Source organism: Crotalus tigris, unplaced genomic scaffold (assembly GCF_016545835.1).
Source record: "Crotalus tigris isolate CLP2741 ecotype Arizona unplaced genomic scaffold, ASM1654583v1 scf7180000017771.5222438, whole genome shotgun sequence".
Taxonomy (NCBI): Eukaryota; Metazoa; Chordata; class Lepidosauria; order Squamata; family Viperidae; genus Crotalus; species Crotalus tigris.
The window spans coordinates 3,914,462-3,975,409 of NW_024096622.1; the positions used below are offsets into that span (position 1 = coordinate 3,914,462).

General features: G+C 36.5%; 2 protein-coding genes across 4 annotated transcripts; both read right to left on the reverse strand.

Moving 5' to 3' along the window:
• Positions 1-5,362: 5,362 nt before the first annotated feature.
• Positions 5,363-20,804, reverse strand: ACBD3 (acyl-CoA binding domain containing 3). The gene is made up of 8 exons (XM_039341722.1): positions 20,453-20,804; positions 14,360-14,501; positions 13,911-14,051; positions 12,453-12,611; positions 11,413-11,587; positions 10,652-10,835; positions 9,740-10,024; positions 5,363-7,575 (listed from the first exon to the last, which is right to left on the reverse strand). The coding sequence occupies exons 1-8, from the start codon at positions 20,736-20,738 to the stop codon at positions 7,364-7,366; spliced, it is 1,584 nt and encodes a 527-aa protein (XP_039197656.1). The 5' UTR covers positions 20,739-20,804; the 3' UTR covers positions 5,363-7,363.
• An 8,776-nt stretch (positions 20,805-29,580) lies between these two features.
• LIN9 (lin-9 DREAM MuvB core complex component) lies at positions 29,581-57,396 on the reverse strand. Of its 3 annotated transcripts, none has more exons than XM_039341723.1 (15): positions 57,303-57,396; positions 53,541-53,573; positions 47,817-47,911; positions 45,648-45,752; positions 44,496-44,629; positions 43,518-43,643; positions 41,906-42,063; positions 40,888-41,021; positions 40,176-40,295; positions 39,554-39,652; positions 37,344-37,424; positions 34,511-34,636; positions 33,968-34,150; positions 33,040-33,137; positions 29,581-30,917 (listed from the first exon to the last, which is right to left on the reverse strand). In XM_039341723.1, the coding sequence occupies exons 1-15, from the start codon at positions 57,379-57,381 to the stop codon at positions 30,812-30,814; spliced, it is 1,677 nt and encodes a 558-aa protein (XP_039197657.1). In that variant the 5' UTR covers positions 57,382-57,396; the 3' UTR covers positions 29,581-30,811. The 3 variants fall into 3 exon arrangements, with proteins under 3 accessions (XP_039197657.1, XP_039197661.1, XP_039197658.1); XM_039341727.1 differs by lacking the exon at positions 57,303-57,396 and adding an exon at positions 56,752-56,888; XM_039341724.1 differs by lacking the exon at positions 29,581-30,917 and adding an exon at positions 30,928-31,284.
• Positions 57,397-60,948: the final 3,552 nt, after the last annotated feature.

The following is a 60,948-nucleotide window of genomic DNA, read 5'->3' on the forward strand; positions in this document are numbered from 1 at the left end:
AAAAGCTAGGACAGGATTTTGCAAGCTAATGGTAAATTCTCACTAAGTGGAAATCGTGCGAATTGCAATCCAGAATATTTGGAAGGAATTAGTTTACCAACTCCTTCACAGATCTAACAAAATGTATTCTTCAGGACTGCCATACTATACCACACTACTGCATTTCTATTCTCCAGAACGCTCAAAGTATTTTGGATTTAGCCATGCAATACTTCTTTCTTACTTACCCTGAAACACCAAGGGCAAGGGTGTCTTCCATTTGGGGGGCGGGTGCTATAAACTTGTCAAATCAACAAAAAATGAATTGGTTCTAAAAAGCATAATTTCCTCAAAGTCTACCAATAAGTAACATGAGATTATTAACCATCTGGATGCTATTCAGCTAGGGCCTTGAATAACTAATTCTGTTCTAATAATAGGCTGCCAACGAAACCTCATTTTAGCTTTCAGCTGTAGGTCAATCATAGAGGCAGTCCTCCTAAGGGCGATGAGGAGAGAGTTGTTTTTCACCAAAGGCCTCAAACACGCACAAAAGAGAAATGAAATGGAGGGATAATTGTGAGCCTGGATTAACTACAGGATGGTATTTTATGCAGGCTCTGATATGCACAATACTTAAGTTCTGAGAGCCAAGAAAAACAGGGCTCAACCTCTTGGTAACACAGAGAAGCTACACGTGTTTAATGTTTCTTTTTACTCAACAGATTTTAGCCTTCCACAATGAGCTGGTAGGGTTGAGGAAAAGAACCAATCTTCTGAATTGTAACATTAGTTCATCCATTGAAGTTGAAGATAATTATCTCCAGCTAAAGAAAATCAAATGTATTTTACTTTAATTGCTTTTAATAACATGATTAGTAGAATATCAGAGTATATTATTTCTGTTTATTTATTCATTTATTCCAATGTAGCTATCTAAAGCTAGCAACATTTATATAGTGCAGGGGAAGGAATCCTACAACCTTAGAGATGTGACTGAACTACAATTCAAAGCATCCATTACTATTGACTGTGCTGTCTGGGGCTACTGCAGGGGTGTCAAACTGCTGGACCGCGGGCCGGATGCCTCATAACGAAACTGCGCCCACCCCATTGCTGGCAATAGCAAAAAAGTTGTGATATATCGCGACACATCATGTGACATTGCGAGTTTGACACCCCTGGGCTACTGGGAATAATAGAAAGAGGTTTGTATTAGATGATTGTTCAACAAAACGATGGTTAAGAAACCATGGGCAAAGTATAAAGTTATCCTGGATTTCATTTTTAAGTAACAGAAATTTTAAGAATTAGTTTCTGAATTTGTTTTTTTCCTTTTTCATCTCTTTTTTGTGTGTTATCTTTTAGATGGCATATATCTACATGGTGTAGTAAAGTAAAGTAAACTAAAAATACATTAAACAAATCAATGAAATACCAGTTAGATGAATTAAGAGGCCATCTAGGAGAGCTGATAAAACTGAATGACCTGCTTATTTATTTATTTCAGTTTAGGCACTGCCCAACTCCAAATGAACTCTACGCAGTTCAATATAATAAACTATAAAAGCACATTATAGTACAAAGTAAGATGGGATTTGGTTGTTGTTGTTGTTAATTGCGAAGTCGTGTCCGACCCATCGCGACCCCATGGACAACGTTCCTCCAGGTCTTCCTGTCCTCTACCATCTTCTGGAGTCCATTTAAATTCACACCTACTGCTTCAGTGACTCCATCCAGCCATCTCATTCTCTGTCGTCCCCTTCTTCTATTGCCCTCAATCTTTCCCAGCATTAGGCTCTTCTCCAGTGAATCCTTCCTTCTCATTAGGTGGCCAAAGTACTTGAGTTTCAACTTCAGGATCTGGCCTTCTAAAGAGCAGTCGGGGTTGATCTCTTCTAGGACTGATCGGTTTGAACGCCTTGCAGTCCAAGGGATTTGGTTGCTCCACACAAAAACACAGACAAAACTAATCCAAATAAGAGGTTCCTGCATCTTAACCCAAGGCCTTATGGGACCCCAGCAGGGTAGGAGCCACCCACACATTTCATTTTAGAGGGCAAGCACAGCAACAGAGAAGGCACGTAGGTCTTGGCACATTTTCCTCAAAGGAATTTAGAGTATACCAAATGTGCTGGCATATACTAGCCAGGCAGAAATCATGGGAGAGAAGTCCCTCAAATAACCTGGTCTACCAATGCACCTTGCAAAGAAGTTTCACCTTGGCCTAATTGCTTGTAAAGTATTTTCAGTATCCTTTTGAGAGGCACTTGGTTTCTGTTCATGTCTATATGCTTTTAAAAATTTCTGAGAATTAAACCAGTTAGGGAGGCAGGATTTAACATACTCTGATTTTTTAATCAAAAAACTTAATCTAATGTTAATACTATTTTTCACCAGAATCTAGGTCAGGGGTGTCAAACTGCCAGCCCGTTGGGCCGGTTTCATCATACTGAAGCCGCACCCACACCATTGCCGGCAATGGCAAAACCGGCCCAATACGTTGCGCGACGTCACGTGACGTTGTGAGTTTGACATGTCTGATCTAGGTAGTCTTCAGCTTAGGATCACAATTGAGCCCACAATTTCTGTTGCTGAGCAAGACAGTTATTAAATGATTTTTGTCCCATTTTACAACCTTTCTTGTCACCGTTGTTAAGTGAATCAATGCAGTTAAGTTAGTAACACGGCTGTTAAGTGAATCTGGCTGCCCATTGACTTTGCTTCTCAGAAGGTCACAAAAGGTAATCACATGACCCCAGGACACTGCAACCATCATAAATATACTGCTCAAAAAAATAAAGGGAACACATCCTATAAAAAATCCTTTTTTGAGCAGTATATATGCCAGTTACCAAGTGTCCAAATTTAGAACACATGAGCATGGGAATGCTGCAATGATTGTAAGTATGAAATAAGTCACTTTTCAGTGCCGTTAACTTCAGTCATTAAACAAATGGATGTAAGTCGAGGACTACCTGTATGATCTTTTTAGTGTTAAACTGTTAGACTTTCTGTCACAGGGTAACATTCATTACCTTTTTATTTTGAATGAAATCCTATATTGTAATATTATTTTGCTATTTTTATTTTGGTTGTTAAGTTGAATGTTAATTATTTTTTCCATTTTTTAAATGTAAAGGTATATGTTTTTCTAAAAGACCTGGTCACTGTAATTTATCTGACTGGTTCCATTTTTTTGTCATCTTGTCAGGTGTAATACAAGACCCCAAAGGTTGAGAGATATGCATGTGAATTAATTAGGCTTCTGATAATGCGTTAGCCAGCATTAGCATTCATATTTACTCCTACAGCTAGATGGAAAAGCATGCATACGCACACACACACAAGTGATTCTTTTTTAATTGCTTTTTAATATCTGTTTTAGAATATTAGATAAAACTTTAATAGAGATTGTATTTTTTGTTTCCTATCTAGTAGTAGTTCAGGATCACTTAGATACTTTTTATTACCACAAATTTAATTACTCCTCTCACATTAATTATATTACTAAATCATCCACAGCTGTAATTTATCATGTAGAAAAATTGTGTCACATTGAAAATCAATGCTTTTTAAATGTTTTGCATGTATATTATTTGTAGCTGCCCCAGTCCTTTTTTTTCTTGCAGACATTTGAACTTGCAACTTAACATTTTAATTCTAAATTTTTTTTATTTCCCACATAAACTATATAATCTATACCAGTGAGGAGAGAGATTTGATTTTAAAATAGCCATTCATTATTTTAAAGTAACACATGGGTTTGGTATTATTTTTTGTGCCTTTGAATCCATGTTGACTCTCAGCAACTGTCGAGACTAGCCCTTGCCAGGGCTTTGTTTTTCTTTTGGCAACGTTTTCGAAGTGGTTTGCTACTGCCCCTCCTCCTAGGGGTGAGAGAGTACTTGCCTAAACCCAGCCAGCTCATCTCATGTGCAAAGTGGGACTAGTACTCACAGTCTCCCGGTTTCTAGCCTGGTGTCTTAACCTCTACACCAAATTGGATCTCAATATAAGATACAACCAATTATATTTTAGTACTACTTGAAAATTACACAGGGGATTAAATAGTATGGTATATTAGATATCATCTCTAAGGTGCTCTTTTTTTTTTCCCAAAAGGCAACTGGACTATGTTTTTTTCCTCGAGGAAGAAATGTTTTTTTTCCTTGAGGAAGAAGATGTTTCGCTTCTCATCCAAGAAGTTTCATCAGTTGACTGGATGATGGGTGGGATGGAAGCATGGTCAGAACTAATCTTTCCATCACCCCCACCATCCAGTCAGAACTGATGACGCTTTTTGGGTGACAAGCGAAATGTCTTCTTCCTCAAGATTAAAAACATAGTCCAGTTGCCTTTGAAAAAAAAACACCTTTGAGAAAACCATGACTTGGATGACTGAGACTCTCCACAGATATTAGATATCATGTTTACTAGAAACATTCCTGAATTTTAGATAAGAAAACATTTGGCCAGAAAAATCCTTTTCACATATATTCATTGAAATGTGTGAAGTACCTTTGGTAACCGAGATTACAAGTATGATAAACACACACAATTCACTGGGGACATGTAGCAATGCACATTCCTAAATTCTGTTAAGTGTTCTGACTTCAAAGAAAGGATTTAAAATATTGGTTCCTTGTACATCTCATTGGTTGCAGGCTAGCTCAAACTCTGCAACTAGAATGAGAATGGTAAGTGACATGAAAATTTTAAAGTATATCCAATGTTATTCAAATTTTGGTGGCTTGGTTCAATTGCCTAGTTGTCTGGAATTATTTTTTGTACCTTCTTGGATCACAATTGTTCCTGATTTGCAGTCTGGCTTGAGTAGATTCACATGAATGGCTGATGGAAAGTTGCCAGCATGCTTCAATTTTAGGACCTCAAATTGTGACCTGGATCCGTTATATGGAGTTCATACAACTCATTTGAATATTTGTGTGCTTTGGGGGGAATTAAAAGAAGATTCTCGGTTTCCAATGATAGCTATGGGGGATGTGACCTACATTATCCTTCCTCCCCCAACTGTGGCCTCATATTACCAATCCACATAGCAGCTTTTACTTTTGTTCCTTTTCTTTTAGCATCTCTTCAGTATCAACCTTCAATTTAACTCTCGCAATATTGCCTAATTAATCTGAATTCTGGAGGCAGAAACATTTCTGAAACCATAGGCAAATCATGCAAATTAAACTTATGTTATTAGGCAAAGAAATATATAAAAAATAAATACATGCTAATGAAACATAGTTTGACAATCTCTGAGTTAAAAATATAGTTTAAAAAGTGTTCATTAAAGGGACATTTCTAGCATTATATCTGTACTTTCCCTCAGTCAAGTAATGTTGATAGAACTTAAGAAAAAGACAGAAGATCCATATAATCATTTTTAATTCAGATTAAATATATTATTCCAAGATATTTTGAAAGCGCACTTATCTGCACTATTTAACAGTAAGAGGCAACTTTTGGAGTTTGGGTATCCACAAAGCCTGACAGCAAAAAATTGCTGTTGTTTACAAATATTGCTCTCCAACATATTTTTAGTTTTAGATCATAATTTGTATGGATGAAAACAAATGGAACAGAATAAATGCCTGCCTCTAATTTCCTTTTAAAATAACAGCTTTGAAAAAGCAAATTACTTTTCAACTCCATTGCTTATACAGTATTATGTACACATGAGGAAACAACATGTTAGAACAGAGCTGTCCTGACAACATTAGTTGGACAGAAGCTTAAAAAGCTAAATCAAATAAGATAACTCTTTGTAAGATATAAGAAAGAAAAAACATCATGTATATACAAATATTCAAACAGAATGTCCAAAATACCAACAGATTTATTTGCAGTGGAACAAATATGTATGTCAGCCTATCCAAAGAATTATTCTACAAAGAAAAAATGGTGATGTGAATGTCAAGCATAACACACCTCTACAAACTGATTTTTTAACATCTGCACTCCTATCTTGCTTTTGGGAAGCATAGTCCATACAAAAATTGTTATATAACTGGAAATGAAGAACAAAAATCTACTTTTAGTCATTGTTGAGCAAATATGTAATTTTAGTTTTGGTCTAGTCTTGATATGAACATTGGAATATTACTTGTGAAAGAACAAGAGGGCATGTGTTGGAAAATCAAAAGTAACCTAAAATTAAGATAGGGGTGGGCCTGGCAGTGATTTTAAGAACGCTAGTGCAATATTTATTCTGCAATAATACAAAGTTCTCTGATAATGCATAAAGTGGAAGTGGAAGCTTCAGTTTACAAAAAAGGAAAAGATCCCTAGATTATAAAACGAGCGCAGACAAATGTATTATGTATAAGGACATTTATCTATACAGTTCCAAAAGACACGTACTCCGAAAGGAATATCTCCTATATATACCTGTTTTATCACAAATTTCAAAAGCAAGAGTGGATCTCATTAATTTTAGGTAAGACAAATCTAGAGTTTTATCCAAATGTTATGTCTTTGTTTAATAATAATAACAATACACAAAACAATCTTAGGAATAGCAACAGGTACAGGGGAAAGATGGATATCTGTTATTTTCTTGAGGCCCAAAATCAATTCTTTGTAAGTCTGTGATCAAAAAAAAAAAAAAAAAAGATCCCTGATGTATATAGATAGGTAAGCATATGCATGTATTTATGTATATGTACACTCATGGGCGTGCACACCTTTTGACAAGGACACTTGCTTGCATGCGTGCACATCACACACCCACACACATTTCTTTATCTCATCCAAAATCATATTATACTAGGCTCCAAATATTTTTTTCAATGAGAACAGACAGCGAATACTTTTCTAAACTGCATCCACTAAGGTTTCAAGTTTAATGGTGTAAAAATCTGACATTTAAACACAGTATTAAGAAACTTGCTTGCTACAGTGCAGATGGCATCCAACTCCCCTGCTCTCCACAAGTAAGGCTGGTACCATCAAATGACAGCTAACAGATTTGTTTTTAAAAGTTCAAAGTTTATACATCAGGCAACATCATGACTGCCACTAATGAAACATCTCCCAGTGTGTGTTTGTGCGTGCGTGCGTACGTGCGTGCCTGCCTTGGAACTGAAAGCATTTTGAAAGTCAATGCATAAATTCAGTTCACTTTTGTCTTGACTTCTGGCAAAGAACCATCACCAGAAAAGATGGGAGATCCTAGCCCCACCTATCTTGTTTATAAAGATCTACAGATAGCCTCATTCCCGGTATCAAAATTAACAAGCACACACATACGCACATACAACACAGATACATTAAATGGGATAACGAAGTCAAATAGTCCAGTATGATCGATGTAAGTTCCAAATAACATGATGTCTTCCGCACCACCCCAACCTCCAACAATATAAGAGCTTTATCTAGTATAATACACTCTGTAGTAAACTGTTTTTGACCTCCATAGTGAGTAAGAGTTGTCAAATTTAAGAAGGTAGACTCCTTTCCCTGGATACTGATGGCTGCCAGCATACACTTCTTCATGACAGTCTCTTCTGTACACAGGCACTATTTCATCTAGCTGAGGCTTGTTCACATTCTTTTTGGCTTTCTCTTCACTACTAGCATGTTCTGAGAAAGAGACAAAAATAAAGTATTAATTACTGCATGCCTTAATGCCAAATAAATCCCACAATCAATTATTTATAGATAATGATTAATAAAAATAATCCAACTGTACAACCTTAAACCATTTACAGTATGGGTAAGAAAGCATGACATTTTGATACCAGGATTTGCAGAGAAGCAACTGAAATTAATTCACCCACTGCGATCTGGGGCAATCTTCTTAACTAATGAATGAATGCTTTTGCTCAATGTAAATACAGAATAACAAGCGTTACATTTAATTCCATTATTTTATAGTTGATTTGTACTTTTTTGACGTTTCCATTTCTACCATTATTAGAGCCTAATAAAATGAAAATCATAGCTTTGAAACTTTCTTCAGATATCTACTGGAAGATATATGTGGACGGGTGATGTTAATAGACAATTTTTAAAAACTGTTTACGTGATTTCTCAGTAAAATCTTGATCCCATTTTTTAGGACAATAAAGTACAGCAGAATTATTATCTTCATGATAATGGGGCAAAATGGCCTAGTTGTAATAGCACTGTTTTCCTACAGTTTTTGGAAATGGAAACGAAAGGCTATTTGTTAACATAACCAAAGTTGCTAAAAGGTTGTCTTCCATGAAGGAATAGTGAAAGGATGACCTCCAGAAATGTCAATACTTATTTCATTAATAAATGAATGAATTGAATAAATTCAATTCAAAATTAAATTAGTGCAAATGAAATAAGTTAAGTTAATTGTCCTGCCAGCTTGTATTATGAGTTCCATGTAAATTAAGATTCTAATTTAAACAGGCAACTAGCAAAGAACACATATACATTTACCAGGCACCCGCACATAGTCATTCTTTTTGCTCTTTGAAGTTGCCAAAACTTAGGAAAACTGGATGCTATCCAACTACAGCTAGTCCTCACTTATTGACTACTCATTCAGTAACTGTTCAAAGTTGTGACAGCACTAAACAATTAATTCTTAAGACCAGTCCAAGAAGTTCTGGCCATCACAGCACCCTTGTTGTCATGCAATTGCAATTTGGGTGCTTGATAACCAGCTTGCACTGAATGACTGGTTGTAGCACCCCCACGGTCATGTGATTGCCATTTGCTACCTTCCCTGCCAGCTTTTCACAAAGTCAATGGGGAAGTCACCCGGCTAAGTCCTCCTGCGACTGCACTCACATGCACACCACACCCTCTTTCCTGGGCTCACTCCCTCCTTCTCTTGCCTTTCTGCACTTGCACTGTGCCTTTCTTTTTCTTGGCTTCCTGCATTTGCTTGGCCCTGCTTGATTACCTGTTTAAGAATGTTCTTGGATTACGATGGCAACTGTAAAGCATGATCACTTGATGCAACCCCAGCCTAATTGCCATTGTAACCCGAGGACTACCTGTTTTTATCACACAATGAACGGTTAGGACAATTGCTCACCAATGCAATTATGAAGAAAATATCACACAGACCGTACAGTAAACGAAGGTTACTATACAGCAAAAAAGAATTTGGAAAATCACAATGATAAAAAAGAAAACCGAGAAGGCAATGAAATTGGTAGAAGGATTTGAAAAATGATGACAGGGCAAATCATGCAACTTGGAGTCTAGATGGTAATCTACACAATATAAATTTCATGTTTGCTAGAAAGGTACAAATGGGGAAGGTATTGGTCTGATTTTTAGAATGGCTACTGAGGACTATAAATACCTCAAGAAGAATTTTTCTATTTTCCCACATTGATTTTCCCAAGCTAAGAGATTTTATTGTAAAGCACTACTATAATTGAAGAACCTTGTAAATATCAAGAGAATCGGTAGTCATTTACAACAATAATTGTGAAAGGAATATTAACTTATTAAACATGCTTCCCAATTGATAACTTTCAGCCCACAATGATTTAACCCACTGGCTAGCTGGGCATTCTGAAAATCACAGTCCCAACATCTTTGGAATTAGCAGGATAAAAGAAGATTATTTCAGCATTTATTATTTCCCACCTGCATTCAAATATTAGAATCAACTTCTCAAATTTCAAATAAGGTAGCTATAGGATTTGGGGTTTTTTTTTTTTTTTTTACTAACAAATAATGTAGAACAAAGATGTGACAAATTGAGAGTGTCTCCAACATGTTTAAATCTTTGCTAAGTATATAAATAAGATACCTTCTTCTTCTTCCTCATCTTCACTGGATTCGCTAACATGAACACTGACAGCTGTGTTAGGGGAGTCTGTCCATTCAAAATATACCCCAAAACCAATGTCATAATTGTCTGTAGCAAACTCCCAGAAAAGATAAGAGCCCTCTTCATGTGTTGGAACTCGAACTGTCACTACTTCTCCTCTGCCCACTGTGATTACAGAATCTGCATCTTGGCGAATCTTCTCTTTGAAATCAGCAATCTGGGGCCGTGTCCACATGGAGGGTGCTGCTATGACTGGAACTGATTCTAAAACAGAGGAGGGATAAAAGAAAGTGCAACAAAGCTAAGGAAATTTACTTTTTTCAACGTAATTGTCTTGGGATGGTATATCAATAGATAAGAATCACAGTACAGAGAAGAACTACACTACAAGGCTAAAATTTCCAAATTATTTAGTAGGCCTAGATGTAAAGCAGTCTCACTCTGCCAAAATCACATAGCAGGTTTGAATCACCTAAAGGCTTGTCTGTAAACATTTCCAGCCATATGCCATGTCCTGTCTTGCTACAGATGAGGAGCCAACGTCAGTGTAAACAATATTGGGCTAAGCAGCAGCAATAGTCCAGTAACAAAGTAGTTTCTTATGATGCTACCTTAAAACCCTAAATGAAAGACCATAAGAAACTGCATTTTTTCTCCACTAATTTTTACTTATCCAATTTTTGTCTATGAATAGGATTCTGCACTCTGCACAGTTACAGGGCAGTAAGCCACTGATCTGCAGGCCATTAGTCCCAATCATTAGAAAAGGGTGCACATACAGGCTTTAGTCAAAAACAACAAAAGCGGGTCTCTATATTCTATACTAAACACGATACTAAATACTCAAACTATTTATTGTGTTTCAAAGAGTTCAATAAACATCAGTCATACCTTTTGGTCCATTCTCTAGTGCTTCTTCTAAAGCATCTATTTCCAGATCTTTTTCAGGGCTGCCTGCATGTGCACTAGCCTGTCCATTGACTGATGAGATTTCCCCTGCAGTGGCTGAATTTGCCTTTGATATTGATGTAACTAAAGCTGTAGCAGTTGCTTCTTGCTGTTTCTGTAAAGCTGCCTACAAATTTAAAAAAAAAGAGCACTTATTGCAAAGTCCATAAAAGTGTGCAATGTATTTGACAGGAGTCACCTAATGTATGCATCAATTTAAACAGAATTTAAAAAACTGTAACAGCATCCACACACACAAATCATTATATTTCGGTCTCCTGGTGACTGCATGAACATATTCATGTTAACAGACATAAAATACCAAGCTCTCCTGGTGTTATTAATATATCCATATTTTTTCCCAGTAACAATACAACAATGATTTGCCACCATCTTTTTTCAAAATGTTCTTTCAAATTCCCAACTTAGTTTATAGCCCTTGGATTTCCTGATAGAGTCCCATCCAAACACTAGTTAGTCTGGAACTTGTTTAGCTTTTCAAGATCACCACTGGTTGCCTAGATGCTGCCACTTGGCTGTAAGACATATTATTGGAATTTATTCTAGCTTTATAAAGATTTATTTATTCTTATTAGAATTTATTCTAGCTTCAGAAGTACCTACAGTATAACTTAGTAGTTTCAGTTTCAGCAGAAAATTAAAAAGCTGCTATTTTGTCGCATTGCTACCATGGTGTACTATACCTGCTGCTGTGCGAGCTGGACCTGATAAAGTTGCTGCATATACTGTTGATAATGCTGCTCCTGGAGCTGGCGAATTAGGATTTGTTGCTGCTCATAGTTGCCTGGGTATTGTTGGGCTGCATATTGTTGGAACTGGACAGCAGTCTGAGAGTTCAATGCTGCCATTATCTGTTGCCTGGATTAAGAATAGATTGCCCCAGTAAATAACTCGGCAGACATAGGAAGAGCAGCTACTTAACTCAATTCAAACACAGTAAATTAACTTTTCTTCATACTAAGAGCAAATTGGTTTCTGTAATTAGGACACAGAATGTTTTATTTCTAAAACATATTAATAAGGTTTGCATGAGAATACAAGTGGAATATGAACCCTTAAGTCAAATGCAGTAATCAAAAGATTGAATTACAAATACCATGTTTCACTAAAAATAAGACCTGGTCTTATATTTCTAATAGTTTAACAGTAAAACCAATTACTTGAAGAAATGACAGATTCTTTTATACTTCAAGCAGAAGTTAGATAACAGTGCAGTAATTTAAATTTCTGCATTGTTGGATTTGATGGTTTAGTGCTCCTTGAAGCTCTATAGTTCTATAACTTTCTTAGCAAAACTCTCTTCCAATGGACTTGTTCCTAGTCCCATCAGTACATGAATTTAGATACACCTTTGAATAACTTTTATTTATCAAGTTTAGAAACTTCCCATCTCCCTCAAAGATTTGCCTTCAGTATTTTAAGTAATCTCAGAAATGATTTACCTGTCAATAATAAAAGGTTGAATCTAAATAATAGGTTTAATCTACAGTCTGTTCTCTACAAAATGTATCTCTTGTAAACTTCAGCTTACTCCTTCTGTATATCACTTGAGGTCCCAAAACATTTAAAAATATTTAGCCACTTATAAAAATTATTTGTACGGCCTTGGGCAGGTTGGCATTTCCATTAATGTAAGAATAAAAGGGATAATCCCATGTTCAAAATTTTTTTTTAAAAAAAGACACAAATATGATATGACAAATCATGTATTACTGAGTCCTACTTTTGCTGTTCCATTCGGAATCTCTCTTCTTCTATTCTCCGTCTCTCCTCTTCTTCCCGTCTGAGTCTCTCTTCCTCTTCTTGCCTGCGTTTCTCTTCCTCTTTTTGTAAACGCTCTCGTTCTTCCTCTTCACGTTGCCTACGTTCCTCCTCTTCTCTCCTGTAATATTTGTATCTATCAATTACTCTGTAATTCTGTGCAGCTTCTCATGCTGCAATACGAAGAATGAAGTTTCAATCTCCAATCTGTTACTGAATTTAACAATAAACAACTCATATAAAATTATCTCCATAAAACTATCAATGGCTAGTACCACAAGAGTTATATTTTCTCCCTTAGTCAAGGGCATACAGCTCCATTATCTGCTGTGGGGGAGCACAAGAAAGCAGATGCTGTCCCACAAGGTACTTTTCTGAAGCAGTTGAGAATGTTGGATGAAAAGACCTATGATTTAGTCTATTAGCAATCTAATGTCCTACTTGATTAGATTATTTGTGGGAACATATACCAAAACCTTGATTTTGCAGTTATCCCTAATCAGTAGACTGTGAAATTGCTGTCGAGAGATTATTTTTTTAACTTTGGACTTCACCCCAAATGACAGTAAAATCTGTTGTTTCCAAAGCTGTGTGGGCATTTCACATAATTTATATATTTAATTGACATCATTTGTGTCAATTGATGCAAATAATGTCAATTATGTCCATTTAGATTTAACAGATATTTGGATTTAAAGGAACACCTTTTTTCAAATATTCTTTTAAATTATGGTTTTACTGTAGTGCAATTTCTCTAACTATAATCTTAGGGAAACTTACCCTGGAATCACTCATAATGATGACTGCATAGTAAGACTACAAAACAACTCAAAGGGAACACAGAAGGCTTAAGTTCCTCTTCTCAGAAATAGTATTGTACACAGAACAATTGCAAAAAAAAAAAATTAAAATAATTTCTTACTATGTACCAGAATAACCCAAGAAACCCAGAAAAATGCAACAAACCTAACTCTGGTGCAATGAAAAACAGAACAAAACATGTTCCTTCACAAGATGAATTTTTTGTAACGAATACCATCAATGAGCAACAAAATTTCTGTTAAAAGCAAATACATTTAACTTTTTGATAGCAATCAAGATATTGGGCAAGATACTAGATAATATGCTATTTCTCTAACCACAGTAAATGAATGTGGAGTTTTGAACTGATTCTACTATAAACCACATTACATATTTACAAAGATTCTTATGCACTAATGACCAGTTTTATATTTAGGCAACATTTAAAATATTACTAATAATCCTCATATTTTTAATAGAAGCAAACAAAAACTGCAGGAAAGCAAATAACTTCATCATCAAGACTGTTACAAAATAATAAGAACTAAGAGATCATTAGGAAAGGCCCCAGGAATCTCTGTGAACTAGAATTTGGTTCCAAACAAGTACAAAAGCATACCTTTTCTTCTCCTGCTCTTCTTTCTCTATTTTATGGGATGTAACATATGTTGAAAAGAGATGACAACATCTATTCAGGAGTTTTACAAATTCTGTCATAGCTTCTTGCTTTGCCATACCACCAAGTGCAGCCCATTCTTTCCTGCAATGATGAGATAAAATGAGTTGGGATAAAAAGGACATACTTTCTATCAAGTTAAGTATAAACACAACAGTTTATGCTTAAGTTGATGCTAGACAACAAGGCGGGAAAATGTTCCCAGAAAACAGCTCTGAACACGGATACTTTTGAAAGCAGTACCTCTGCCCAGAACACTAGGAATTTCACATGACAAGGCTGAATTTATAAGATATCACCATACTATTGACATTTCAACCCACAGTCCAATCTTAGGTTAAAATGTCTTGGTCAAATAAAATGCATTTGTTATATTTATAAATATTTTTTACCTTCTGTCATTCCCAAGTACATCAAAGAATCCAACTTCAGGGCAGGTATCTGGATTGTAAGGTCCCAGCAGAACCTGTTTATGCAGGGCTACCAGTTTGAGTTTTTCTTCATAGGTGGGATGAAAGGCTTTGCCATCTTTTTCTGAAAGCAAAAGATTCAGGAAATTTCAAGATACAAATAATGTTACAATGCTATGTATTCCATACTTAAGAACACAATGGAATGTCATATCTTCTATAACGGTCTCTCAAAATGATATCAATTATGCTAGCTGATTTGGTTGCCCAGTGCAAAAAACTGAGGAGTGAATATTGATCTTTTTTTTTCAAGGCTACCTCCAAGAAAGTAATAAACCAAGACTTATTTACATTTTCAGGGAAAATGTACAGAGTTACAGAGACCTAAATCCATGCAAACACTCAGAATATGGGTACAACCTTATCCCAGGACATGTTTACATGGACAGCCATCAAGAATGGTAGTTTCACTTAACAGCCTCTTATGTGGCAAGGAACTTTGTTGAAAAAAGACATAGTGTGATAACTTAGCATATTGAACTGGGATCAAAGATCTGGATTAAGTCTCAACTTAGTAATGAACCTCAATGGGTGGCTTTGGAGGCCTGCCTTACCCACTCTGCAGGTATAGTGAAGGTATAAATGCGATAAGCTCCCTAGCACACTTCAGAAAAGTAGAATAAACATAATGTGTAGCAATAAAGAAAGTCACAAATCTATATATACTGTATGCAGCACGATCTATAACAAGGTATTTTGATTTTAAAAAAACGAGGTGCTGTTCTTTTATTATTTGCAATACATAAATCCTATTTTTAATTATATAGCTAGGATAAAAATATGCGTAGAAAGTATTCATGTTATTTTATATATTTTAGAATATAATTTAAATATTAAATTTAAATAATGTAAATTATGTAATAAAATTACAAAAAGATTAGTGAAGTAAACAAATTTTACTTTTAATTATTAAAGAGAAGGTTAATGATTTATTTACATATATGACTGAAAAATGAACTAGAGACTGAAAGAATCTTATTAAAAATTACAACAAATAAATAATGAATCATTTCACAAATTTAATCTAGGTTTTTAAAAACATTTATCACTAAAGAAATATCATCCATTTTAAATTTATGTCCCATAAACATTGATCTGGCTTCAAAGTGTTCATCTGAAATAAGCATCAAATATAACTGTACTTACACAACAAAGATAACACAATAATTTAGTATATTTTAAATTGTAACCCAAGTCAACATAAGTTTGTTTTTTTAAAAAAGAGCACATATTTAGGTTTCGTGAGCGTATGCCAATTAGAGTACATTCAGTGAATATACAAAACACACAAAAGAGCAAAAGCTATTGCTTAAAAAAATGTTGACTGATGAAACATGAAACAAAGATGCAAATACAAGGATTATTTTGTTATACAATAAATCAAAATAAAGGCTTTATTTCTGTTATACTATATTATCATACTAGAATCCATATGAATGTCCACTGAAACTTGCAAAAAACATGCTCTTGTTGACACTGACATTACAGTTCTCAAATACTGTCCACACTAATTTCAAGCTAGACAGCATAGGAGAAATTCCTGTTCATTCTTTAACCATATCTTCTGCAAAGCCATTTTACTTATCTGTTTGAATATGCTTGAAGTTGGTTGAATAATTATAATAAAACCAGCCTCCCAAGTTTTTCATAAGCCATTTGCATAATATCTTATACTTGGACTTTAAAAAGATGTACAAGTACTATAATAAAACAAGCCTGGATTGCCATTTCAAGGTACTTACCTAGTATATTTATCTCAACTTATTATTTCCTGAGTCATTCACAAACACTAATGAGGGACTAATTTTCATATAATATACTTCTATTAATAAATTATTTAGGAATTATCTATACCAATGTTTCTTAACTCTTTTTTCTCAGAATCCCAACTTTTAAAAATGATGGAAGACCTCAAAAGAGCTTTTTTATATAGATTATATTTATCAATATTTACTATATTAAACATTGATGCATTTACTGCTACTACTACTTCTCATAGTCGTTTGATTATTTTTCAACATAGGCTGGCAAAAAAAAAATTGACTCCATGAACCCCTAAGAGGGTCTTGGGGACCCCCAGAAGACGTGTTGTTCAGTTGCTAAGTCATGTCCGACACGTCACAATCCCAAGGGCCACAGCATGGCAGGCCTCGCTGTCCTCCACTGTCTCTCGGAGTTTGCCCAAATTCATGTTCATTGTGTCAACGATACTATTTAACCATCTCATCCTCTGCTGTCCTCTTCTCTTTTTGTCTTCAATCTTTCCCACCCGTGGGGTCTTTTCCAATGAGTCCTCTCTTCTCATTTGGTGGCCAAAGTATTTGAACTTTAGCTTCAGTATCTGGCCTTCCGAGGAACAGTCAGAGTTGATTTCCTTTTAAGATTGAATGATTTGATCTTCCAGCAGTTCAAGGACCACAATTTTAACAATGCTAATTTGTACCATTTAAAACAAGATTAATGAAGCACAAAATCGAAACTAATACCCAGGAATTATTTACTTCAAATGATATTCCTGACAATAAAGTGACAAAATGTAATAGTAACCTGCTTCTTCCCACTAAACCTTTCTTTTTCTTACAGACTTATATGCTTAAATATCTCCTACTTATCCAATAAAAGAAACATAAGACCTTCCAACAAACTGAAATGTAGGTACTGTCCCTTATCTGCTCAAATAATACCATTAAAAGCCCTATGTGCTTAATTGCTGAGTGTCCTTCAAATAGTTATATGTTCTTTTGTCAATACTATCCTGTTCTCTACCAATAACAAAGTCAGTATCTACACAAGACAAAACTGGAAAGAAATTAAGACAATGAAAAAAGAGAAAGAAATTAAAACATTAGCATTCTCAGTTGATCCTCAGATGTGCCAAAGATCTTTTTTAAAAAGCCCTTCAAAATACATTTCAATAAGGATTGAGTGTCTCCCAAAACAATGGAAAAGCCAGGAGCTCAAAGAGATAGTGGAGCAATCTTCTTGATACCATTAGTGCTCATCCTGAAATAGGACAAGGTGGATAAGCAGATACCATAAACTGCTGCATCCTGTTAGGACACAGTAAAACATTTTATGGCAGATAAACTTTCTCTCACATTATCCATGATGTATCTGCTGAATGAAATGTCATAGTTCAAAGACATCAAAAGAGATCCCTCTGGGCTCCATAATTTAGGACAACCACTAGATGAAAGCAAGAAGACACAGAACTCTATTTGCTGCCATCTAGCAATCATCAGGATTTTTGCAGCCCATATCTGATAGTAATATCCTATCATCCTACCTAAAACTCGATTGGATTTATTTGGGACTAAAATGATGAGAACTTTCTTTCCCTCCCTCCCCCTCTCCCTCCCCTTTTCCACATGGCAATATTTCAGAAAAATATATCAACAGGAATAATACTGTTTTTATCTTGTTATAAATCTGTGCTCTTTTAAAAGAATACAGTAGGCATATTGCATCCGTTGCATCACAATCTTTTGGCTCCAAGATTCTGTATGCATTCATGCACCTATTTGACTTAATAAATCAACCACCCAAGGTTAACTCCACATAGTTGCCAAAGAAAGATAATCTATTCTGTAACACTGCAACATAGCCTACCAACTTAAAACTTTCAACTTTTGGAAAATTCAATTTACCATAATTTTTATTTCTGCTTAACATTACTTTTATTCTTTTTGCTTTGTATTCCAAGCACAGCTCAGTAACACTTTTATACAACATTTCTTAGAACAGTAACAGTGACTGTATTTCTTGAATCTAGTGGCAATAGCCACAATCTATAGCATGGCTGTTTGCTATATGTTTGTATTGTACTTTCTCCTGAGTTTATAAAGGGGATTTAAAATGGATTACGATATGGGAAGTAGCATTTCGTTTAGCAACTCCAATATTTTTTAAAGAAAACTTGTATTTTTCTGTTTTATTAGATGGTCTAATAACTTAGGTACACGTAGATCCCCAATCCTTTCACATACCAAGAAAAGAGAGCAAGAACAAGAGTAAGTGTGGTAGGGCCACACTTGGAATACTGCATCCAGTTTTGATCACCACAATGTAAAAAAGATGTTGAGACTCTAGAAAGAGTACAGAGAAGAGCGACAAAGATGATTAGGGGACTGGAGGCTAAAACATATAAGAACGGTTGCTGGAATTGAGTATGTCTAGTTTAACGAAGAGAAGGACGAGGGGGGATAGGATAGCAGTGCTCCAGAATCTCAGGGGCTGCCACATAGAAGAAGGAATCAAGCTATTCTCCAAAGCACCTGAAGGCAGGACAAGACGCAACGGATGGAAACTAACCAAAGAGAGAAGCAACCTAGAACTAAGGAGAAACTTTCTGACAGTTAGAACAATTAACCAATGGAACAACCTGCCTCCAGAAGCTGTGAGGCTCTAATATTGGAAGTTTTTAAGAGACTGGACAGCTATTTGTCTGAAATGGTATAGGGTTTCCTGCCTGAGCAGGGGGTTGGACTAGATGACCTCTAAGGTCTCTTCCAACTTTATTATTATTATTATTATTATTATTATTATTATTATTATTATTATTATTATTATTATTATTAGAAAGCAACTATTTCTTCCAAAGAAGGTTGTTATTTAGGCTGACCTTCAAAGGTGACAGTATATTTCAAGAAATTGTATATTATCTCAAAATTTTTAAAAGGGCAGTTCAGTCTCACATTGGGCCCAAATATGTATAAATATTTTCCTCATGGAGGAGAAACAGCAATGAAGTATTTAAATATTTCTATGCCTACTACTTGTTATGGCAAACAAAGACATATTGAGACTGTAGTAAGTCTCAATGCACAGTTGTGACAAGATCTTAATTATTTCAACCAATTTCTATGATCTGATGTCTGATGTAAGTTAAACACATCACATTATAAAAGATACAAAATTCCCAGGAATGGCACTTATTTTGCTCAGAAGTGTAATCCTTCTTACATCTGATGTTAAATCTTTACTATTTCATGTTTGAAATAAAAATGAATATGAATTCACTACATGATATATAATATTGAAAGCAACAGCAAAGATATGGAAGCAGAAGGTCACATTTCATGGGTATAAACGTACTATCTAGTCATTCCAAACATGGATTTTTGTATGTTTCTCTATTATTCAAAGATATTTACACCTTGGGAATTTCTATAAAAATTGAGTTCATAAGACCTAACTCCTCCTCATTTGAAAAGAGTATTCCTTGATTACTCTTATAATTCACAGATTGATTCCAACTCATAATAAAAAATTGCCAAGTGCCAATTCTGTAGTAGTATTGCAGAACTGCCATGTACTTGTAAACAGATATGAGCAACAAAAATGGATTTATAACATAATTTGCTGCAGGAAATGCTGTATTTTGGCCTACTTTTTATTTAAAAATTAACAAGTATTTTCCTAAGTGCTTGTTTATGTTTGCTTTTATATTACCCTCTGTGACTTTATTCAAAGTATAAAATATTGAAATATTCTGGGATGGTTTTCAGTACTGTATACATCCAAATGAACAATAGTTCCAAAACAGCAATCAGTATTAAAAGAACAAGCATAATATCATTTTATAGGTCTCTAGGCTCACGTATTTCCATAAGGCTACATAATCTGTTGAAGAAAAAAGTGGTCTACATACTCTTAATGTTTTATTTTAAAACATTAATATACTTCATTTAGCAATTTCGCTTTGGCCTGCATATTTGAAGTCTACTTAATGTCACTCCTGCAACTAATATATTCCCCTGCAAACTGAATAGTGTAGTTCATTGAATATTTCTCTCGTTTCTCAACAAGCTTCTGAGGGTGACGGTGGTCTCTCTCCACAGACACAAACCAAATAAATAAACGTATATTTAGTTTAAGATTTCCGGGGCTCTACGGATGTGAGTCGGGGCCGGAGGCTACCAAGCTTTCTCCCCACAGACCCTCTTACGATTGAGAGGCCGGGAAGCAGAGGGAGCCGGGGCACTTTCCGGCTTGGAAAGAGGCAACGGCGGTCACCTTTGAAGAAGCGCAGCGCCAGGCCGTACAACTCCTCCAGGTCGAAGCCCCAGCGCCGCTCCAGATTCAGCGCTCCGTCGCCGTCGCCGTCTCCGTCTCCGCCGGCCTCGTCTCTCACCTGCCCCGGCTGACCAGAAGTCCCTACTCGGCCACCTCGGTTGCCAGCCAGCGGGAGCGGCCTAACATCTGCCTGGCCAGGCCTAGCATCCTCCGAGTCCGGGCTCAGGGTCAGGCCATCAATGGAAACCTCCAGCCGCTCCGAACTGAGCGCTGCCGCGGCCGCCATCGCCTGCCTCGTCCCCTGCTGCTCAGCTGGGCGGCCACGTCCCGACTTCCTGCTCCCGCCTCACGACCCGGATCTTCCGGCGAGGTAGGCAAGTCTGAGAGCAGCAGCAGCAGCGGCGGGAGGGAGGAGGTGGAGGAGAGGAAGAGGAGTAGAAAGGGTGGTCCTGCCAGAGGCGGTCATGGGGTTGCTTATCTGCTGCTGCAACGGTCTTTGCCAAGTTGCCTGCCTTATCGCGGGCATATTGTGGACATTTCCTGAAGGCAGTCCTGGGGCAGCCAAGCATGTGGAATTTAGGGCGATTTAATTCCGAGTAAACGCAAGCTAAGTTGCCATCTTTGTTTCCGGTTAGAAATCTCTTCGACGTCTGCATGACAACCACCGATTCATGTCGTGCTGCAGTTCAAACTGCCGGCGAATTCACACGAATTGTCGAAAGACAGAGCTGTCTTGATCCAGAACGTGATGTCCACACCGGTATTTCCAGCAAGTCTGAACCTCTTGAATAGACGTGCCACACACACACACACACACAAAACTTGAGTCAAAAGGACAATCAGCAAGCACCCTTCAGTCTGTCCATAATCAACTTTAATTTTGCTCACGACATCAGTGCTAAAGGACTTCTAAAAGTTTTCTATTTCAGTGCTAAAGGACTTCTAAAAGTTTTCTATTTTGTATAAAAGCAATCTTCAAGCTTATGGGAATGATGCAATGCTATCTTCACCTCCTCTGGGACAGTATATTAAATCTTATGCACAGTATCAGCTTTATGAGTCAGGAAATGGGCTCTTCAAATCTCATGCCATTAATCCTAGACAAGGGGTAGGCAACCTTGGGTCTTTTATGACTCGTGGACTTCATCTCCCAGAATTCCTGAGCCAGCTAAGCTGGCTCAGGAATTCTGGGAATTGAAGTCCACGAGTCATAAAAGAGTCAAGGTTGCCTACCCCTGTCCTAGACCATCTGTAAGAAAGCAAAGAAAAAGAAGAAAGGCATAGTGCAGCTGTTTCAGTCAAACAATATCTACACTGGCTCCCTTCTGACAGAAAAAAGCAGCCTTTGAGAAACCTTTGTAGTTTCATTGGTCCTAGACCAGAGGTCCCCAACCTTTTGGGTACGAGGGACTGGTTCTGTGGAAAGAGATTTTTCTACGGACCAGAGGGTGCATGGTTTTGTGTGCTGCCTGCATCTCGTGGATGGGCTTGTTCGTGCGGACTGGTTGCTGGCATGCTGCGGCCCAGTACTGGTCCATGGACCAGGGGTTGGGGACCCCTGCCCTAGACAGCAGTGCTCTCTTTAGAGCAGCGGTTCTCAACCTGTGGATCGTGACCCCTTTGGGGGTCAAACAACCCTTTCACAGGGGTCGCCTAAGACCATCGGAAAACACATATTTCCGGTGGTCTTAGGAACCGAGAAACTGCTCCACATCCGTCTCTGCATGGCCTCCTCCGCCATATGCAAAGAGAGAGAGACAGAAAGGCACTTTCACTTCCCTTCTCTCTCAGGTGGACTTACCTCCTGCAGGGCTCCTGATTGGCCCTGCGCCCGGGTACCCTACCCCCTGGGAGAAGCGCGGCCAGGGCCTCGTGGCCTTGGAGCTGCCCAGGAAAGCCCCGGGATCCCTGCTGGGAGCAGCCCGCTGGAGGCTGAGTGGGCCAGCCCTGACACAAGCCGCAGCCCAAGGGAGACCAGCCCCTGACCATTGGACCCACTGGCTGGGAAGGCGCGCCGGAGTCCAGGCTGCCGGGAAGGAAGAAGGAGATGCAGCAAAGGTAGGAGAGGAGAGCTGTCTCCTGGGACCTGGCACTGGCGGTGGCTTCCTTGCCCTCTTCCTCCCTCCTGCTGCCCCCAAGTTGGCTCGGGTGGGGCCGGGGCAAGAGGGGTGCCTGAGGGGGAGCAGCCAGGCTGGCAGAGGGGCTGGCAGGGACCGCGCCGCACCAGCCCCCACCAATGCTCCATCGGATGGGTGGAGGGTGAGGCCGGGCAACGCAGAGTCCCGGCTGGGGTGGCGGTGGCAGTTTCCTCGCCCTCCTTCCTCCTGGTGCCCCCTGGGCAGCTTGGGCGACTGTTGGAGCAAGAGGGTACCTGGGGGGGAGTAGCCGGGCTGGCAGAGGGTGGCGGGCCGCGCAGCACCAGCCCCCACCGCGGCTACATTGATGGACGGAGGATGAGGCCGGGCAGTGCGCAGTCCCAGCGGGGGCGGCGGCTAGGCCGGGGGCGGCGGGGACCCCCGACAATGCTGCCCTGCTGCCACCGCTGGTGGAACCGCTGCCTCCCATCCTGCTCCCCCTCCCCGCCTGTTCAGCTGAGGATGCGGCGGGGGCAGTGGCTGGGCCGGGGGCGGCAGCGAGGAACCCCGACGATGCCGCTGTGCTGCCGTTGGAGCCACTGCCTCCCGTCCTGCTCCGTGCCCATTTGGCTGAGGACGTGGCGGGGCAGCGGCTGGGCCGGGGGTGGCAGCGAGGAAGCCCCACGATGTTGCCATGCTGCCACCGCCGCCGGAGCCGCTGCATCCTGTCCTGCTCCCTCTCCCCGCCCGTTTGGTTGAGGAAGCGGCGAAGGCCGGGCTGGGGGCGGTGGGGACCCCCGACGATGCTGCTGTAAGAGAGAGGAAAGAGAAAGAGAGGAAAGAGAAAAAGAGAGGAAAGAGGGAAAGAGAAAAGAGGGAGAGAGAGAGAGAGAGAAGAGAGAGAGGAGAGAGAAAGAGAAGAGAGGAAAGAGAAAGAAGAAAGAGAAAGAGAAGAAAGAGAAAGAGGAAAGAGAGAGAAAGAGAAGGAGAAGCAGGAAAAAAGAAGAAAGGGAGGGAGGAAAGAGAAAGGAAAGAGAGAAGAGAGAGAGAGGAAAGAGAGAGAGGAAAGAGAAAGAGAGGAAAGAGAGAGAGAAAGAGGGAGAGGAATGGTGCTTCTCCAACCAGACTGGGAGGAGCCGGTGGAGCAGCCTTCCTGCCCCCCCCCCCCCGGCCAGCTGGATGGGGGGTTGGGGGTCACCACAACATGAGGAACTGTATTAAAGGGTCACGCATTAGGAAGGTTGAGAACCACTGCTTTAGAGCCTTAGGTTGAGCTGTGAATATGAAAGACATTTGTTCTTCCTTATGCAAATTACAAACTGAACCACTGAACAGTAGCTTTTCTTAAAAGTTTTCGCACTGGTAAGAAACTGGCAGCCCTTAAAAATAATGCTTGTGCAGGCAGGGCAAATGAACCAGTTGGCAGTAAGCTGGGCAGAGGGACAGCTGGTCCAGAATAAGCTTTACTAATTTCTCGTTCTGCAATCAACTTCTTTGGCTTCCTGCTGATCACTAAGTACTTGCATGTTAATTTTAGAACAAATGCCCAAGGGATACTGTTGTTCATAGCTTAACAACTGTACCTGGCAATCTGGAACTAGAGATTTACAGTGATATTTAGAAATGGGCAAAAGCTGACAAAAGAAGTCAGAGAAACAAACATTGTCTTTTCTCTTCCATGCCCCTTCCCTCCTCTGCTGTAGAATACTACAGCATTTAGTTCTGAGTTGGCTGCCAGGCCTGCAATATTTTATCTCACTCCGTAGAAAATTGAATAATGAGAAAAGAAAAGAGGTCTTTTTATTCTTTTTTTCCCCAGAAATATCCTGCATCTTAACTTTCACCTCTGCTTCTGTCAGGACATTCGTTATAAACCAGTTTTCTTCAAACTTCCACAGGGACTGACGCTCCCAGACTTCACAACTAATAATTCAATATCAGAGTTCAAAGCTGATTTTCTGTTTTAGTTAAGCCTATCACAATTTGTTTATGTTCTACATAATGTAATGCTTAATGTAACTCTGCTGATGAAGTTCTATCGTTAATTTACCGGTAATTAGATCAAGAATTTAGTGCGTTATAAAGTATTTCTGTGATGGCATCTTTTTCAAAACTGGCTTTTAAAATACAAATATAGCAAAAAGCTAGAAAAGGAACACTGAATAATTGAAACTCAACTGCCATCTGGTGGACTATATAATGAATTTTGCAAAGCAGATTCTTTTTTTCTTGCTCAAAATCATGTAGTGCTATTTTAAAGGCTACCTACATAGTTAACAGAAACATTTTCAAAAGAACATTTTTGAGGAAAAATCCTCTTTTTAAAACAATACTGAAATAATTAGATTAGAAGAATGGAATGGTATAAACCACTTCCACAGTAAGAAATTTGTACTCTTCAAGGGTCGAGTTCAACTTGAGGAGTCTTTACTTTTAAGCTATATATGTGCAAATAAAAAGTATACCTATTTGAAAAAAAATATTTTCAAATGTTAGAAAAAGATGATGGGTACAATTATACATTTTTTCAAAGTTGCCCAACCAAGGAATTACAAGATAACAAAATTCTGCTGTCAGAATTCTGATAGCAAGAAAGGCAACTGGGGGCTCTGCAGGTGATTCGATCTTCAACTCCTATCAGTCACAGCCTCTATGGCCAATGAAAAATTGTCAGTGCTTTAATTCATGCTATTTGGAAGGCATCTGGTTACTTATTTCTGCCAGTACAGTGCTGTATTATTTTGATAACTATATTTTGCTTTCCATCTATAGAACTGCTCCTCCAATCCAATTATGCTTGTAGAAAGGCTAAAATAAGATAAAAGAATGCACATATTCTAGATTTCTCTTGATAGCAGGCATGCTCCTGTTGGTGGTACAAATTTGCACTTGGCTTGGGTGAAGGAATCTTCCTCTGCTTGTGTTCAAAGGGAAAGGAAAATAGCTGATCCCCTATTGAGACAATCTCATTCATACTGTCAGAATAGACCATAGGATATGATTTAACTTGGCACATAATAACAGCATGCCATCTCCAGTGTATTTAACCCTCAAAGAATGAAGGCAAAGTTTACTGAAACTTGAGGAAGGATATATGGGAAGCTGTTCTTTTTTAAAATAAGTATAAGACAATAGAAATATCAAAGACTAGGTTCCTCTACTACAGGTGACAATATCAGGCCATAACTATAAATTAGATTGTTATATGCTAAATCTACCTCCTCAAAATATTGAAGGTAATCTTGTGATGGAGAAAGAAGTTAAAGAGGCACACAAAAAAACATTGTAATAATGGTGGACTTCACTTAACCTCAATTTAATCTGTTCATGTTCAGACTATGAGAAAGAAACAGATTTCTAGACATTATGACATTATTATGACTTTAGAACAGTTGGCCTTTGGAACTGATAGGAGTCGAGGCTATCCTAGATTTAATTTTAAGTGATATCTGAGATTTAGTGCAAAGTAGTATTGTAGAATGATTTAAAACAGTGACCATAATGCTAATACATTTAGCATACCTTTAGACAAGCTAGGGCAGTGGTGGCGAACCTATGGCACGGGTGCCAGAGGCAGCACTCAGAGCCCTCTCTGTGGGCACGTGTGCCATCGCCCCAGTCCTAGACCTTCAGCTGGGTTTTATAAAACCTTTTCGCTTTAGGCCTCTGCTGCCGTGTGCAAAAAAAAAAAAAAAAAAGGTTCAATCAGTTAATTTCAACTTCTTGCGGGGGAAAAAAAGATCTTGCAAAGTTGGAATTGACTGATTGAACTTTTTAGTCCCACCCAGTCTGCTGTTACCACGGCAGCTACGCCCACCCAATTGGCCACACCCAGCCAATGGGCCATACTCATCTGGCACCCGACGATGCATAAATGGGTTTTGGGTTGCAGTTTGGGTACTCAATCTCTAAAAGGTTCCCCATCACTGAGCTAGGTCCAAGATGGCCACATTGCATTACAAAAAGAGAAACTTCTCAAAAATAAAGGAATTGATGAAAAAGACTGAAAGGAACAGTCAAGAGGACAAAACTTCATAATTCCTGAGGTTATTTAAAATAATGTAGTAGATTGGGGTTCAGACGGGATATATTATACAAATATAATAAATCAAATCCAGAGGAAGGCTGAGGTTTTTTTTTACAATTTGTAAAATTTAAAGTGTCTTTCTTCAGGAAATAGAAAACCTGTCTTAGGAAGCATACAATTTGGCAGGAAAAGTATAAAAAAAGATCAGAGAAGTATACAGCAAATATGCCAGATGTCTTCCTTATGATGTCTTTATAGTGGATCTACTGCAAAAAGAAGTCCCAGTGTACCAATAGAGCAAGAGAACTTCCTGCTTTCAGAGTTATAAGGCACTGGGATTGGGATGGAACAAGGAGAAATAGAGTCCCTGGAATGAATTCTTGGTGTTCTCATACTTTTGGAAAAACTGTTGGTGGTCTAATATAAAGCTGGCCCGACAAAAGGGTATTTCAAAGGGTATTTCTCGCAGAGACTGGAACAGACTTCGACTCTTTTTGCTATCCTGGGTTAAAAAAAAAATGCCTTCAAGGAGAGTAAGTCCATTTTTAAGTCCTTTTTTTTTTATCGTCCCTCTAGAGCAGCGTTTCTCAACCTTGACAATTTTAAGGCATGTGGAATTCTGGGAGTTGAAGTCCACATGCCTTAAAATTGTCAATGTTGAGAAACACTGCTCTAGATACTTTTTCCCCTGGTAAAAGCAGAAGTCATCTCCCTAGGACTGCATTCCTTCACCTCCGTCTGAAACGCAACTACAGGTCCTGTTCAAAACATTGGAAGCTCAGACTGAGCTGGCAAGACAGGCCAAGGTTCCTCTCTCCTCCCCTTCGGTGTTTCTTAGTTTGGCAGCAATTGGCAGAAGAAACCTTTCCTCCGGCTCGGGAGCAATAAGCGGGTGACAGGCAGCGATTCCGAGAGTGGGGAATGTCTAAATCCAGAAAGGCGAGCAAGGTAGCTGGGGAACAAATACTGACATGCGAGTCCCCATCTCTCCAACTTGCCGGCCTTTCGCAGCCCTTCACTGCGAAGTGTGTTAAAAGAATAGATCGTCTGAATGCAGACGCCACCCCCGGAGCATAAAAGCATTTTAGAAGGTACACTCTCCAACAGTTTCTTCGAAAGGTGCCTGGTTTTGCAAACAGACAATGCTTTTAATATAGGTTGCGCCCTCCTCGCATAACTTTTCTCTGCACTGTTTCTCAATTTACCAGTTTTGCCTTCCAGAGAGGAGTAATGAAGGTAGAATGTGGGTACTTATTGTTTAATTTTGTGCATTGGGGCTATGCATCTAAATTGTGTGGAATATGATCTACTGCACTCTTAAAGCCAAACAGCCCTAAACCCATCTATGCCAACCTTATACAATGGCCAGATGGAGGCATTTGAGAAATTCACAAACCTGGATCTGGCTTATAACCCCTTTCCTTAGTCACTACCCAAAAACCAGTACAAGTAGTTCTCAACTTAACAACCACAACTGAGCCCGAAATTTCTGTTGCTAAGTGAACAGTTTTTAGGGAGCTTTGCCCCATTTTATTGCCACAGTTGTTAAGTGAATCACTGCAGTTAAGTCAGTAGCACAGTTGTTAAGTGAATCTGGCTTCCACATTGTCAGAAGGTTGCAAAAAGTGATCACATGATCCTGGGACATTGCAACCCTCATAAATATGAACCAGTTGCCAAGTGTCCAAATTGTAATCACATGACTATGGGGACGCTGCAACTGTTTGTGTGAAAAATGATCATAAGGCACTTTTTTCAGTGCTGTTGTAACTTCGAACAATAACCATGGTTGTAACTATTGACTAAACAAATAGTTTTAAGTTGAGGGCTATCTGTATTTACTACATGCTGCTCATGATTCAGAAGGCATAGCATTCAACATTATTCCATAGCTTAAGTAGGTGCTATATGGAATAAGTATTTCCAACCTAAGCTGCTTTGCATTTAACTTCTAAAATAAGTTCTGATCATGGCAAATGAAGAAAAAGATTTCTGTACATTATCTATACTGAATATGGTTTATATATCTCTACCACATCTTCCTTTACTCTTTGTTGCAAAGTGCTATATCCTTTCCCTATAGTAGAGTTACTCCACCTCCTTAAGTGGTTAGTTACCCTTCTTTGCACCTATTTTAGCTTTGTAATATCTTTTAAGATGTGACAACCTGAACTGCACACAATATAGTAAAACCTTATTATACTGGAAAATTCTATTTCAATTCCATTCCCCAGTACTCAAAACACAGGATTTCCTTTTTAAACAGCAGCTTTATAGCCTGATATTTTCATTGAGCTGTCCATTGACACTTTCAGATTCCCTGAGTTGAACTGAAATCCTATTAACGTACAGGAAATGTTTTGTGTGTAAACATGCATGACTTTCCTGGTTACGTTTGCCAGTCTGTAAACCACTCAACCTGAAGAAATCCTTTTGAGGCTCTTCACATTTCCTTGACTTTATTACCCCGAAGAATTCAGTATCATCAGCAAATATGGACAACTAACCTTAACTCTAGATACTGTATATGTACAAGTTATTCCTGGGAAACTATACTGCACATTTATCAGAAGGAGAATTGCCCATTTAACTCTAAGTACTAAATTTTCTTTTTTGTTTTTGCCAGTTGTTAATCCATAATAGCATATGTCCTCTTTATTCTCTTTATCTGTGGAAGCTGAGTTTGCTGCAAAGACTTTGCTGAGAGACAAAGATACACCAAAGCTATTAGATCACCCTTATCAACAGGTTGGTTGATACCATCACAAAATATAATTTTTTTTTCAATAGATAAATATGAGTTTAACGTGTTTGTAAATAAATAAATATTCTCAATGCGAAGAACTTCTCTACTGAGTCTGTGTTTCTGTCTCTTCCTTTTGGTTTAATGTAATGCCTTCCTGATAAGGCTTGCAAAGTTCTCACTAAATACATTTTTCCCAGTCTAAGTATTTTTTTTTTTTTTGCCTTACATCTCCATATCAGGTAAGAATGCATTTCTAAAAACAGTATTCCATTTCTCAAAATTATTTCAACCTACTTTTCATGTTTAAAATTGTTTCCAACTTTTGTAAAACATTGCAGCCTTCTCATCAGTCAATGAGAATAAAATTTATGCATTTCTTAAAAGAACAGGCTTTGCTAAATATAGACTCTGCAGTTAAATTCTGAAGCAGCATAAATGCAGACACAGAATATAGATTCATTTTTAAAACTATACAAAATTTTAAATTGAAAATAATTGTTTACATTTTCTTTATACATCAACATACAAAAGACCTCATTTTATGAGGTACCAAGGAATCAAAACATTGCTACAGCTATCTGAAAATTCTAATCTGAAAACAATTTATTACACTGAAGCTTTACAAGGTTATACTAAATATAACAACTCAATACATCCTTTTTACAAGATCAACATTTCTCTACACTCCTCAGGTCTTTAGTTTTTAAGGCAGTTTGGAGGACTGGCTATCCAATTGCATCATAAAATTATATGAATTGCTTGATAACCATGTGTTTAGTTTAAATTGTGCAAACCAATCAGTGGAAAGTATTACCAGTTATTTGTGTGAAATATCTTAACTAAAAAAACTTTTTTAGTCTTTTCTATTCCTTCATTCAATTACTTTTATAAGTTATAATAAATTAAATATTCCAAAGATATTAACTGATTTACAGGGATTCTCAGTATCCATAAGTGTACAATAGTTATCTATTTGCTATTACTCCTTCAGGTATTCCATTATCCTGCTATTTCTCAAACACAGGAATATACATACTGCTTTATCAATCAGCACACTGTTCAGAGGCTAAAATCAAAAAGCAATTAAGTCACAGTATGAGCGATCGTGGTTTCCAATAAGAAGAAATTACTAATATGATCCCTCAACTGTGTCATATTAGTTTTACTGTTTTCAAAAATTTCTAATATAGTTGCCAGTATTTGCTGCAACCACATTTAGTTTTTCCCTTGTTATGAAAACGTGTCTGCATAACTTTCAGTTTAAAACAACAAACACACACACATACTACAACTAAAGTTTAGCTGTTAAAAACAAGATATTATGTGCATAGCAAGTGATGAAGTCCATAGCAATGCTGCTAATTTTATGCTGGTTTCTTCAGAAGTAGTACAAACACTCTCAAAATATCCTTTTTTCCTTTGTCTTCCAATTGGTAGAATATTTGGTAAAGCATACACACCAAGCATTTTCCTCTATTATATTCTGTACACTTGGAGTATAAATATTTCACTCAGTCTCTGTTAGTGTTGTTTGCAGCAAAAGCATGTAAATTTCCCATTTGGCTGAGGCCACTCTGGATATGTGCAACATGGATCTCTACATTATTCTGGAAACAGCTAAAGAAAGAAAAAACAGTTCTTTTTCAAACAGTCCATATGCAGATGTATTAATGTGCTTAGATACATGTTCTAAGTTTACATACAACAATATTTCCATGATATCAAGCTATTTGCCTTTTTTGGCATAATTTTGGGCAATTTCAAGAAAAGGGAACCATATTTCTCAACATAAACTATGAAAGAAAATCTTTCAGTACAGTGAAGAGTAAACATTATTCACACGAGGTAGTTTCCATATATTGAGGAAGAGGGTGGTCTATTGAAGTGGAGGCAGCTGGTGTGTTCCATGAGGCTGAATAATTTCCAACTGGTCTCTAACCTTCCCCTTTTGGGAAAAGTGGTGGGATTGCAGCTTTAGAGAGTCCTAGAAGAAGCAGATTATTGAGATGCTTTTCAGTGGGATCTTGGACTTGAAATGTGGCGTTTATTATTTTTGTAAATGATCTTTGGCAGGATCAGGGTAGGGATAGTGCAACTCTCCTGCCCTATTTGATCTTTTGGTGTCCTTTGATACTAACATAATGGTATCCTTCTAAAATGTCTGAGGATTAGACCAGAGGGCAATGCACTGTAATAGAACTAATTTCATCATGTGGGTATTGGTGAAGGGAAAAAGGGTGAGACTTAAAACACCTGTTTTGCAGGTTCTTTGAAGTGTAATACTTTCCCAGCTTCTGTTTAATATAATATGAAGCTATTGGGTGATGTCATCCACTACCATGGGGACAGTTATCAATATTTACATAACACCCAGTGATATATCAAGACCTCTGACAACTGATTCTGTTGTGGTAATATCCAAGTTCTGGACAGTTAGGATTTGAATGAGAAATGAGGAAGGGGTTTAGGTTCAAACCAGCAAGACTGAGTATCTATGGATTCATGAGATGTCTATTATGAGTGGCTTTTCAACTTGATACTAAGTGGGATAGCACTTTCTCAAACAGAACTGGCACATAGTTTAGGGGTCCTCCTGGACTTATAGCTCATGCTCAAACAGGTGAACAATTTTGACTAGGAGGACCTCTAAACAAATCTATCTTGTGTTCCAATTACACCTTTTCCTAGATTTGGAGGTCTTATTCTCAGTCATTCATGCCCTGGTCATCTTGGGTTTGAACTATACTAATAAGCTCTACATGGTGTTGCCCTTCATGACTACTAGGAAGCGACAACTGATCCAGAATGTACCAGGAACCTTGGTTCACCCAAATAACACCTCTACTCTATGAGCTAGACTGGTTGTCAGTTGTTTCCAGGTGTTAGTTGTCACGTATAAAGCATATCTCAAGCCCTAGATATCCACAAAACTATCTTTCTCCAATTATGCTAACTGCTCTATTAGATTTAATAAGGTGAGCAGGCTCCAGGCATTATTGATAAAATTATATCATCTTGTGGGATCACAGAAATTTGCTTCTTCCATGGCTTTTCATTGTAACAGCAATCCCTCAAAGTTCATACAACCTCGACCCTGTTTATGTGGCTTTTCAGCATGTTCTGGGGCAGAACAATTTGCGACCCCTAACTAATATACATTTATTGGATTTATAAGGTTGGCTAATTATTCAAAAAACACAAGGAAGTATACAAGACAAGTTAAGACTACAATATGACAAAACAAAGAGAACCAAATAGCAAACATTTGTCCAGGAAAGGCAAAAATTGAAATAGTCATACATACATATTACTGAATTCACAAAATCACAGAGTCCAGGACTTGCTGGAAGACCAAGTCTTCATAGCCTTCCTGGAGGATATCTGAACTTGGAAGGAACTGATATTGGAAGGAATTGCTATTAACCTTTAGTGCTATGGTATTTTCTTTCACTGATATGGTTGTTTAACAAGGTTTGGGTTATTATTATTTTATTTGTTTTAATATGGTGTACATAATTTATATAATGTATTGTATCTAATTTAGAGTCACTTTATAATGAATGCAGCATATAAACTGAGAAATATGGCTGCCTCTTCATGAAATAGTCTGACATGCTGCTACTATTCTTCTTCCATCTAGTACGTGGTGTACATTGGCATACAATAGGTGAATCCTTTGAAAAGATTACTAGATATACATATACGGATATATGATACAAGTTTAATTTCAATTTTTTACCTGATATTGGTAGAATCTATAGAATTCTTGATGTCATTCAATGAATCTGTTAATGATTTAAACTCAAAGGAATTTAAATCACCTCCTTCTGCTAGACACTGGAAGAAATTTCATCAACATAATTAGAATAGAATGAAATTGTAAATTTTCTGTTGTGTACTGCTTAAATATATGTGTACTTAATCACACACACAAAACAGAGAGATGTGGACCAGGTGGAGGAAGCCATCCCCAGTTCCAGTTGTGGATATAACTTTAATCTCATTGCATCCTGCAAAAGCTGGGAAATAAACTAAAAATACTCCAATATTCATCAAGTATAAACAATGGGGACTCACTGTAGACTAGGTTTTGTTAAGAAAATGAATACAAGATGATTGAAGATTATAAAAGGAGATTATTTTCTACATCTAATAATTGCTTACTTATGAGGCCAGATTCAAGCAGGTGAATTGGTCACAACAAACTTCCTAACCCAAAGTGGCAGAATGTATTTCTCAAATTAAAGATAGTCCTTCACTTATAACCACAATTGGAACTGAAATTTCTGTTGTAACTCATTGCAGTTGTAAGGCAAGCTGGATCCAATTTTATCATATTTTTTTACAGTGTTCATTAAGAAAATCATGCAGTTGTTAAGCAAATCCAACTTCCGCAATGGACATTTTTTTTGTGTCAGAAATTGGCACAAAAGGTCACAAATCATGATTATGTGACTGTAAGATGCTGCAATCAGCTGAAATATGCGCCAATTTGCCAAGTGCCCAAATTGTGATCATGTGACCACAGGAATGATGTGATGGCCGTAAGTGTGAGTACAGGTCATAAGTCACTTTTTCCAAGACCATTGCAACTACAAATGGTCATTGAACAAATGGTTGTAAACTGAAGGCTAATGTAAGTGTTCTCATTTTCTTAATGAATTTACCTTAATCTGCAGTAATATTGCTGTGAGTCTAGCAATCAATTCTGTCAGATTTTCATTTTGAACACAAGGTTGTCCAGTTGTTGATGTGTTTGATTGTCTGACAATATCCTGAGCTTCTTCCTCACATCTTCGTCTCAGATCTGTGGGATGGTCTGAGGGCTGGAGACCTTGTTCTGGAGCAAGCTGGAACAGAATAAGGAATTGAGAACTGAGTCACTTTTAAGAGCCAGTATTCCAAATGCTCATTTACACTATATTTTCTAGGGTGGACACTGACATTTCAAAACTACAGCATTGTATCTTATCAGCTTGTTATTTGTGACAGAAAATAGACCTCATCTGCATCTGAGTAGCTTATCCTATTTCTTCAGTCACCTGCAGATACCAGTTATTTTATCAAGCTCCATCAAACAGAAATGAAAAATGACTTCTATGTTTATGTGGCAGCATAAATATTGGTAATGCATATCATTCTGAAGATATTCAAAAGAACCTGTAGCTTTTCCTATAGTTACTGAAACATGAAACTAGCAAAACACTTACCTCATAACAATACTGCTGAACTTTATGTAAAACTTTATTTAGATCCTTATTCAGCTGTTCAAGATCTAAAACAATAGTTGCATATCTTCTCTGAAATTCAATACCAATAGGCATAGAATAGGATTTCTAGAAAATTTATAAAATAAAATGTTAAATACATTAAGAGCATGATCTGTACAATGTTCAGATTTTTAACACACAAATCAGTCTATAATTTTTGTTTCCTAACATTTAAATGTGACCAAATAGTTCTCTTAAGTATATTTCTGCTTTATCTATCTCTTGTAAAAAATATGCAAATTTATTTTAAATTTATTTGATGAACTAAGAATCCTCTTATTAAATTACTGCTAACAGTTAATCCCTAAATTATTTAAACATATTTTTAAATAGTTGATATTCTTTTGTGTACCAATTAGGCTAGTAACCAATTCATGTATGTTTAAGTTCAAACTAACTAAGGTTGCAATCCTATGCATGCATCTGTAAACTCCAGAACATATAACGAGGCTTATTATATTTTATGGTTGTTTATATTTTTCTAGTGTTGTTGTTGTTTTAATTGTATACTACCCTGAATATCTGTAAAGCGGTGGCTAAGTAAACTGACTAAATAATATGCAAGAATCTAATTGGAGTAAAGTTTTAGAATCAAGGAAGTATACCCTATTCAGGATGCATTAGATTAGAAATTTTTTCACATGACTTCCTTAGGTTTACTATATACTTTCTTAAACTATATTTTAAAATGGTACAATTCCTGAAACCCATTGTATTCTAAACTTTATACTAATATTATTTCCATTTGATATTGCATTGTATATTGTATAGCAAACTGTCACTCTTTTAATAAAAAACAATTAAGCCTATGTATATTTTGCTGCCTACTGAACAAGTTGTCATAAATATTAATCACTTTATTAAAGTTAATATTTCCATTCTTGCTTGAAACAAATTTTCTACTAGTTTGATAGTAGTGAAAACTAATACAAATTTGGTCCGCATATGAAAATTTTAAGCAATTCATTGCAAGTGTTGAAAGAAAAGAGAATGAACTTTAAAGGCTTATAGAGGAAGGAACATAGACTCATGGGTTCTTAAATCTGAGTTTCTACTATAAGTCACAAATTACCTTTTTGTCCTGAAAGTATTTTTATGATAAGCAAATATTTTATTATGTAAGCTGTATCCAGTTGTATTCCTCTGCCGCCAGGATAGCAGCCACTAGTGCACTGTTTCTTAAACTTGTTTCTCTTGAGACCCCTTTCCAATTTTAAAAATTATAGATAAAATAAGAATTATATTTATTTTAAAGAATAAAAATAAAAAATGAAACATGCAGGAAAGAAAAAAGAGAAAAATAGAAAAAAAAATAGGAATATATATATATTATTTTCTCTTAAAAACACAACAAATGATCTTTTCTTCCCGTTTCTTGTTAATAAACAGATCTTTAAAGCCTTAATGTTTCAGCAAAATCTTTAAGGATTACCAGAGATAACAATAAACCTATTTTAGCCTTGATCAAATAAACAAACTATTTATTCCTTCCTTTTATTTTTAACAATCTCAATCTGTAGTCCCTTTAAATAATGTTCTAGAACTTGATTTCTTTTCATTTTTTTTCTTTGTACCTTCTCACAAAATTCTTCAAAGCCTTAACAAATCTCTTTTATGAATCCAATATATCCATGTCACTCTCTTGGTTTGTTATTTGTACATCTCTTTTAATTATTAGGACATCAGCCAATTTCTTTTGCATGTCCAGTATATATCTTTTTTCCCTATCATTTTTGTAACCTGTCAATTTTAAATCCACTTTCAGGTCAGTCTCAATTTTGTCAGGTAAAATGTTCCTCTTTCATAACACCTTAGAAATAAAGTCCATCTATAAAGGCAGACACTCTTAAATTAATTTCTGGGTCCACTGTTCAAAATATCCTTCAATGTGTTCAACGTTAAAATAGTTTGCTTTATTCTGTATTAGTAAGTCAAATTTAAGTGTTCACATTTAATTGTAATCTTTAGTTCCTTCTGGTTCCCTTTAGTGTCTAACTTTCAAAATCTCATTCTATCATGCATTTTTTAAAAAGAGAATTCAAAGCAGCAGCATTTTTCCATAGCAAGTATTCTTGTAATTCCAGAATATTATTTCAAATATATCTGGACTCTTTGTTTGTAACTTTCCAAATTCAAAGGTTTTTCTTGCTGCTTATTAATTTTTTAAAGTCTTTAACCTTATATTTGAAACTTACGGTATTTTATTAAGGATTAAATGACTCAGTTCAACTCAAATATTCCTAATAACTGAAAACCAGCGAACAAGAAATTTCCAGACATGAATAAAAAGTGATGTACTTTTGAACTTGCTGACTGTGGTTTAACAAATTGGGTATTCCCTTGTTTCCCAATGCTCTAACCCTGTTGAAGAATGCTGTTTTGCAGTCTGCACGTGGAGAGCAACTGTATGGTGCCTTTTGAGCAATCTCTAATCTGCTCCTTATTTGGAGGGAAGTGCAAACAGCTGGTCTACATGCTGACTCTTCATTCCACCATGATCATTGGTTCTGCTTCAGTTCACAATTTCTTCCCCAGAAATCCAATATTGTATTATTTTTCAACTTGGACTGATAAATAACTTTGATTCTGCAGTCCCCTAAAAGGGTCTTCAAAAATTCAGGAGTTCTAGGACCACATTTTAAGAAACACTGCACTAGTGGAACAAATTGTTACTATCCCTGCAGCTTTAGAGCATGTGAAAAAAAAAGACTAGTCTGTTGCGGGATCACAAATTGATATAATAATGACCACTGAAACAAGGGCATATATTTACCAATTTTTCTGCTTCTGTATTCATCTCCCTTAACTGCTTGATATGTTCCTTCTTGATCATAAGAATTTTTGATAATCTGGTCTGAGGAAAGCAGAGAAAAGAGTATAATATATTTTCCATATATCATAGAAATTGGAAGTTAGTAATCTAATGTTATTCTAGATAGGTCTGTATTAAAAACCAATACTAGATAATATACTAAGGTCTGGAAACACTTCCTGAAGAGCTTGCCATGGTGTTGAAATGAGAGCAAGGTAGGTACTATTTCCTATCCTGTTGAATAAATTTATTTATTAAATATTTCAAGTTCATGGCACAAGTCTACTATTTCAGACTTGATGCATTAAGTCTGCTACAGCCAATTTTATTAACACATCTCCAAATAAGTGCAATTTAGTGACTGGTTGAACCTCTCTGCCTGGAAAATCTTACCTCTGTGCCAAATGTAGCAAACATTATTTTTCATTTTGTTTTTTGACATCTCTTTAGATCGTCTAAGGATGCTGTATATTGAATCTACCCACATAATAACATTTGCTTGATTAGCAACCTTAAGTTTGTTTTATAGGAACACTTTGCTTACCAATTGCCTTGTTCAGTGACTAAAGTTACAATGGTGCTAAAAAAATAACTTTGCAACCAATGCCCACATTTATGTCCTTTGCAGTCTCTTAGTCACATGATCACCATTACAATGAGTGAGCATTGTCCTGTACATTACTTTTTTTTTCTCCCCACTGTTGCAGAGCAGAGAGATTGGAGAAGGAGTTACAAGAGAATAAGAAGGCACACAGTGGAGAATATACCGGCTGTTTGATGAGCATTCTCATGACTCCCAACCTCATACTCGGGGCTGTTGGCATCAGTGCATTCCTCTGGTCCCCCAACCAAAAAAGGTTGGTGACCTCTAATCTAGATGGTACCAGAATAAGGATATTATTAATTATATTAACTAACAAGGCAGAGGATGGGTTAAGGCTTGAGCAGTAGGAAGTAGAAATTTGACCATTGTTTTCTTCCTCCTGATTTGATTAACACTGTATAATGGAAGCTGTAAAATAAAATAATATATATTTCTATTCTATCTGCTCTAGAAAATTGGCACTGGGAGAAATGTTTAACCACAATATGGTGATCTAGGCACAAATGTGATATTATTTCCACAGAGATTTCAATCTGTCTCAAATGCACAAAGAATGGATAGACAAGACATGTAAAAATCTCTCATGTTATCCAGGTTAAGAGGAAGATCCATATGAAAAAGAGTATCTCTGCTGATGGTTGAGTCCCCTTCATGTAATTTATCAAAATGGGTGGAAATGAAATATGAAGATTTAAGCAATATGAAGCAAAAATGTCTCACCATTTGATTTTCCTTTTAGATTGTGGAGTATTTTTAGAAGTACATTTCTTCTAGGAGCTCAATACAGTAAACATAACTTCCCAGCTCCAATTTTTCCCAGCAACAGGAGATACATGAGATAGCTTCTTGAGCAGAGAGTAAGTTGCCCACTGAATTTCCATGACTAAAAGTGGTCTTGAACCTCTGATACAGAATCTCCTTGATTCTACATCATCTTAAACAATGCCCTTTAAACTATGTCTAGAGGCTACAGATTGAACAGGTGACTTCAAATTATGGTTAATCAATTCAAATATAAAAACATACCATAATTAAAAATCTTAATTGTGACTTAATTTGATGAACTAAAGTCCCTAGACTTTCTACCATAATGGCCACAATTCAAAGACCGTGAAAGTAGTTCTTAAAAGCACATCTCATGCTTTATGACTTGCTTTTTTTGAAATAGAACTTTCCCAGCTGATTGCAGAATAGTAAACTAATCTTTTAGGAGAAAGAGCTATTAGGAATCAACAGTTCTTTTGGCCTGCAACAAATCCTTGTGAAAGTCCAAGCAACCTTTGATTTGGACATTTTTATTAGTACAAATATTATAAGCATAAGATTGAAAATTTGACTTAAAATTGTAACTTATTTTCCAAATACTTATTTTTACTTTTCATAATACAGACCAAATACCTGGATGTTTGTTTTATATTTTGGACAAAATAATGATTTCTCATGAACATTGTTCTCTAATATTATACATAAAAAGAATCAATTACTTTTAATAGCAGGCGTTTATCATCCCTGAACAAAAAGTTTCAATCCATCAATACAGGTAAAACTGAAAAACATTGAGACTTACCACTTGCATAAGGAATTCTACTGGAAAACCACCTAATGTTTCACTATCTGAACCTGAAATTTTGTTTTTCCAAGAAGATCCTAATAAAGGATCACTGTCCTACAAAAGAAAAAAGGTTGCATTTAATAATTTGGTTTTTTTTTAAATCACTTTAATTAAACTTTAGAACAGTGATGGCGAACCTTTTAGAGACCGAGTGCCCAAACTGCAACCCAAAACTCACTTATGCATTGTCGAGTGCCGGATGGGTGTGGCCCATTGGGTGGGCGTGGCTGCAGTGGTAACGGCAGACTGGGTGGGACTAAAAAGTTCAGTCAATCAATTCCAACTTTGCAAGATCTTTTTTTTCCCGCGAGAAGTTGAAATTGACCGATTGAACCTTTTTTTTTTTTTTTTGCACATGGTGGTGGAGGCCTAAAGCGAAAAGGTTTTATAAAACCCAGCTGAAGGCCTAAGACTGGAGTGAGGGCGCGTGTGCCCACAGAGAGCGCCGCCTCTGGCACCCATGCCATAGGTTCGCTACCACTGCTTTAGAATGTTCTGAACTATTAATTTCGTTTGTGAGTCTTTAAAAATTCAGCTAATCAGTAAATGAAACCAAATTTAAATTTACATCACTTACTGTAATTGGTGATTGAAGGGAAGGTGTATAATGTAATTGGGGAGGTGTCATAATATATCTAGAAGGTCGTTGTTTTTGTCCAAAGGCAGCAATTGGCATAGTATCATGAGGTTCATTACTCTGAAGTTATGAAGGAAAAAATAAATTAAAAATGATTTTATATACAAGTAGTTCTCTACCTATGACCACAGTTGAGCCAAAAATTCCTGTTGCTCAGCAACAGTTAAGTGAGTTTTGCTCCATTTTATCACTTTTCTTGTTACAGTTGTTAAATGAATAACTGTAGTTGTTAAATTAGTAATATGGTGATTCTGGTTTCTCCATTGACTTTGTTCGTCAGAAGATCTCTAAAGTGATCACATGACCCCAGGATACTGCAACTGTCAGAAATATATGCCAGTTGCCAAACATCCAAATTTTGATCACATGACCATGGAGATGCTGCAACAGTTGTAAGTGCAAAAAAGGTCATGGGTCACTTTTTTCAGAGCCATTTTAATTTTGGTCCCTAAAGGAATGCTGTAAATTAAGGACTACCTGTAGCTAATGGAATGATCAAGTTTTAGTAGTGTTTTGAGAGAGTATTTTAGAGTTTTTGAGAGAGCTTTGATAAAGTTGACAGCATTGGTACTGTATCTTTTCATCCCTGAATTATCTTGCATGAATATTTTTCATATTCTAGCTCTTTAAAAAATGAAAATACGATACTTACGAGGACTTCGTAATCTGGGATTGTGTGTGTCCCAAGTCCTGTCCTCTCAAAGGTTACTCTGTAAGTAGCATTAAGAGTGTCAACAGCATCAATCTGTCCAGTGAAGAGTCCATCATGGGAACCACGTAACCGCGCTATGATCAATATCACATTATTAATTGGAGAAAAATACAGTAAGGCTGCTAGGCAACGACAAAATTTAAATTCCAGGATCAATTTAGTTTTCCAAATTCTGTGCTAGGAAAAGCTCAATTCTGTTATTACTATAGTAATAAAACTAAGTAGGCTTCATTTTTTAATAGTATTTGTCTATTTAAAAATAATAATTTAACTTATTTCCAAGTGAGAGGATTCAGAAAGGTATCTCTGATTTCAGAAAGCATGTTTGAAGCCTGTGATTTTATTTGGTATTGTTCGTGTGATGTGAATGCCTATCCCCACAAAATTATAAAAAGTTAGGTTAGATTTTCAGAACAATGCCTATTCATGGTACATACTGTAAAAAAATGTCAAAATTCAAAATGGTGAGCAGTTAAAACAAAATGGTACTACTGCTGCTCAATAATGCTGGATGATGTTGAGATAACTTCATTCTAGAAAGCTAATTGCAATACTGCTGGGTATCAGTGGGGATGGATACATCCAGGATGATCATCATGATAATCAGTCAAATTGTATTAACTATTAGAAACAGATTAAATAGAGTTTGGCTGCTCAGAAAAATAAAACACTGAAAGACACCAACTACAAAGATAATAAACATACTGTGAACATAAGCATTTGATTTCAAGATATGGTTCCTGTCAATGATGGAAAAATTTAAAGTACTATTTTCATACATTTTACAATAAGCTGAATTGTTTTAGACTTGAAATATTTAAACCAGCTAGAATATTTTATTATGGATGGATGCAAATAGTATATGCAAAAAGGAAAGTTATTTTCAAACTATGCTAGATCAGTAAAACTCAACATTAGTAAAAAAAAAAAAGGCTTCATGTAAAAGCAATAAAATTACCTGTAACTTTTGTGCCTATTACTAATGGCAATGGAATTTCTTCTGGAAGATCTTTAAATTGAGATATATCTGCCACCTTTCGCTGTTGCAGTAATCTAATTTTTTGCCGTTTCTGTTTTAATGCTGACCTTTCCTCTTCAAAGAATGCAGAAGAACATCTGCAAACAGAAAGTGAAACTATTCTGATTTTCACATCTGTGCTCATGCACAAATATGTCAAATCCTGCAGTTGGTCCTCTAGAACAGATATGTCAAACTCGCAACGTCACGTGACGTTGCGCAATGTATTAGAACTTTTCCCCCATTGCCGGCAATGGGGTGGGCGCGGTGTCCTCGTGACATGTCCAGCCCGCAGGCTGACAGTTTGACACTCCTGCTCTAGAAGTACAGTAAAATGTTTTTTATGAAATATTTACACGTGGAAATACTCTCTAAGTAAAACATCATGAACTGTTTCCTGAAGGACAAGAGCCAAATATTTATGTTAAGCGATGGGAAAAAAAGAAAATCCAAGCCTGCCAAAAACAAATTCACCCATTAAAGCAGAGATCTTCAAACTTGGCCCTTTTATGACTTGTGGACTTCAACTCTCAGAATTCCTCAGCCAGCGTGCCTGACTGAGGAATTTTGGGAGTTGAAGTCCACAAGTCATAAAAGGGCCAAGTTTGAAGACCCCTGCATTAAAGAAACAACTGTACAGTAATAGCTATATCACAGTGCAGCAGGGCTAGGCAACATGTTGCTCTCTAGATTTTTCTATAATTCTATTCTCATGACTACAGCACAGGATGAAGTCAGCTGCATGTTGCTCACTTCTAAAGTACTATTGACAGGCTATGAGAATCATGTTTTCATTTCAGTAATTAACAAATCAATTTTATGCACTGAAAGTTTTTTTGGAAAAACATTTTCTTTACTACTTACTGCCTTCAGTGAGATTTATTCTTATGTAAATGTACATATGATTGCAACTCAAGTATTTTATATGACAGAGCTGGTGTCATCAGCATGTTAATGATACCTACTCCAAAATACAGAATGCTCTTACTAAGCAGTTTTGAGAAGATCAAGGGTTAAGAATAGATCCACTGAAGGAGCTCTTTATTTTGATTTTCAAAGTGCTCTGAAATCAAGTAATAAATGACTTTACCAATTTGGAAAATCAAAATAGGAAAGTTTGTTATTATGTTAATCAGGAATTGCATTTTTTACCTGCATAATGTTTATGCCCCAGAGAAACTAGGGGATTATGGTAAGAAATGCATTGTATATGCTGCTTTGTGATAAGGATACAGTATATGATATTAAATTTAAGACACAATGGAGCAATTTTAAAAATTTATTACCCAACTTTGTAGAACTCATTTACATAGCAATAGCTGTAAATCATATATTTTTCTATTAGATACAAAAAATGCATCAGGGTTTTTTATAAAAAAATACGAAGTATCATATTTTTTCATTCTCAACTAAATTTATGTAACATAATCTGTATTTTAAAAACAATCCAGCACTTTTTAAAAGGAAAACATCAAGTAAAAATAAATGTCACCAACCATACACACAACATAGCCTAAAAGACCTAATTCTTCAAAACATAGTAAGGTTTTACCTTCGTGGCTTTCCCATTAATCGTCTAATTTTTCCCCATTCCACTCTGGTTAATTTCCTTGTTTTCAGATTTGGAAAAGATTCTTTCAGGCAAACACAAAAGTCGTTATCTCCTTCAAACAATGGCCTATTAAAAACAAGTGATATTCTGTCACTATAGGCACAAATGTTTTGGGGAATTATGTAATAATATGTTCGGGCAAATTTATTTGTATTTACATAAGATGTGTATGTGTGTGTGTGTGTGTGTGTGTGTGTGTGTGTGTGTGTGTCTGTCTGTCTGTCTGTCTGTCTGTCTGTCTGTCTATCTATCTATCTATCTATCTATCTATCTATCTATCTATCTATCTATCTATCCATCTTTCTAAATTAAGTGTAACTTAAAAGTAAATTTTGATTCCTAAATCTGTGAGGAATGAACAGCTACCAATTTAATGTAAATATTTATCAACTTTAATTTATAATTATTACTCATAACTAGATATAAAAATAATGTTAAAATATTTTACTATATTTTCCCCTATATACTATATGCATATATTCCCCCCCCCTCTCTCTGCATATATACTGTACTAGGTACTATATGCAGTACATGCTGTTATCTGTTAGAAATCAATTCAAGGTATAATATATAATTGTTTATGCTATGAAGCTAAGCAGATATGGGTCTGAATGGTACTTTAATGGCACATCTTCAGGGAATACTAGAGATTCAGCTAGATTGAAAAGCCAAAAATATATCATGTAGAGCTGGAAAAAACATTTCCAGATTGCTCTCAAGAAAGAAACATAAGCATGACTATGAAATCACAAGAAATTGAGGTTGATACAAATTTTCTCTTATTATTTATTTTTTTTATTTTGACAATATTTAAAGTTTACCAGCAAAGTTGTTTTAACAATATTAAATACCATCAAATATATTTTGCTATATTTCTATTAGTTAATTTTTAAGTAGTAAATGAAAAGTCATACATACTTATCTATATTTGAATAGAACCATTCATATATACACCATTTGTGGGCCTTAGGAAGTTTGAGTAAATTACGTAGCCGCAAACCAATCTTTTGTGATGCTTTTTTGTCTGGTGTTGGTACTGTTACAGTAAATTTCTAAGTAACAAAGATAAATAAAGGCTTGTTAATATATGACATTTAAGCATTTAAAGTGAAATATGAATAATCAATAGAGGTTTGCATTTTTGGGATTTTATCTACCATATAGAATACAATAATCTGCAAATATATAGCTTTTTTACATATTTTTTAACATCTCAATATAGTGTTAGCTCCAATTAGTAACTTCCACAAAAGGACAGGAGGATAGGCTCATCCATAGAAGATTGTTATATAATGATGGCTCAATTAGGAAAGGAAAGTGAAAAGCTTCTTCCGATTTCCCTATGCCCTTGCTTTGGAATGACATGCACATCAAAAGTGACATGCCACACCACTTTGGGTGACACAGTATTATTCACCAACATCCAATAACCTGCTCCAATCTCACACAATTTTCCTAAGTTGCTGAGGCTGCACAAGAATGGGGTGTGCTCTTGTGCAACCTCCAGAAATCGCACAGCCTCCAAAAATTCAGTGAGAACAAGGAATCCTTTTGCATTGTTTTTGAAGGCTGCAGAGATTGCAAAAGAGCATATTCTCCAAAGCCATTTCAAGAATGAAGGTCTTGTGTGACCTGGAGCTGCCTTGGCTGATGGGTCACAGGGACCTGTCAAGAGAAAGAGGACATTGCTTGAGGGTAAGAGGCGTGCTGCAGTTCCAACAGATCCTGGGGATCATACACAATTAGACTGCATTTTTTTAAATTAAAGAATGAATACTGTATGTAAGGAATTCTTTCTCTTTTGTTTGGGTTGTGTGTGTGAGAGACATGTCAGCAGAGTCAAGTTAAGCATTTTCCAAAGTTTTGATACTCTGAGCCCAAAAGGTTCACCATCATTATCTTAGAACATACTTTTAATGGAAGGAATGGATTACAGGTAGAACCAGCAAATTCCTTTTCTACTGGCAAAAAGTGATTCTGCTAAGTTTTTAATATAAGTATGCTCTATGTTTCACAAACTTGTTAACAAGCAACCTACTTGTATATGAATAGCTTCATATATAAGAATACCTGTGGGACCATTCCAACTCTCTGATTTCTTTTTGGTGATCTTGTATTCATTTGCCTTTCATCTTCTTCACAAAAGGAACGAGTTCGTTTGGAATTTCTGAAAGGCTGCAACCAAAAAAATACAACCAAATAAAAACTTGATTTGCAGACTGTAAGATTTCATAGTACCAGTTCCTGCAACATAGCAAGATCATTATAATTTTTTTTATTAGGGAAAAAAACCCTTACTTATATCGAAGTCTTCTCTAACTTAATGTAAAGCAACAGGGACATAATTTGAGAAAAATTATGAGAAAAAAGGGCAGGATGGGTGAATTCACTGATGATCATCCAGAGATCTAATTACAAGTACATGTAGCCAAATTTTTAATGAAAGTCTCTGATATTCACATACATAAATCAGTAAAAAGCTTCTTACTTGCAGGAGGACTTAGTCCTCATAAAGCAATTGAAGAGACAACAGCTTCTCCAAAGATTATCTCTCTTTGGGAATCAAGTTTCAATCTATAGTGCTGGTAAGAAGGAGAAGTAAGCCCATCTGGCTATCTGACATAATACCAATAGAGGAGTAATGCAAAAGAAAATACTCTAGAATCAAGGACCATTATTAGTCTTGAGACTGATGCCTATGGGTCTGTTGTGTTAGATCAGGGGTCTTCAAACTTGGCTTTTCTGACTTGTGGACTTCAACTCCCAGAATTCCTTAGCCAGCGTGCCTGGCTGAGGAATTCTGAGAGTTGAAGTCCACAAGTCATGAAAAGGCCAAGTTTGAAGACCCCTGTGTTAGATGCATAGTTGATACCAATATCTAACGAGAAACCCTGGGCTCATGCTCTTTCCACTTGAGAGAATAGTATTTCTCTAGTAGACTATGGATGGCAATAGAAGGGAATGAAGTAGGGTTGCTGCAGTTCCATCTATGCAATATAAACCATTTGAATTCCATCCATAATATCATTAAGACTTAGTGCTGAATAATCTGTTCTCATCAAATGGAAGACTTTTAATCTTGAATGTCAATGTGGGATGGCAACATAGGGTGAGGAAAAATGCTGCAACACAATAAGCCATTTTTAATTTAGATTTGGCAAAACAAATTGCTACTATATGAAAAATCTAAATAATTTGCCACTTGTTCTTTGTAGCTAAAATAGGAATGGAATAAGGCAGAGGTGTCAAACTCGCAATGTCATGTGATGTGTTGCGACGTGTCACGACTTTTTTTCCATTGCCGGCATGAGCGTGGACCAGCAGTTTGACACCCCTGAAATAAGGAATGTTGTTCTTTACTCCAACATTAACGCCTAACTCTGTTACAGTGGAAGCATCACAGTCAAACTTCCATGATCAGCACTGAATTCTACCCATGGACAAGGGGGGGAAATTCTTGTTCCAACAGAGTCTTCCACATAATTTTCTTTTGCATGAAACTTAGTGGCAACCTAGAACGAGCAAGATGGCTGCAGCCAAGTTCATTGTAGAGGCTGACTTCATAACTTTGAAATACTGTATATCTATTAACTTCTATCTCAAAACAAAGTCAGGTTGCTATAGTGGTTAAAGTACCAGCTTAGAAATTGGGAGATTGTGACGCCTAGTCTCACTTTAGGAACAAAGTCATTGGGGTGACCTTGGGTCAGTCACTCTCTCTCAGAAGCAGGCAATGACAAACCACTTCTGCAATCTTGCCAAGAAAAGTGCACGGACTTGTCCAAACAGTTGCCAGGAGTTAACACTGAAGAAACAAACCAAACCAAAAAAAGATTTAAAAACCCAATTATTTAAGGCACCTGAACAGGTAGACTTGGAGAGACTTACAATAACTTCAGAATCTGTCACTCTTACGGCTTGCTTCCTACGAGGTTTCTCAAATTAGAATGACTACAACAAGCCTTATTGGTGAATGCCTCCCTGTACTTAAAAGCAAGATACTTTTTTAAAAAGTGTGCACAGGGTTTTTCTTTCTGTTTTCATCAAAAATGTTAACTTTCCTGTTTTATAATCAAGCAAAAATAATTTGCACCCTTCATATCTTATAATGGAAAGGAAAATAAAAGACATGGGTTTAACTAGCTTTGTATACTAGACCAGACAAGAACCCAGTGTTTTGGAAGAATGATGGACAAACATGTATTAAATCAACTTATAAAGATAAAAGTTGCTTCTTACCATTTCTACAGTAACTCCTACATTTTTGCCTTTCCAGATGGGTGTTTTCTGCAAAGAACTGAATTTTTCATTCCATGTATTTGATAAACTTCCCTCTGTTATGAATAAGTTATATATTTTAAATATAATTCCTTTTACAAATTATACATATTCTTAATGTTAAAATGTGAATTATGTCAATTACCTTCTTATTTTGGGAGTTTACATTAAATTAATTTCAAGTTATATTTCATTTCAACCCGAGCAGTATATTTTCAGAAACAATTTTTCAGCTTTCTTTGTTCTTAAACCCAATCAATTATATTTGTATGCTTATACCTTATTTTTATTTTCAGATTAAATTACACCTTCCCCCCTCATAAAGGGAAGGGGGAATAGCATTTGCCTCACAATGATCCATCAGGGACAAACTTGCTAATATGCCCTGGGCAAAATTGGACAGTGGTATCTGCAGGGTGTGTGGAAAATAAAGCAAGAGTGTAATAGAAACCCTACGTCTTTGGTCTGTGTATCAACGTTGCATATATGTACAAAAGGGTGAGACATTGATTGTCGCATTGCAACCATCTTGAAACCTCTCCCCCATCTGATAATGCTGCAACTAGCATCAACTCTGTATAAATATTGATTTTAGATATTGAGTTAGAACTTATTATCAGGAAATGCTATGTGTGGAAATGCTATGTGTGGCATAGTGTAACTTGGGCTGGTAATTTTGTGCAAACCCTTTTTTAACTAAAAAGTTACGTGAAAGCCTACTTAACCAAACTCTGATGGCCTATGGAGACAATCTAATGCATAGCATGTATAATGGATATAAAAGTCTACACATTCTTAAAATGTCAGGTTTTTGAGATGAAAAAAAGGAGACCAAGATAAATTACTTCAGATTTTTTTCAACTCTTAATAACATATAAGATGTACAACTCAATTGAAAAACAAGCTGAAATCTAATAAAAAAACCTTACATAATGTGGTAGCATAAGTCTGCACACTTATAGGTAGGGATGTGGCTGTGTTCAGAATTAACCAATCACATTCAAACTGATGTTAAATAGTAGTCAGAATACACCTGCCATGAATTAAAGTGATTAAGCCAGTGATGGGATTCAGTCAGTTCACACCACTTCGGCAGAACTGGTAGCTACTTTTTTGTTGCCCAGGCCCAGAATGGACTTCCAGAAGCAGCACCCACACAGAGCACCAGTTGTTCACATATTTGAATCCCACCACTGGATTAAGCCCATATAAAGTTCAGCTGTTCAATAGGATTTTTCTGACAACTACTCAGTTGCTTCTTACAGCAAAGCCATGGTCTGCAAAGAGCTGACAAACATCAAAGGGATCTTATTGATGGAAGGTATCAATCAGAAGAAAGGTACAAGAAAAAATTCCAAGGCATTGGGATATACCATGGAATACAGTAAAGACAGTCATCAACAAGTGGAGAAAATATGGCACAACAGTATATTCCCTCCAAAATTGATGAAAAAACAAGAAAAAAACTGGTGTGAGAGGTTGCCACGAGGCCTACAGCAATATCAAAGGGGCTGAAGGAATTTCTGGTAAGTACTGGTTGCATACTACATGTGACAATAATTTACGGGATTCTTCATATGTCTGGGCTATGGGGAAGGAAGGCAAGATGGAAGTCTTTTCTTACAAAAAAAAAAAAAACATCCAAGCTAGGCTGCATTTACAAAATACGTATATCAAGTCTGACAAAAGCATGTGGAAAAATGTGTTATTAGATGATGAGACCTAGGTTGAACTTTATGGCCATAATTCTAAAATGTTATGTTTCGTGCAAAAACAACAGTGCACGTCATCAAAAGTACACCATACCCACAGTGAAGCATGGTGGTGGCAGCATTATGCTTTGTACTTTTGGAACTGAGGGGATTATGACAGTTCCAAATATCAGTCAATTTTGGTACAAGATGTTCAGGCCTCTGCTAAAATGCTGAAAATGAAGAGGAATTTCACTTTCAACATGATGACCCAAAACTTACCTCCAAATCAATAAAAGAATAACTTCACCAGAAGATCAAAGTTTTGGAACCAACCAAAGCCTGGACCTGAACCCAACTAAAAAAACTGTGGGGGTGACCTGAAGAAGCCTGTGCACAGGAGATACCCTTGCAACCCAACAGATTTGGAGCACTTGTGCAAGGAAAAGTAGACAAAGATTCCCCAGCCTACCATGCTGACTGAATGCTGTCATAAATCAAAAGGTGCTTCAATCAAGTATTAGTTTAAGGATGTGCATTTATGCAATCATGTGATTATAAGTTTTTTATTGTTATTTTCTCCCAGAAGACTTCAGTTTGTATTTCAAATGAATTGTACATCTTATATGTTATATGAAAGGTGGAAAAAATTCTGATGTGATTTATCTTAGTGTGTTTTTTTTTGCATCTCAAAAACCTGCCATTTTAACAGGGGCGTGTAGACTTTCTATATCCATTGTATATTGCGAAAGAAAATATATTTAACTGCAAAGAAAGTACTGTGGCTATAGAGAGAAGAAAGAAATTATTAAGATTGAAAAAGGCAAAAAAGTGCAAAGTAATTTTGATGGAAATAAAAAGTTGTTTTGAAATTAATTGCATGAAGAGAGATAAATAAGGAGTCTCCAGCACTCCATAAAATGATGAAATGATGTAGGATGCAACTGAAATGAGGAATTCTGGTGTGAGTATTTTAAACATTTGTATCGGAATAATAGTAACATATTGAAAAGTGGAATTTAAACAAATGCTGTAAATGATAACATTGAAGAAAAAAATCAATGGTGAACCCTGTGTAGGAGTCTTGAATATGGTAAAGCTAGGTGTTGATGTACTAGAGAAATAAATGTAGATGCTTGAGAAGTGACTGTGACTCGTTTAATGTGTATGTGAAAACTGCATCTGTGCCTGACAGTTGATAGAATACTGTTACTATTTCCTATAGAAAGAGAAAGATAGCAAGAATGAAGTCCTCAACTTACGATGAGCCCAAATTTTCTGTTACTAAGTCTTGCCCCATTTATGACCTTTCTTGCCACAGTTAAGTGAATTACTGCAGCTTTTAAGTTAGTAACACTGTTGTTAATTGAATCTGATTTTCCCATTGACTTTGCTTGTCAGAAGGTTGCAAAAGATGATCACATGACCCCGGGATACTGCAATAGTCATAAATATGAGTCAGTTGCCAAGCGTCTGAATTTTGGTCATATGTCCATTGGGATGCTACATCTGTCATAAGTGTGAAATATGATCATAAGCCACTTTTTCAGTGCCATTGTAGCTTTGAATGGTCACTAAATGAACTGTTGTAGTTTGAGGACTACCTGTACTGTAGATGGATTATTCAGTTAATTGTATCTGGAAGGTTTTGGCAGAATTCTGATTAAAAGGGAATGTTAGATGATAATAAACAAAATCTGGAACATGAACTGTGTTTTCTGTTTGGCAGAAGATGTATAGACTTGATTTGTTCTTCCTCACATCACTAAAAACATATATAAAAGAATATTATACTTGTTGATTCATAGGAAGTGTATGATAACGTGAATAACTTGATTTGTGGAATTTTTGTTTGAATATAGACTTGAATGTTAATTACTGAATGCACAAAAATGTTAGATGATAGAAATAGACTGTATGTGAGAAATGAATGCTTAATAAATGGCTTAACATTGGATGGGGGTAAGGAAGAGATATCTCATGTTCATTCATGCTTAATGTAATTATGAATGAATATGGAATATTTGTGTTGAAATTAGAAGTGTATTTATCTGGGATGTGCATGCGTATGCAGTTTTATATCCAAGTAATGCTGTATTGTTGGTCAAGGACCCAAATGATTGTAGCACAAATAGCAATTGCACTTAGATTCAAATATTGCTTCATAGTGCTTTACAGCACTCTCTAAGCAGTATTAGGTTGTACAATACAACAAATCAATTATAGTCATATAATTTTTATAGGATTATAAAAATTAATTTATCAAAGGCTATAGTAGAGCAATAGTGTATTTTTTACATAAATGTTTTTCATAAATATTGAAAACAATATAGGATTATGTATTTTGCTTTTGTAAAATATGGGAAAGTGGATGGAAAAATTATACAATATACAAATGTTGATAGAATGATTGTGAATAGTATGTAGTCTGTTACAAAGAATGAATGTTTGTTGAAAGAAGTGTAAACAGCTATGTATGTTAGCTGTGTACTTTATTATATAGGAATGAGAGTTTGGTATGCCAGAAGAAATATAAAAGTTGAATGCAATGAGAATGAAATACTAAGATACTAAATAGTATCAAGAATGAATAGTGGGTTGAATACAAATCAGTACAAAAGAAGCATGCTGAGATGGTTTGATCAAATAAAAGGAATGACTCATAAAATATGCTAAATATGACTTAATGAAAAAGATCCAGAAAAATCAGCTGGAGGAGTTAATGAAATTCTTTTCTTACCTCATGCCTTGCATTTCTTTGGCTTACTTTTTTAGGATGTGGCATAATATTGCTTACCCCAAAAAAGGAAGAGTGGTGTTTGTGGGGTTTTGTGTGTGTATGTCTCTTTGTGTGTGTGTTTAAATGTTTTCTCTTTCCAATCTGAGGGAGAATCCTGAGCATTTTAGGGTGGAAATATAATATTCATTTGAAAATGATGAATTACAGTACTTTTTAAAGTAGAGTTTAAAATGTTACATTTGATTTTTAATGCAGAATTTTAAAAAATATTGAGTTAAAGTTCCAATTTCTTAAGATACAATATTCAAAGAAAAAATAATTTTGATGATATTTAAATGTACCCCAAATTTTCCATTTCATGCCTATGAAAGCAAAATTGGAAACTCTTCTCAATTTATTTATCTTCTTGATCTTCACATTCTTATTTCTATACAGGAAAACTATCTAGAAATGTATTGTAGAATAAATGCATATTTATATTCATATAAATTCATTTCATATTTTTCTTGCATAGTTAAAATTTTCATTCTGGAAAGTGTTGTGGATTAATTTAATCTTTGTTTCTTTAACCCATTAATTTATTTGCCTTCCTTTATTATTTATTGGCTGTTTTCACAGAAATACTGAATATTTATCTGCTTGATCACTGGATATTTAACAGAAAAGCAGCATATACAAAAATAAAGATTAAACACAGCATAATAAATCCAAGTTCATTACACACATGCTTACACACAGATGCACATACATACTCAATTTCTTCACAAATGCCATCCTCTGTAAATACATTCCAGCTAATCTGATGTCATCTAAAGTTAAACCTTTTGAGTTGAGCTTGATTCAATAAATATAATCAACTGAGTCCATATTTATATATAGTCACTTTATGCATGTTTATCCTACAACTTCTCTCTCATCCAAATACTAATTGGGCCCAATCTTGTTTTGTACAAGGTTAACCATTTGCTGCCACAAATGAGTAGGCAACTTATAAAATGGGTTCATACAACTCATTAAATCATGACTTGCTTGAGCTCACTATGATGCATAAACCCAGGCACTTCACTTGCAAATTATGGTTTTATGATTGATGCTATGTGAACAAAGCTACTGTATCTTGTTCAATAAACTATGATTAAAAATACTGCAGCTTGTGCAATGTATACATTCAGTCATAATACTCCTTAAATAAGAATTTTGTAAGATTTAACTTTCACAAATACTATATATGAAGAAATAATCTGGTTGTCCTACCTTTCAAACTAACCAAGGCTTTTGCTGATGAACCTGAAACGAATAACAAAATTCAATAAAGTCATGTTATTTCTAACAATAAAGTTATTAATCTTGCTGCATTTACATCTGACAAATTTAAGAGCTCAGTCTTTAAATCCATAAGTTGATAACAGGTTCAAAGAAATTATATTATTCTAGATCAGGCATGTCAAACTCGCGATGTCATATGACATCGCGCAACATATCAGAGCTTTTTCTCCATTGCTGGCAATGGGATGGGGGTAGTTTTGGGATGATGCGTCTGGCCCATGGGCCAGCAGTTTGACACCCGTTCTAGATGGATCCAATCCAAGCCTTTCAAGTAGGCTAGCATTGAAGTTGGCATTGCTAATTTATTCATTTACTCCAATTTACACAACTTCTGCTTAGTCAGCATGGCACAGCAAGATTAAGGATGAAATGGTAGATTTGCTGTTCCACTTTTCTGCACTCACTATTAATATTTTGACTTTATATTTTGATGTTAAAAAGAAAGTATTTAAGTCATATCTATAGATGTAAACTGATTTTAGAACATTTACAGACTCGTATTGCATACAAAGAAATATAACTGTGGAAATCTACAGCTTTTCACAGGATTTTTTATTAAATGTTTTAATGTTGCAAAAAAGCATGTATTAGAGATTATAATTATAATATTCAAAAGGAAATTAAAATGTAAAACAAAACATCAGCAGCAGAGTAGTATAAATTAATGTATATTAAATCACAGTTTGATGCTATAGGGCTTTGTGCTTGCTCATTTCACCCAGCACCTACTGCTTATTTCTCAATTTATAATAAACTTGTTACATTCAAATGGTCATATCATAAATTTTACATCCCTGCAAATCAGGATCAAAGTCTCATATCAATGGATAATCCGTTTTATTACCATACATTTATTGCTATTTCATATAAGGTATAACACAGGAGGCCCACAAAGGAAACTTTCAGTGAAATTTAACAATGTATATTCTTTAATCAACATTACAGAAGGTGCTTTAGTATCTCTTCAGTTTTACAATAATGTTATATTATTTGAGTGTGTAGGTCACACTAAATAGTGAATCCTACACATGGCTTATACAATTTTACATTAAGGAACTGAAATATTTCAAGATGAAATAATATAACCTGCAATTGTTGGGTTAATATATCTATGCACCAGATCAGGTTTTTCTTTAAGAAGAGGAAACTATGAACACTTTTAAATTTTATTTTAATATATTTATTTTTCAATAATTCTCCTTTGATGAAGGATTATATCTTCACCAACAGAGTTTTAGCTCAATAACAGCAAAGATAAGATGTAGGAAGATGCAACAGTCTGTTGAATCAAGCCACTGACCTATCTAGTCCAGTATTCTGTCAGATGCATTCCAGAAGCTTACAAACATGGACAGTTACAATGCTAAACCTGAAATTATTCCTTCATATGGCTAACCTTAATAGAATGTTCTATAGACTGGAGAAATTTGTTAAATTAATAACCTGTCATATTCATACTGCCAAATGATTCCATACCACCAAATAATGTATTATATGTTATTTCTATTTTATAATCACCAATTCATACATTGTTGTATTAAGCTAATAAGATGTTTCTCTACATCATAAAGCAATGCAAGTTTTCTCAACCATAGTGGTTAATCATAAGGCTTATTTACTCAGCAATAAAAAATTGATAAACATGTCTAATACAGTCTATACAGTACTACGCTTTGACGCCTATTCTGGCATCCAACGTACTTCAATTTGACTTCCTCGAAAATATATTTAGGATTTTAGTTTACATTGGGGAATCTAGATAGCAGATTGTTTGAGAATTATCTAATTTTCTAAAAATGATTTTAATTATATGTATGTTAATTTAAACTGTCTTCTCAGTATATGGGCATGTATTTATGCAGGTGATAGCTCTAAAAAGACTTGCTTTGTAGAATCAGAAATTCCTCAAATATTAATCTAAATCCCTGTCCTTTGAGAATCTTCATAGTCATATGTAGAACTTAAAGTAGACTCTAATATCTAGTTTTCCACAACTGTGACCTCTTGTATAAGAAATATATAATCACATGAATCCCAGCCTACAAATTAAACTTCTGAATTAGAAAACCTCAGCATTTGAGAGAATTAAATCAAACACATCAGAAACAGGCTTTTCTAACCAGATGTTAGATTCTGGCTGTCAGTATCCAGATGCTCTTAACAATTTTGTCTGGAGCTTATGAAAGCTAAACTCCAGCAATATTTACAGAAAACTAAGGTTATGTGCCTTAGGTGGAACATTTGGAATGGCATGAGATTACAATAATAATTTAGATGTGAATAAAACTAAATCTTATTTAGAACATTATTTATTCCCCATATAGAAGAATGTTTCTAGTAGATCAAGGTATACAACAAAATGTGATAGTCATGCTCTCAGCATTTGATTTAAGCAGTCTATATTGAAGTGATTTGCAGGGGATCAGAATTTCTTCTGCAACACTAGTAATGAAGAATTCAATCTTCTCCTTAAATTACAGTGCTGAATATAAGAAGCATGGAGTGATGTAGATGTATATTTATGTAAGGAAGAAGTATGCCATACATTCAAGTCCTGATTTTAATTTAATTCCAGGAAATGATTTCCAACAGGGTCTGACAGTTGAATGTCAGGATTCTATATAAAACAAAATTAGTTCTTCAGATCTGATATTTGTTCATTGCTGCTCTATCCCCAACTGTTCAGCCAGTACTTTCAGAGAGGTGTGCCTTCCATTCTCAGTTTAAAACATTTGACTTTGCTTTCAATAATTTTGCTAATCTACTAATTTCACCATACATATGGGGCCACTCACAATATAGTAGCATAATTTCCCAGATATAATACAGATTGTTTAAATATATAGTATGTAGACAACCATTAAAACAGGACGTGTGACTTGCTTTTCTATTTAAAGATCATTAAAAGATTTATCACCTATATAAACAATATTACCATTTTGGTATATAGAAGATTGGTATATACAAGAGAAGAAGTAGGCTTAAACCGGTACTTAATACACTTTAAAAACAGTTTCCTACAAACCAGTGCACTTCTCAGAGTAAAAGTCAAACAGACAACTATCTCCAAGTATACAGGAGGCTAACGTCATGACAACTACTAGAAGGATGCTCACAGTAAGTCAAATATCACCCTTACTTTGTTTACGGGATGAAGCTGTACTCACTGTCCCTGCCTACCCTGGAGAGGCGTAATGCCACTCACTGCCCTGCACAACGCTTCTCTGCTCGATTTTTAAAAGCGTGCATTCTTCCCTGCGAAGGACGGACCCAATCCCGGTTCCGGCCTGTTCCAAATCTGGGGGTTCAGGGTGCGGTTCAGTCCCACCAGGAGAAGGACAGCTTATATAATAGCGGCTTCCGGCCCTGCTCGGTTGGCCTCTCCCTCCCCCAACCCCCTGCCAAACTCGAGGGAGAGGCCAGAGGGGAGGCCATCAGGAAACAGAGCTGGGCCAGGCACCGAGGAGATTGTGACGCCGGCCCCGCACAGCTCCGGCTCCTAACTACAACAGCAACAGCAGCAGGAGCAACAAAAGAAGTCACAAGCACCGGCGCAAGAGCAAGACCGAGACTGTGATTCAGGACAAGGGAGCAGACGAAGGGTCCGGTAGCTAGAACCTCTATTTCAGGAATAGGTGAGCAGGAAGGACCGGCAGCGGGGCAGAGTGAGAGGCAGAGATCGCTACTCACTCTCGTCAGGCAGCTGATCCAACTCCGCCATCTTGAAGGAGCCGCGCCGCTTTTTCAAAGGCTGCCTGTCGCAGTGCATGGTGGGGGAGGAGACGGAGTCCTCTCTCGCTTGCCTGACTGGTGGGAGAAGGCGGGACATGAGCGAGTCGCTCGATTTGCCCGGGCTCTACGAAGAACCAGGCGGGAACACGACTGTCTCGTGCTTCTCTTCGGGCTCGGCGAAAAAAGTTGTTACAGTTTCATGACAGCTTTACTGTTATTTTTTCATAAGGCGAGGAAACAAGTTGGGGAAAAATGGATGGCTGCATGCAGTGGCTGCATCTGGTCGCTAGCTTCATCTGTGGGTGCTCCATCAGAGGAGGTTTTTAAGAGATTGGACACTAATTTGTCTGGCATGGTATGGGGTCTCCTGCTCAGGTAGGGGGTTGGACTAGACGACCTCTGGGGCCCCTTCCAACTCTTGTTATTTTGTATTCTGGACAGCAGATTGTACAGGCAGTCCTCAACTTATAACTGTTTAGTGACTGTTCAAAGTTACAGTGGCACTAAAAAGTGACTAATGACTTGTTTTCAAGCTTCTGACTGTTGCAGCATCACCAAGGCAACATGATTAAAATTCAGACACTTGGCAATTGACTTGTATTTTTGACAGTTGCAATGTCCTCGTGTCATGTAATCACCTTTGACAACCTTCTGACAAGCAGAATCAATGGGGAAGCCAGATTCACTTAACAACCGTGTTACTAATTTAACAGCTCAATGAATTACTTAACACCTGTGGCAAGAAAAGTCAAAAAATGGGGCAAAACTCAATATCACACTTAGCAACAAAAATTTTGCACTCAATTATGATTTGTAACTTGAGAACTACCTGTATTTACAAATACTGCTTGTGTTCTGCTTGCACAAACTGTTCTCAGTGGGGTATTATTCTTGTGGGGCAGATACAAAGCAATAGCATGGCATCAACTTAGTAATTTCTTAATATTTAACATTGTACTCAAGTGAACTGAGCAGTAACAATGGTCTCTTATTACAACTTTTTTTTTGCAAAGATGTCATTTATTTATTTATGAGACTTATATACCGCTTTTAAGTGCGAGCACTCTCTAAGCGGTGTACACCGGTAAGCAATGTATATATATATATATATATATATATATATATATATATATATATATATATATATATATTTACATTGCCCCCACCAATCTGGGTCCTCATTTTACCTACCCCGGAAGGATGGAAGGCTGAGTCAACCTTGAGCCGGTGAGATTTGAACCGCTGACCTGCTGAACAGTCTGCTAAAGTGGCCTGCAGTACTAAATATATAATGGCCCCATTTGACAAAGAACTAGCCTACAATACCTTTGAGCAGTAACTTCTATATATAAGGCACCAGAGAATTTTGTTTCATGTTTATTTGGGCACTCAACATTGCTAGATATGGCACAGGTCTAATTAGCAATAAAATTGGGGCATCTGGATTTTGCATAATTTTTGTAAGTGATAAAAATGCTTTTATTAGATTAGATAACCTTTATTGTCATTTTTTACTGTGGGCACAGTAGCACACATTAAAAATGAAGTTTAGTTGCTTGCTCTCATGTGTACACATACATAACACATATTTAAACATACTATATATAATATATATATAATGTGAGTAAAAATGCGACTCCCGGGCATAGTTATAAATAAAATAAATAATACACGATCACCGGGAGAATTATAAGTAAAAATACTTTACTAAAAATACTTTACTAAAACGGTTGCCAAGCTTTCATTGGGGAAACTCCCCAACATCATCAGGGCTAAACATTGGACTAACCCTCCCCCCATACGACAGGAATGAACACCATCAAAGGAGAGGGAGATATAAGATTACTAATGAATTCAAAAATCAACAACAGAAGGATAGATAAGGGAACTCGAAGGAACGATAAGAAAGAACATAACGTCAGAGATGTATCCCGAACACCGGCTGATCAGCTGGGGCCAGTTACGCGGTCGAAGAGCCATGTGCAAACGTCGACCAAACTCATTTAAACCATCTTTCCTTTTTTAGCCCTGATGATGTTGGGGAGTTTCCCCAATGAAAGCTTGGCAACCTTTTTAGTAAAGTATTTTTAGTAAAGTATTTTTACTTATAATTCTCCCGGTGATCATGTATTATTTATTTTATTTATAATATATATATATATATATTACATTTTATCATGATTTTTGATGAGATCTGGCCATAATCAGATTAAAAATTACTACAGATTGAAATATAAAAATCACTGATCTTATTGTTTCAATTACAGCTAAGTGCAAGAACATATGTAGGACATTGTGTCACATAAATTCATATACTTCACATACCCCTCTGGGTTATATGATGTAACCTGGCACTGGCTACTGGACAAATTGTACTGATAAGATAGAATACCATCTGCGAAGGATCTGGGATATGAGTGAGCTTGTTGATCCCAAGGAAGTAGATGGGGTTCTAGGATATGTAAACTCCACAACATGTTGATTAGATTCCTACTCCATTTGGCTAGCGAAAGCTGCCAGCATGAGAGGAGGCTGGATGCAGATGGTGGTTAATATGACTTTGTGAGAGGAGATAATGCCACCTACTTTGAAGGGACCTGTTGTGTGCCCCCTCCTCAATCATTCATCCTAGTTGTCTTAATTACTTTTTTTGCCAACTTCCCCTTATGGAAGGTTGCTGAAGAAATGATAGGAGAGCAAGTGAAGAAGACATCATGAAAAGCATATTATCTCATTTTTTTTTGTCTAGTTTTAGGCCTGGTTATAGGACTTAAGATGCATTGATTTTTGTTGACCTGGGATTGAGATATAGTAATGGAAGTGTAATGCTCATGATCCTGCTTGATTTTTTTTTTTTTGACAGCCTTCACTACTATTGACCCTAATAACCTGGGATACCTGCAAATATTGGAAGTGTGCGCTTTTCTCCTGAATGGGCAGTTCCAGTCGGTGAAGAGAAGAGGTCAAGCTCTCAGGCTGTGTAGTGTAGGATATCTTGGGGTCTCTGCTGTTCAACATCTACATCAGACATGTCAAACTCGCAATGTCATGTGACATTGCAAGACTTATCGGAACTTTTTCTCCATTGCCAGCAATGGGGTGGCGTGGTTTCCTCATGATGCGTCCGGCCCGTGGGCCGGCAGTTTGACACCCCTGCTCTAGAAGTACAGTAAAATGTTGTTATGAAATATTTACACATGGAAATACTCTCTATGTAAAGCAGCATGAACTGTTTCCTGAAGAACAAGAGCCAAATATTTATGTTAAGCGATGGGAAAAAAGAAAATCCAAGCCCGCCAAAAACAAATTCACCCATTAAAGCAGGGATCTTCAAACTTGGCCCTTTTATGACTTGTAGACTTCAACTCTTAAAATTCCTCAGCCAGTGTGCCTGGCTGAGGAATTCTGGGAGTTGAAGTCCACAAGTCATAAAAGGGCCAAGTTTGAAGATCCCAGCATACTTCTTTGCCAAATCACTTTTTTCCCATGTAGCCACCTAATGAATGCCCACACATCATTTTAATTCACTACAAAACACCCCTGATCTACATGAAGCGACTGGGGAAAATCATCCCTTGGATGGAGTTGCACTCCTGCATGTAAA

Excerpts from the sequence above, each read along its gene's own strand:
- ACBD3 (XM_039341722.1), bottom strand. The coding sequence starts at position 20,738 with ATGGCGGCCGCGGCAGCGCTCAGTTCGGAGCGGCTGGAGGTTTCCATT. Across the intron at positions 14,502-20,452 it reads GGCGCTGCGCTTCTTCAAAG|AAAAAGATGGCAAAGCCTTT; the intron begins GTGACCGCCGTT and ends TTTTGCTTTCAG. Across the intron at positions 11,588-12,452 it reads TTCCGAATGGAACAGCAAAA|GCAACAGATAATGGCAGCAT; the intron begins GTAGGACTCAGT and ends TTCTTAATCCAG.
- LIN9 (XM_039341723.1), bottom strand. The coding sequence starts at position 57,381 with ATGCACTGCGACAGGCAGCCTTTGAAAAAGCGGCGCGGCTCCTTCAAG. Across the intron at positions 47,912-53,540 it reads AGCCTTGGTTAGTTTGAAAG|AGGGAAGTTTATCAAATACA; the intron begins GTAGGACAACCA and ends TATTCATAACAG. Across the intron at positions 37,425-39,553 it reads TAGAATTCCTTATGCAAGTG|ACCAGATTATCAAAAATTCT; the intron begins GTAAGTCTCAAT and ends TGCTTTCCTCAG.